This window comes from Equus asinus, chromosome 1, assembly GCF_041296235.1.
Source record: "Equus asinus isolate D_3611 breed Donkey chromosome 1, EquAss-T2T_v2, whole genome shotgun sequence".
NCBI lineage: Eukaryota > Metazoa > Chordata > Mammalia > Perissodactyla > Equidae > Equus > Equus asinus.
The window spans coordinates 116,276,213-116,348,301 of record NC_091790.1 but is presented as its reverse complement, the minus strand read 5'-3'; the positions used below and the strand labels follow the sequence as shown (position 1 = coordinate 116,348,301).

The 72,089-nt window shown below is 40.8% G+C and overlaps 1 protein-coding gene across 1 annotated transcript; it reads left to right on the top strand.

Annotated features, from left to right (window-relative positions):
• Nucleotides 1-22,471: 22,471 nt before the first annotated feature.
• On the top strand, nucleotides 22,472-66,800 carry TXLNB (taxilin beta). The gene is made up of 10 exons (XM_014866475.3): nucleotides 22,472-22,641; nucleotides 24,883-25,335; nucleotides 33,431-33,522; nucleotides 38,995-39,165; nucleotides 46,401-46,595; nucleotides 48,782-48,901; nucleotides 52,658-52,732; nucleotides 59,041-59,133; nucleotides 61,482-61,577; nucleotides 62,818-66,800. The coding sequence occupies exons 2-10, from the start codon at nucleotides 24,897-24,899 to the stop codon at nucleotides 63,589-63,591; spliced, it is 2,055 nt and encodes a 684-aa protein (XP_014721961.3). The 5' UTR covers nucleotides 22,472-22,641; nucleotides 24,883-24,896; the 3' UTR covers nucleotides 63,592-66,800.
• The last annotated feature ends 5,289 nt before the right edge of the window (nucleotides 66,801-72,089 follow it).

Genomic DNA, 72,089 nt, shown 5'->3' with positions numbered 1-72,089 from the left:
AATAAAAAATAAACATAAGAAATAAAAGATGTTACTTAGGTAACTTTTATTTAAATGGGGAGAAAGGGAAGCTGGTAACCAGGCACTAACATTTATTTAAAAGATTTTGTAGCTTAATAATACATTAGATTTTAATAATTTTAAGAGACTGTAATTTAAAACAAAAGACATAAAACACTGTTTTAAAATCACCACAAAAGATAAGACATTTCAGTTATCTCTTATGGCTATAAGCACACTATTTATAAAGTAGTAGAAATGTATTTTTTAAACTGATAATCTTTTGACTTTTTACCCACCTAATCACCATTTTAGTATGTTGCGAATTGCTAAGCCTTTCTAAATTTACCCATCATTTACTGTTAGAATTGTTTGTCAAAATTCTACCAGTTTAGGGGCCGGCCTGGTGGTGCAGCCGTTAAGTGCGCACGTTCCATTTTGGTGGCCCAGGGTTCGCTTGTTCGGGTCCCAGGTGCAGACATGGCACCCTTGACAAGCCATGCTGTGGCAGGCATCCCACATATAAAGTAAAGGAAGACAGGCATGGATGTTAGCTCAGGGCCAGCCTTCCTCAGCAAAAAGAGGAGGATTGGCAGCACTTAGCTCAGGGCCAATCTTTCTCAAAAAAAAAAAAAAAATTCTACAAGTTTAAAAAACTGGCACACATGGTCGTTTGTTAATTAATGTAAAGTACTCATTCAAAGGATTTATTTGTTCCCATATTGTTCCTTTTAAAAAGGGAGAAAGGTAACCTAATAAATCCTAAACAAACCTACACTGTCTTAAGCTCCAAAAAAAGTCAACTACCTTTTGTGAATTCATCATTTTACTCTATTCATTTAGGTAAATTAATATTTGAGAGTATCTCTACATCAATCAATTTTAATGTGGGTATACTGGCAACAAATATTGTCAGATTTTGTCTGAAAAAAATGTCTATTGTACCTTGATTTTTGAAGGATATTTTCTCTGCTTATAGAACTCTAAGTTGGTAGTTATTTTCTTATAGCACATTAAAAACATCATCCCATTGTGACCTAGCACTCATCACTTTGTTTCTCCTCAGAAGTAATATGTTTTGTCCTCTGGATGCTGTTAAGATTTTCTCTTTGTCTTTGATTTTAAGCAATTTTCAAACAATGTGCCTATGTGTGCTTGGGTTTTATAGAGATTCTTGAATCTTTGGCTTGATGTCTTGCATCAGTTTTGAAAAATTCTCAGCAAGTATCTCTTCAGGTATTGCTTATCCCCCATTCTCTCCCTCTTCTCTTTCTGGGGCTCCAATTACACATAGGCAAGAACTTCTCACCATTTGTCATATATTTCTGGTTCTTGTTTGAATTTTCCATCTTTTCAATTTCATACTTTCTACTTGCAATTTTGTAATGTTCTCCTCCGCTCTCTCTAATCCAGTTAAACCCATCTGATGAGACCTTAATTCTAATATTTGTGTTTATCAACTCCAGAATTTCCATTGGACCATTTTTATGGGTAAAATCTTCTTTTTATCTATTTTCTTAAATCTATTAATCATAATTATTTAAAAGCTTCTGTATGATGACTCCAATACAGAGATCACCCAAGGGTCTGTTTTTATTGCTTTTGCTGTTATTTGCTCTTTTGGGCCATTTTGTCCTGTCTCCTAGGATGCTTGGTAATATTTTATTGAGTGCCAGTCATTGTGTATGATGAATTATAAAGGCTCCTGATGGTATCTTCCTTTAGAGAGGATTTCTTTTTTCTTCCAGAAGACAGAGAAGTTACAGATCACCTTGATCCAATCAGTGATTGAGATGATTAAAATCCAAGATGTCTTTGGAAATGTCTGAACCCAGTTTTTGTATCTCACAAACACTGTGAAACTGCCTAAAGTTCTTCAGCATCTTAGCTTCCACTTTCTGCTTTGTTACTTATATTGTCATCCTATTCAGCTTATCAAATACAGACATATCCTGGAGATATTGCAGGTTTGGTTCCAGACCACAACAATAAAGTACTTATCACAATAAAACAAGTCACACAAATTTTTTGCTTTCCCAGTGCATATAAAAGTTATATTTACACTATACTATTGTCTATTAAGTGTGCAATAGCATTATATCTAAAAAAGCAATGTACATAACAATTGAAAAATATGTTATTGCTAAAAAAAATGCTAACCATTATCTGAGCCTTCGGGGAGTAGTAATCTTTTTGCTGGTGGAGGGTCTTATAAAAAAGGCAATATCTGCAAAGCACAATAAAGAGAAGCACAATACAATGGGTATGCCTGTACCCTGAGGGAAAAAAGAATCGAATAAGATCAGGCTGATACCTCCGCAATTCCCTTTTCGGGAGTCTTGACCCCTCAAGTCTCAGCTTCCTCCGTCATACCTAACTCCAACTTCTGCCTCCCCAGCTTGGTAAGCAGACCAAGAGTTCTGTGTTTTCTTGCTGATTATCCGCTTATCTATGCCACTTACACAAGAAAACGGCTTGAGAGGATGACCAATGAAGAAGTCAGGTTTACATCAGTGCATTGCTCTCGTCTCCAAGATCTTATCACACTAATCTTACCAGGCTTAGTTGTTCTCTGATGCTTCCAAAAGCTGTGGAGGTTTTTTTATTATAATACATTTGATTATCTTTTCTCATTGTTCTTGTCAGGGGAAGGGAATTGCTCTGATGCAAGCTACTCTGCCACAGCTAGAAGTGGAAATTTTCTAGTAAGATTTTTGCATTCTTCTCTTTATATTCTTATCAAATATATTTTTTCCTATTTTTCACTGAATATTTCAGCTGAAAGAGATTTTACTATTATTACATTATATAATTTAGTTTTCAAATTTCTTTCTGTTTATTTAAGCCTATACCATTCATACATTCTGTTTCTTTTTGGTCTATAACCTTAATCTCATAATCCAAAGTCCCTCTGTACATTCTCTGTGTCTAAAATAGTATCCATTCTAATTCTCTTGATTAAATGACTTATTTCTAAAGTTACAATAAAGGAATTGTGGTTTTTTAAAAAAATGATCCAATACATTTTATTCATATCAGCATAAACTCTTGTTCTTCTCTCACTTATTTTATTCTCATAAAGAATTTCAAACTCCCTTGCCTGAATATCCATCCTTGCTTTTGACAGTTTTCATAATATATTCTTAAAGAGAATCTGAACTTGAACTTTTCTGGGATGTTATAAATATGCTATTTGTATGAAATTTGTATTCAAATAGTTGTTTCTTTATTATTTCCTTTATATAAGTAATATTGTCAGTGAGAAGTATGACAAATAAATAATAACATGGATGCAGACTTCATCCAAAGAATGCAAATATCATGAATTTTACTCATAATTTACTCTCTTTCATGACAGCTACAAGTGAAAAAAAAACTACTTAATATTGTTTCAGATAAAGTTATTGTAAAGTTTGAAGTCCCATTTTGTGGAGGAAAAATCTTATAAATGAATACTAGTGCTGCCTGCCACACCAGTGTCTTAGAAAATAAGTTTGCAGCTCTGTTGCTATCCACGATTCACTTTCCCAGCATAAACTTCCAGATCAGGCCACCCTCAGTTGTTTCTGAAAGTGCCACGAGCTCATTCTCACACGTGCTCTACAGCAGAGCCTACGTGCAGTCCTTCTGGCCCAAACTCCTGCTCAAGGCACTCTTCCTTTTCTTTTCTCCTGATACGTGTTCTGAGACCACCAGGATGCAGAAGCAGCTACACTCCGTGGACCATTGCTGACACCCAACCTGCCTGTGGGACAGATCCTTCCCTTAAATCTCCATGATGCAGCTACGTTCAGACTGCAGCATTTAACAAAACTACATTGTAGTTTCTCTGATGTAAGGTACCCAGTGGAAAGGCATTTTATAAATGCTACTAGAGGTGGCTGCCCTCACAGCTAAGTCTAAACCTGCCTTCAGGTCCTTATAGGATGCCCCCAGCCAGCTTGAACCCAGTAAGGGTCAGGTTATTCCAGCCCCAGGAAACCTCTGAATACAGCTGTGTCTAGGAGTCCAAATGACTTCAGACAAGTTGCCAGAGAAAGATGTCTACCTTTCCTCAAGTCTAAGGTGCTAAGATTGGCTCCCTTGCTCCGGGATGACTGAAGAAGAAATGTCTCCTTCACAGGAAAGTCCAGCCCTCCATCACAGAGTGTGACCTCGCATCATGACCCCATCAGAGCAATGACACCAAAACACAGTAGTGCAGCATTAGTCACCCTGGATTATGTCTTAACCCGTATGACATATAGGACACTAGCAGTGCAGTCCAGGCGGGGCTGCAACAAACCCCGCCCCATCCTCTCTGACTGATCTTCCTCCACCGTGAGGTCAAAACTCTTTCTGGATATCCTTCCTTCAGTTTTCTCCAGCTCAGGGCTTCCCATGTAGAAACAAAAACCACCAGAAACTACTCAAGGAAGAGCATATGCAGCTTCACAAGGTCACGCAAGAGGTTTTTCAGCAACAGATTCTAAATTCATAACCCTAGACCTGCCCCAAAACATCACACAGCAGAGTCCCAGAGGCATGGCCTGGGCTTGAGAACACAGTACAGTTTGCATCACCACACAAAGCATCCTGCAGCAATGTCCTCCTGCGTGCAGACCTGCCCACAGATGCTTAATTTACATTGGTATAACTCAGCTATCCATTCAGGAGGTTTTATGCAAAATGAAAGAATAGTATGGCTCAGAGACAAGCTGAGCCTTTATTTCAGCAAGCAGAGTGCTTGCTACTTCTTAAAGAGTTTCTCCAGCTTCTACTGATCAAGATTTCAAGAAGCATTAGGGCCACATTGTCAAGCAGAAGGAAGAGAAATCAGCATTTAATGTGCGTCTACAAAGCCCTGTGGTGTGCACTGTGTGTCATACTCTTCAGAGACTTGACCTTGATAACACAAAATGCAGCTGTAGGGGAGGAAGACTTTTCCTCTACCTAATGTGGGTTCGTCTGGCCAGAGAACAAATTAAATTCACATGAGACAGAATAGCAAGAGAAAATTAAACAAAGCTTTACGAGGACGATGGCCCGGGGCCTTTCTTCCCGAAGGAAGAAAGGGCACCGAAGAAGTGAGGTATACACAGTGGTTATATACCCCCAAATGGGGTGTTTCACATGTGATTGAAATGTCCCTCCCACAATAGTCACAAGATTGCCCTGTCGGCACAGCGCTTGATGGACACAGCAGGTAGTGGTCTGCTATCTCGGTGGGCGTAGCAGGAGGCAAGTCTATTGTCTTGAGCTGGGTGGTCACAGGTGAGCCCAGCAATCAGTTTCTAGCCTAAGGAAAGATGCTTAATCCTTAAAGAAATGCCAACGTTGGGAGGGGGAGGGAAGTCAGTTACAGGAGGTTACCAGACAAGCACAATAAAATGCAGATTTAAGTCCTTGCCTTCCCCATTGATTAAGAGTTTCCAGAGACAAGGTCGTCTCCCCTTCTTCCTGGTACAGAGGGAGATATCTTTACAGGTGGAGAGTTTCTTTACAGTGTAAATGTCTCTTACAAAGGGTAAATAAATTCTACTTTTCAGTTGCTTTCCTGTCTGCAAAGTAACTAGCCTCAAATAATCATCATGCCAAAGAGACATATCTTGGGGTGGCCAAATCCAGGTCCCCACACAGGGCTGGCAGCTCCTCTGGAAGCTGGAAAGCTTGCATCCTTGCCTTAGCTCTAGATTAACTGTTATTTAAATCATGATTTCATCAATTATTGTATATTTGTACTTAAAACAAATGTAATAAGACTTGACGATGTCTGGTGGTGAAACACAATAGTATTTTGGTTTTCAGGGCAAAGATAACAAAATTTCCCAAAAAAGACATGTAAATATCCGTTTTAATAATTAAAACTCTTCTTCATTGGGTAGTTAGGTGGTCTGAGCTTGGTCTAAAGGCCTTATAATTGGAAGGAGAGACAGAATGGTCATACTTAAACTGCCAGAAATTTGCATCTGATAGATTCAATTGTGGGAGTAGGAATTTGTTTTTAGGATGGATGCCTTCTGTTTTGGAAGGTGTCACTTTAACGAGCATGTCAAAGTCATGAACCTAATAGCTTCCCTTTGGACAGCCCTGGCATGGCTGGAGGAACCCAGATGCAAACGCTTCAGCCCGAGATGCTAAGTATTCTGTTTAATAATGTTAAAGACTGTCCCATGGAAAGCACCGCACTAATGAAGAATGTTTTTCACTCTAAGGAGGTTGTCAGTTTCCCTGGTCTGACAAGAACAAAGCTTGGAGGAGCATGGAGCCTGGGTTAGGAAGGTCAAAGAGAGGGTCCCTAGCCAAGGGTGGAAGTGTCAGGGGCGCAGCTCTTCCTCTGGCTCGACCCTCTGCCCTGGGACTTGGAATAGCTAATTCTATCTGATCATTTGGGTTTCAGCTCAGCTGCCACTTCCACAGAGGGCTTCTCAGAATCATCCTGTGTACAGCAGCCCATAAGGGGAGTCTCATTGTTACAGTTTTCAAGGAAGAAAAGGAAATTATTTTTACTGTGTCAAATACTGTTCGGAGATCTTGTTTCAAATGATAGAAACTGATTCTGGCATATTTAAACAGGAAAGAAATTTACAACTAGCCTACTGAATTCAAGAAATATGGAGAACCAGGTTTGGGAAATGGCAAGGAAATCTAAGCAAAAGAGTCTTGGTTCAGAAACACTCTGATTAAGATTATGCTGCTAAAACCTCTTGTAGTAGCACTGGGACTGCTGGAAACTCTCCAGCCCACGGGATGCTTACCATCATCCCAGGAAATAATCTCTGTTCCTTGCATCACTGCATAACTCTCCAGATTCTAAGTTCTAGTTGGAAGTGCATTTAGACAAGTCTAGGTCATGTGTTCACTTCTAGCTGTGGAGCAGGGAGTGGAATATATGTCCTCTTTACCTTAACAGGGGTAGGCAGAACCCTGTCCCTCACCAAGACTGATTCATTGGTGAATGAGGTCTGAAATGGAAAGAAGATTTGGATGTTGGGCAGCCAATAATATGGGAAGCATTCACTGCTGTCTACCACTTTGGTTTCCTAATATCTATATGCACCACTCCTCCTTCATATTAAAATAAACATTTATATGTTAAAATAAATACCCCTGCCAAATATAATACAATGACCCATTATAGAGTAGAAAATGTACTCATCTTCCCAAAGGGAAATGGTCCAAATTCTCAATAGTTTCTACATTCAGCTCTAAATTGAAGACCTCTTGATGATACTTATTCCTCCTCTAGTCTTGATAAAAATCTCATCTTTATATAGTGCAACTATGGACTAAATTGTAAAGTAAACCACCAACACAATCCATACCCAATAGTGTGGTGGGACAGAGACTACAAAGATTACTTGGAATACATGGCAAAACAAAGAAGTAAATACTAGTAGAGGCTACAGTAGTCCTATTTGTAACTTTTCACAAGATATTTATGGTGTTGGGGATGGATGACATCCCTCTTCCACCACCTATTGCATCTTCCTTTTGCTTTCAGACAGTATCTTGGTTGGTCAGGGTTTGACTTTGGGGGTCCTTTCAATATAGCCATTCAGTGGTCTTCATTAATTTTTGCAGCTGGGCAGATGTCTACCTTAAGGTCCATCCATACTTCTCCCTGTCCTCATTACATAGCAACAATCTTAGACGCCCTCATAGCCAGAATCAGTGACTCCAAACAACTTAACAACCACTAGGCCCCCTCCCCTGCCTATTTGCCTCTTTGTTCAATAGCACCTACAGGTGTGAGAACCCAGGCGTCAGTCTCAGCCTTAATTCCCACAGAACCATTGTAGCCCACGGCAGCATTGCTTGTCTGGATTCTACAGTCTGGAACGTAGCAGAGCCAGGTGTCAGTGGGCACCCCACTTCTACTCTTGATTCCCAGACCTATGATTTCTGTCTAATCAGGAACAACTTTGTCTTAAAACACATCTGGACAAACCAATTTATCAAAAATGTTTTTAAAACATTTATACTGATAAAATGATATAATTATTTCTTAGGTTTTGATAGTTCCTATATTTTGAAGAATTAAAATTTTTAAAATAAACTCAGTATAGCCTTTAAAAAGCCACTTGTTCAGATTACCGAAGAATAAAAGGACACATAATCCATTTTATTTAACCCTCTATGAATAGAACACGGACACAGGAAAGTGGACATTTTGAGGTATTCATCATTAAAACAAAAGCTAATGAAAATATTCTTCAAAATTAGAAGATCTGTATGAATTCTACTTAGGCTGAAAGTTTTTAATTTCAGTTTTTTTATACTTACCCAATACCCAGTTCTTTTTCAGAAAAGTCCTCTCGTATTATATGCTAAGTAAAGTTTTATAGCAACAGAGATTCTCACTAAGGCTAGTTACAAGAAAACATAAATTATAAGGTATGATATACTAAATTGTGAAAGTGCTATAAACATTTCGAAGTGTTTGTACTGAATGCTACATTAATGTCCCCTGATAAATCTCACTTCCTGGATCCACCCTTGGTTCAGCCTCGTCCTACTCATGCTGGGTATGGTCATGTGACTTGTTTTGACCAAAGAGACATCAGCAAACATGATTCAAGCAGAGGCTTGATCCTGGCTTGTACATAGGTCTTTCTCCTACTAAAATGCAGCCACTGCCATGTGAAGAAGCCTGAACTGGCCTCCCTGGTGATGACAGACCACACGGAGGGAGAAACCCAGCCACCAGTTGTCCTAGCTGAGCCTAGCACTCTGATGATTCATCAGCAGCATGACTCCAGCAGAATTGACTAGTCTACTGACAGAAATGCGATCAATAAATTGTTGTTGTTTTAAATCCCTAGGTTTTGGGGTGGTTTCTTATGTAGCATTAGATATCTGACAGAGGACGCTACTAATATCATGTGCTATCAATCCTGTGTTGCACAAAAATCAATGGGAAGAAAAAAGAATGAATAGAAATAATAAGATCGTCCTGGAAACTTCTAGAAAGTCAAGAAAACTATCCCTTGGGAAAGTATATTACATCCTTTTATGAGGATAATTGAAAGGGCACAGTCTTGCCTGAGTACAGTACTAGAGTCAATAACTACAATGATCTCCTTGTCCTTCTGTCAAATTCAGAGTGAAAAGTTTGAATTCATAAATATTTGTTGAGCACTAGTGTTATACAAGGGGTTCATCTCTCAGCCTGTCTTATTCAGTACTTTTATCAGTGACTTGGATGAAATGTGGGAGTAGGCCTTTCAAAAGTAAAGATGGCAAAATCTTGGAATGTAAAACATTTAATGGTAAAATCACCATTTCAAAATATCAAAACAAGTTGGAATAATTAGCCAAACTTATCAGTTGAATAGAGATACAAGATAAATCCTTAGGTTCAAAATAGCAACTTAGTTCAAAATACACAAGTACGGAATTAGAGAGTCACATTTAAAACATATCACATTAAAAACAACAACAACATAAAACACAGGGACTTGAGTTGGCTGTGAGAGTCAAGAATATGATAAAGCTGCCAAGCCGATGATGATATTTTGGCTGCAATGGATGTGCAGTGCCCAGAAAGAGGGCAGCAATGGTCCCCTGCTCTCTGCTTTGGTCAGGCTAGAACCCACATGTGGTGCTCATTTCTGGATCTTTGAGACAATATGTAGAGAAGCGTGGACAAACTACAAGAGGAAAACCAGGAGGAGGAAAGGTCTGGAGACTGTATTATATGAGGAACAATTGAAGAAAGCAGGAATCATTAGACAAAAGGAATATGGTTTTCACACATTTGAAGGGTTATCATGAGGAAGTGGTTTGAAATTTATTCTCTCTCACTCTCAATAACAGATGCTTAGTCAGGGTCTGAAAGGAAAACTGTCTCCATGCCTCAACCACGTGGCATTCAAGCATCGTTGCTGGCAGGCAGAACTTTGTACAGCACATCCTTTCACAGAGGATGTCAAGTGCTGCTTCTCTGGAGCATCCTTGAAGTTTGAACCTTCCCCTCTGTAAACATGCCCTGCTCTAAACATCAAAAACATCAAAGAAATCCTTTCCTCTATTTCTCCTGCATTCTGAAATGACTGAGGGAGGAAGCCTCCAAAATGAGGACAGCTCAGAAGTACTAGAATGAGACAGACTTCTCTGATCTCTTTGGAAGGAGATACTGTGAGAACCAAATCTCACTACAACCTTCAGGACCCCATTCATAAAAATTTACTGGGCACTGACTCTGGGCCAGGCACTGTGTTGAGAATGTTGAGATGAAAGACACCATCTTTGTTCTCAAGAAACTCACAGTCTAGTGGGGATATAGGCAAATAGATCAAATAAATCAGAAATTTGATGAAATGCTACAATCACAACTATTTTCCTACATAGATCTTATAATTCCCTACTTACTCATATTAATAAATTGTTTTGATTCTTTTAATTTTTTTCTGTACTTAATTCTAAATCTCCTGGAAATTAAAAGATGTGTACTTATTGAGGAAGATGATTCCTTTCCTAATTAATTGAAGTTATTTACTATTAGGAACAGGTAGAGGACCTGGATCCTTCCCCAGACCTGAGGATAAATGCAAAACTCTACGAATAGTTATCATGTTAATACTTCCACAATTCTGATAGAAGTTATCACCCGGCCCACTTTCCTAGATTTACATTATGCACAGTATCTCATTCTTCCATCTACCTACAGAAATCTACAGTTCCTATCCAGTATGATCAATTTGATGTGTTTGGAATTCTTAAGCTATGTAAATATCTCTTTGACTATAAAGACTTACACGTTGATAGCATCGTAAAATATGTAGATATCTTTCCATTTAATTTTTTCATAATAGAAATTTTTGTTTCATGATCAGCTCATAGATGTTATGAAACCATTTGTAATTCTTAATACAAATGCTGAAAATTTTAAAATTCATGAGTTATAATACATAGCAATTTTTCCAGTGACTTTCTATCTTAAGATTTGTGAGCAAACTGTTCTTGAATAGCGGATCTCAAATACCAATATTTAAAAATATTGATAAGCTGTTAGACCTAATTGTCCTCCAACTTAGTTTAATACATACATACCACATGCTCAAAAACTTCCAGTCTTTCCCAACACGTTAATAAAGTAATACGGACAACTGGAAGATCCCTACCAAAGATGTCACAGTTCTAACAAAGAGCTAAGAACAGGGAGCAGGCATTTGTGGGAACAATTCTACTTAAAAAATGGGTAAAAAAGTTAAGTCGTTTAAAATATTTGTGATGTTGAATACATAATTATGACTTCAAGTTGCTATTTAGTTATACTTATATTGTAGACTATTAAAACTGTACTTCTGCAGCCTACGGAATGTTAAGTTGACACAAGGCAGTCATTCACTTTTAAAAAAGGATTTGCACTAAAAAAAAGCACCCACCTAAATAGGTAAAACAAGAAAAAAATAAAATGAGGGGTGGAATTTTTTTCCTTTAAAATGCCCTCCCAGAGCTACCAAAAATTTATATTTCTAAGAGAATTGATACAAGTCCTCTGGGTTAACAAGAAGAGACACACGAGGCCCACTGGGGGGACTGGGTACACGACACGACTGGACTGGGCTTCTTTTCGCTTGCTTCATCAGAGGCTGGACTCCCTGCATTTTTAATTTCTCTGCAGGGATGTCCTCTACAGTTTCTTGGTTAGCCACCTCAGCCTTTTCTCTCTCATTTGCATTTATTTTGTCTGAAGATTTGTCTTGTCCTGCTGCCTGTCGTGGCTTTCTTTCAATTTGCATGAGAGGCTTGTCTGACAGCCCCAGTGTCACCTCTTGATCTCTTCTTTTCCTGCTCCTTCAGGTAAACTGACTCCTTTTGTGCCTTGTGGCAGCATTTGCCTGTGTAGACGTTCACACGTGATACATTCTTTCTCATTCTTGCCTTCATTTAAAAACTGACACAAATGAGTTTTGCATACTTCCCATGGCATTCGCCGACTTGTAGTCACATGTTACGAAGTCTTTCTACTGACATTCCCACCTTGTGTCAGAAAACGCCTTCCAACTGATATGTTTAGGATTAGCTAATTTCGGTAATCTTTATAGGTACACTAAATAAGCCAATAATGCCAAATAAATAATAATGCTCAGCAGTAATCAATTCTGGCCCCTTCGTCTTTCTTTAAATACTTCATGCAACTTTTCTTCTTTTTGTTCATCCTTTGGGAATCATGGCTTTTTAATAGACTAAATCCTTTTCAGTTGACTGGAGGATTTATTATAATTTTTAGTATCACAACTTGACCAGTGGTAGCATCTTTTAGGTGGATGTATTTTTGATGACTTTATTAATCTTTGAAAGCTGTCTTGCTTTCTGGCACAAAATGATCCAAGCTCTTGTATATTTCTAGGCCAAGCATAGACAGAGATGTTTCTCCAGGAATTCTCAGTTTCTTTTGATGAAAAAATAGACCAAGAACTGGGTGATATAGTGCAAGATGGGTACTATTGTTCTTAGTTATTTCAGTATCAATGCTGAGAAAGTTTTCCTTTAAAGTTTGTACTGATATTTCTAATTCTGTTCTAAAATTACAATGTTCCTACTTAATTTGAGGAATTTTATAATTACAGCACCTTTTCTCTTCCACAAATAAGAATAATTTCTTATCTTCTTTATTTGATTAAGAGCTCCAAGATGTCCACCCCACTATCAATGCAGCTCGATATTTTCTATGTAGTTGCTTTTGTTTTAAGAGGGGATCTCAGAAAGGATGTGTCCCCAGCTGCTGGGCTCCAGGCTCATCCTTCCTCCTTCTTTCCTGTGGCTGTGTAGGTGCTTGTTTGACAGACAGGAGGTCTCACTCGACTTTGAGTCTGCAGTCACTGCGTCCTCACACTGTCAGTTCTGCAGTCTTAAGCGGAGGCTTTGAGTTACTACTCCTTCCTTAGGGCTAATATTTGGGTTTGGAAGAGAGTCCAAGAGCTAGGCCAGTCCACTTCGAGAGGACGAAGACTTTTAATCTGTGGTCCACAAGGCATTGCTGCACAATTAAAAGTACAAATTCATTTATCCCAGTAAATGCCGGGCAAATTGATTCTTCCCACTCATCTTTAATTTCTAGCAATTTCTATTTCATGCATGCATTAAATTTTAGCTCTCCTAAATTTTGCCCTTATCGTAAACCTCTTTAAATATGTCTTGCTCCCTTTCCTGGGCCACAAGCATTTCTTTGTATGTGCTATGCAGCATTTCCTCATTCCCTTAGCAACCTGGTAAATCATGGAATGTTTGTTGCGTTTTATGAACCCAAGTGATTCTCCCAGTTAATATCACTTCCACTCAGTGGCAGCCCAGTTCAAAGTGACTAATTTTCTGCAGGAAGATCAAGGAAAGTCTTCGTATGTAAATAACATTACATGAAACTCAAGCTTTTGAGGTTTAGACTGAAAGTCTCTCCTTTGACCCATGATCCAAAATTTATTTATCATCTGATAAATTTTCATTCATCAAAACACATTTATTAAAGACACATATGTCTTTAATTTAATTACAGATGACATAGTATAGAATTCCAATTTCTCAGAGGTCTTTAGATAAATGAAAATATTCATGACTTTAGTATTTTATGAATTCAAACTTCCAAAAACTACTTATGAATATCAGAAAATAAGTAGAATGTATAGCAAAATAAGACAATTGAGTAGAAATATGATGTACCTTTACATAAGGTTAATTGCATATTTTCACTTCAGTTTTTATTTATAAATCTTAATTTGTGCCGTTATCCTTGTAGAGAAAAACACAAAATCATATTAAATTTCCCAGTTTCATTATACTATATATATATATATATATATATACATTTGGTTACCTCTTGAAATGTAACAGGTTTTCAATACAAAATCACCCAATTTTTGGAGTAAATATTATAGAAAACCCATCAGATTAATTTTTGTTGCTACCATTGTTCTAGAATTGGACATTTGCTCTAGAACAGATTTAAAAGGGCACTTTTTTCCCTCTCAGAACTTTACTCAAGACCACACTTCTTATTTCCTCCTTGGCCTTATTTCTTTTCTCATTAGCACAAAGTTAAATTTCTCCTTTTGAGCTTAGACCTCTGACATAAAAAAGTATTCATTTAAAATAGCTTAATTCATGTATTTAACTTTATATGCATACATTGATACTGCCGTCCTATTTTTTAGCTAAATATACATAAATTCATTCAAGCAAAATATTCAAATACAAATTCTTCATATATGCTTTTAACCAATAAGGTTTCATAGTTTCAATTAAGTGTATTTTTAAAAATTGCTTGCTTGTTGATGCCTCCCCCCAAAAAGGCACTCATTCTTTAGTTTCTAAGATCTCTTAATTTAAAATTTTGAATTTTAAAACTTAGAATATGTTAGGGGGCCGGCCCCATGGCCAAGTGGTTAAGTTCGTGCACTCTGCTTCAGAGGCCCGGGGTTTCTCCAATTTGGATCCTGGGCGTGGACACGGCACCACTCATCAGGCCATGCTGAGGCAGTGTCCCACACAGCACAACCAGAAGGACCTACAACTAGAATATACAACTACATACTGCGGGGGCTTTGGGGAGAAGAATTTTTAAAAAAAAGAAGAAGATTGGCAACAGATGTTAGCTCAGGTGCCACTCTTTAATAAAAAAAACACTTAGAATATGTTAGTAGCTTGTCAAGGGTTGTTTTGTTTTGCTTTTTTATTTTCTTTTAGGAGAGGGGATAGTCCTTTTTGTTAGTGCACACAGAGTTGTTTACGATTATATAGATTTAAATGTGTACTCTGGGGGGAATCAGTTCATGTTATCTGTCCCGTGTCTGGGAAGGTCAGGCTCCAGGAGTGGGAGCATCGATCACTGTGAGCAGACTTCTCCTGTGAGGGCCTCCGTCCCATTCGGTGCAAGACATGCAGGTCAGCACTTCCTTCAGTGAGGACCCAGAGCCATTATTTCTAGGCTGTCCTCTTCTAATCTATGGGGATGTAGTGATCACACCTGAGGGACTTAATTTTATTTCCAAACAATCTATGGGAGACTTCCTGGCATCCCAGAGAAGGAGTATATGGCGGTTTGTGGGGACCTGAGAGGAGCTTAGATTTGGTGCCAGGAACAACGGTGGAGGCTGCAGAGGTTCACTCAGACACTCAGGTCCCCACGGCCAGGCTGTCATTACCTTTTAATAATAGTTGTATTGATGGTACTACACAGATAGCAAGGAGATTCTTCTGCATTTTCCCTTCACTTTTTTATGATTTTTCAACCTCTCTTGGGCATCACAGAAACCATGGTTCCATCTGGCCATAGTTCCACACTGAGTCTAGGAACACCGTGTTCACAAACTCAGGGGCACCAACATTTATTTTCTTGGAATGGTACCCCCTGGAGTCAGGTAACAAGGCAGCTCCGTCACGATCCAACTACTGTATGAGATCATAACTGGTACAAATTAAAATAGGTACAGAACAGGGTCCATAAAATGGTTTAAAGATGACTAGAAGAGATGCCTCCTTCCCTGTCTTTGAACTTGAATTCAGCAACACACACGTAAGTTAATCTAGTCTAGGGACAACCAACACCATAAGAGATATTAGGAGCAGGAGAGGCTCTTAAAAACTAGGCAAGAAGATAGACAAAACCAGTTAATGGTCTGTCTCCAAAACAACGAAGCCTGTGCGTCCCCACACCGTGGAAGGGAGGTAGGAGGAAACATAACAAGGAGGACAAAAAGTAAGGTGTCAGGGTCCAAGCATGTGCTCACTCAGTCCAGTCCCGCTGGCCGCCTCTACCACCTTCAGGGTCTGTGTTGTTCCAGATCTTCTCAAAACCACACCAAATCATTGTGGAGAAAAAGACCACACACTTAGAATTTAAATATAGGTCCACCCTCTTGCTAAGAACTGCATTGCAAGAAGGAAGGAGAAGAATACTCACCAGCTTGTAACTAGATGACCGCCACATCCATCTTTTAACACATCAAAATGACAGGCTTTCCTTTAGGCCCAAGTCCAACCTTAGACCCCATCTGAGAATTGCTTTGTGCTCAGCAGGGGAAGAGGGGCCTCATGAGGGTCAGGTAGGGGAAAGAAGAACTCAAGACCCTTAGGGAGGAGAATCAACAGAACTTTCGACACTGAACAGAGAAGAGAAAGATGAACCTGTAGTCATTATTTAGCAAACCTCAGAAAGGCTGTTGGAAAGTGATGCCTTTGTCAAACCCTTGGAAGGAGCTGCAGTGCTTGTGTGGTAAGACATCATGGGTCTGTCACGTGGGAGACTTTAGTTAACTCTTGGCAAAGTGCTGTCTTATTTGGAAGGGCAAATTTTTTCCATCAAGTGTCATCTCCCTGAGAATGGCTCAGGGTGGCTTTAGACAGGACCTCTGAGTCCAGAGGAGGTGGGGAGATGATCTGTGAGGTCTCTTCCCTCACCAAGGTTCTGCAGATCCCACAGTAGCCATCAACCCTCAGAACAAGGAGGCATGAGAAGAGGGGAAGGAGGGAAGAAAGATGGCTGACAGGAGAGTCCCAATCCAGAGCCAGGGGTGGCTTGGCAACCTCAAAGTCAGGACCACCAGCAAGCACCATTTCCGTCAGTCGGCACCACTGTCTTGTTGCGGTCACTCATTTCCGTATCTTGTGACCAAAGTTCTTTCAAATGGGACAGGTTTCCCAAGTTTCCTATGGGGAACATGAGCCAGAGGAAGTATGACACCACAACAAAGAGACTGTGCCCCTGGAGCTCAGGTGCTTCTGCCCTCAGTGTTGAGTATTCAAATGCCAGCAGGGTTTTCTGCCAATCTGCAGCAACAAGCAGACCCCCATCCAAAGGAGCAGCCTGGAACTCTGCTGGGCAGACTGCTGATGATACAAGTTTTAGACAAGACAAAGGGGAGGAATGTCTCCATGCTCTGGTCAGTGACCTTCAAGCCCACTTTCTAGTACTTGGCAATTGGAACATTCCTCCTGCTCCAGGGGAATGTCATTGCTGCAGCCCTTGGCAGCCGATAAAACTCAGCTCTACCCTCAGTGGGCACATTCCGGATGATGAGGCAACACAGTCCTGGGTCTCTGCTACATTCAGCAATGCAATAGGGAGGCGCTTTTCAAAGATGAGAGGTCCAATATTACTGCAACATGACAGACTTTATTCTGACCTTCCTTGAACAAAATATTGACAGCCAAATCTCCCTAGTAGAATGTATGCAGCAACATCTCCTCAATTCAGATGACCAGAGAATCAACGTAAAGGAGCTTACCCGAAAATGTATCTGCATTATTTATAAGAAGAAATTCATGATTGAATTGTTATCATGAATAAAATATTTGAATGTAATTAAATAAGGCCACTTAAAAAGTGGAGTTCTTTCCAAGAACAAGTATAGCACCCAATATTTATGTAAATTTCAAATGATTTATTTCATTCACAAAAGCTAGCTCACATTGCCCTTCACTAGAGACAATCTTTGACTAATTCTTGCTTTAAAGTAATAAAACGAATTCTCGTTGTAGAATGTGAACATACTTTTCACTTCTGGGACCAATCGCACACAACTGGTACAAATTAAAGAGGCGTCAGTCACTTGCTGTGTGCAGTGTATTTAGGCTAATTGAAAATAATCTCTGCCTGGCCACAGCCCACATCTTCTCCTATTCTAGAAACACAGAGGCGATGTCTCTTGAGTAGTAACAAAGTGAACAAAGATTTGCTCCTCACCCCAAGCCAGATCTAACCCGGGTCAAGCGTATATACTACAACCAAGAAATGAGACAATAGATCCTCAGGCTTAAACTTGATTCTAGACAGCAACAATTTCAAAATGCTATTATTGTGGAAAATATTAATTCTCATTTCACAGGCTTCACTTAAACACATCATTATTGGAATTCGTTACCATGGGCTATGTGTTCATTACGTACACCACATTTACCGTGTTAGTGTCATAACAACCATATAAAATAGGTAGTCCTTACTTTACAGAGTAGGAAATTGAAGCTGAAGAAATTAAAATATAGCCTAATTAAAAGACAGATATGAAATTCATATGGAAGCTGCCTGATTTTCAGGCTTATAATCTTCATTGTTTTATGATTTCTCTTTCCCTTAAGCCTGTGGTAGAAAAGTATAGAATTCAAAGACTCTTATATTTGAAAGAGATCTTAAGTGAATCATTTCATCTAATTCTCCTGTCCTCCCATGTAGAAATTTCTTTCACAGTATCCCTAAAAGAAAGAACAACCACACTCTATTGGATATTTCTGAAACTGGAGCTTCTTATTTTGGGGAAAAGTTCATTTCATCACTGGTCCACTATAACTGATAAACAGATCTTCCTGACTCCAAGACAGGATTGTAAAGACCTTTTTGACCTCTTTCTCCTCTAAAATTTACTAGCAAACAAGAAGAATGAGAAACAGAAACAGAAACTCTAACATCAGTGAAACCAGAAGAATTGAATCCGTAAACCCCAAACCACAATGAATGAGGACTAGAACGAAAGACGTAATGGTAAATGATCCAACAGGGAAAGTGCTTGACAGATATAGGGGTGGGTGGCCGCGGATAAGTGAGAAGCTAATTTGCCTGGAGGACTCTGAAAAGACTGCAGAATTCAAGGTCAGCACTCAGCAAGCAGAGATACTGTCAAAAGTAGTAATAAGGTGGGGACTAGAGGAGGATCGTTTGATGACTGGTTTTTTGTTTGATTGGTTTTTGGATTTTAATTAGGAGAATAAACAGTTAGACTCAAGGATCCCCTATTCCACCTCACAAAGTCAAGTAACCTCTCTCCACCCTTTCAGGATGCCTGAGGGTTGTCCTCTGGGGAAGCTTAATCAGAAAGGCTCTGGACTCAGGCACATGAGGCCCAGAGGAGGACAGGGTGAGGAACACTGATAAAGGGGAAGGAGGTTAAAGGCATGGGTCTCCAGAGTGAAAACCCATTGTATCCAACACAATAAATGAATAAAGAGCCACATCAAATTTAATCATGTGAAATTTCAGAATATCAGGGATAAAGAAAAGATCCTAAAAGTTTCCAGAGAGGAAAAAAGAAATAGATCATACAAAGGATCAGGAATAAGAATAACGCTGCACTTTTAAGAAAAATTTGAAAACTAAAAGGCAATAATACTGTTAAAAATTTGCTAGAAATGTAAAAAAGTTTTATTAAAAAAAATTTTTTTACACTTTGTAAAAAGTTTATATTCAGTCAAACTATCAGCTAAGTAAGCATAAGGGTAGCAAAAAGGCATTTGAGGCACACACAGTCTCCTATAACTGCTTTCTCAGGAAGCCAATGGGCAACATGTGTCACTAGAGGAGGCAGTAAACCCAGAAAGAGGAAGAATGGGAATCGGGAAGCAGGAGAGAGGAAAGGGAATTCCCAGGATCACAGCAGAGGAAGTGCTGGGACCACAGCCGTGCGGAAGCCTGAGAAAGTCACCAACCCAGACTGGAGCAGGAGGTCAAGGCTCTGAGGGTGTTTGCATGTGGGTAATATCTCCGAGAAAATGCTAGAATGTATAACTTATCTAACAGGTTTGATCTGGGGGAAAACAGCTTAGAGAGGCATGTTACAGAGCTCCCATGAAGTTTGGGAAGACAGAGTATTCTCAACACTAAGCAAATGAAAAGAAAAGGTAGTCATTAACTCCAGGAAAAACAGGAAATTGAAAGAGAATGCAACTATAATCACAGTGTTCTACCTAACTTAGCAGTGAACTTTATTTCAACAATGAAACAAAGAATATGAATTAAAAATTGAGATGTAGTTTTATGGAGAAATGAGGCAAAGAAAAGGGGTGTAAATAATTTAAATCTTCATCTATCATTATGGGAAGACAACAGGTAATGTCAAAAATTGATGAGTTGACAGACAGCAAGATAGACGTTTTGTTTACAAATAAAGTTGCAGAAGCAATACCTGCCATAGTTTACTATTATTACCTCTGGGAGCACAACAAGGCTGGAGGAAAGGGTGGAGGGAGGACAAGGAATTATTGTTTCTTGTGATAAGCTTTTTAGCATCATTTGATGTCTTAAATACTTTCTTGTAATATTTGCATTAAAATTAAAATATTATTTTCAAAAGAGAAACATATTCCTTACAGTAGCTCAAAGGTTGATTTTATAATAAAGCACTGAGTTCTATTAATTTGTCTTCCTTCCTTACCTACTCCAGTTCTTTGGGCCTCTAACAGGCCACAGATGGATTCTTGGGAGCCACAAGTTTGTGTGTTTGTATTCATTTCACTTGTAATTAAAAATGTATGAGTCTCTTCTGGATCATCGGAGTAGCTGTCATTTTGGTGCCACCATGTATTTCTGTCATTTTGGTGCCTTCGTATCATATGCATATAAAATCAAGTTAGTTCCAAGTAGCACCATTTTAATTATTGCAGGAAAATGAGAAAAAGCAGTAAAAGGTGCATTAGTATCAAAGGAAGTCCAATGGAAATTATGGCAGGTCATATGAATGAGACTAATGTAACAATTTGAATGGACCAGGTGTGATGAAATTGAGTCATTTCACAAAGCACATTTTAGGACAGTGCCATGAACTCAAAAGGACAGACAGTCAGTACCATACTCATGTTATAAGTAGCAATTTGGATTCAGTAAAATATTATCTGTCACATAAAAGTAATGTTAATTTGAATTGTATTTATTGGTTTTGTAGGGTTTACTAAATAATATTTTTAAAAATTTGTATGGCATGATAACTAAAGCATCAAAAGTTTATAACTATTTTTATATTAGTACATATTGGTACAAATAATAATATAATAACAGTCCAGTCAAGGTGAGTTCTTTTTTTTCTTTAAATTAATTTCAACATTGTTATTTCACTGAAGGAATCTGTATGTTACTTGAGTTTGAGAATGGCTGACTTCCTGTTTGTGTTTGAGAAGCGCTGACTTCTTGTTTGTGTTTACTGAGAGGTCTGACTGGTTCAGTTGCTACACTCCAGTATGAGTCTCACTACTTGTCCCTCACCAAGAGCTCATTAACTTGGAAGTACTTTTTCTCTCACCCATTTTAATTCACCAACCTTACTATCAAATGATGCAATAAACATCTTTATTGTCTTCATCACTGGAATTTCTTTATCCTGACCTCTACTTGTTGGGTACACTCATCTATACACAACTTATGCCTCCTCTGAACTCAGAGAAAGGGGTGGGAAGAAGTTTGGAGGCGGAATATTTTAGTTTCCCCTTGCTACTAAAACAATTCACCGCAAATGTAGCGGCCTGAAAACAACACAAATTTATGATTTTACAGTTCTAGAAGTCAGAAATCCAAAATGAGTTTCACTGGGCTAAAATCAAGGTGTCTGCAGAATTGCATTCCTCCTGGAGGATCTTAAGAAGAATCCGTTTCCTTGCCTTTCCCAGCTTCTAGAAACTTCCTACATTCCTTGGCTTGTGGCCCCACATCACTCTGACCTCTTTCGTGGTCATCAACTCTCCTCTTCTGATTCTGACCCTCCTGCTTTCCTCTTTCATTTATAAGAACCCTTGGGATTACATTGGGCCTGCCCAGATAATTCTGGATAGTCCCCTCATCTTGAGATCCCTGACTTAAACACACTGGCAAAGTCTCTTCTACCATGTAAAGTCACATAGTCACCAGCTCCTGGGATTAGGGTATGGGAATCTTTCAGGTGGCAGTATTCTGCCTGCCACAAGGGGCTGTCACAATGCCCACCCTGTCCCAAGGCAGTAGACACTGAGGGAGGAATCTGCTCTGCAAAGTATGGGAGCACATTCTCCAAAAATAGAAAGAAAAGGGGAATGGATGTAGGTTAAGAGAAAGAGGCAGTTTATGGTGAAGGAGGAGGAGGTGCTTTTTCTAAGGAGGATTAAGGAGCAAGTTGAAAGCTTGAAAACGGTAGAAAAGATGTGGAAAAGCTGGATGGGTGGAAATCCTCAAACTAAGAAAGAAAAAGCAGACTGACTCCCCCAGGGTTTACCTGAGATGTGGACACAGTCCCCTGAGATGGGGACGCAATTCCCTGAGTAGGATGTGGGATCGAAGTCCCGCTGATTACCACCGACGTGAAGATGACACGAAACCCACTGCCTACATAGCCATCTAAATTTTTATTTCAAATTTTACAAACAAATCAAACAACGACATAAGAATTAAAGTAGTTCTACGACCTCCTTTTTGTTATGTCATTGTTTTTCCTTTCCCGTGATTCCTATAAGAAACCTAACACCAATTAGGTTAGCATAAGAAGGGGAAAAAAGCAGATGAGCCACAAACTACACTGGAAATGAACCAAGAAAGAAGAAAAACCCATCTCTGCCCAAAAGAAGAACAATGATGAAAAACTGTGCTGGCAAAGGGGCTATGAACTGAGAGTTTAAATTTTTAAAAGGACAAAACATGAGGAGTCTGATAAGATCCACCAGCTGCTTCTCCCTTCTCAGATGTTTGCCCAGGAGACAGCTTCTGAAGCTAGGCAGTATTTCTCTCTCATGCGTCATACGACGTTCCTCTCCCTGCCACACCCCCTCCCTGCTCTCCTGCAGCCTGTGTGTGTGTGTGTGTGTGTGTGTGTGGTCTCTCTCCCTTGTAAGAACACAACTGCGGGCCTGTCTCCTCCTGTTGCTGCTGCTCTCACTAGCTTTCTGCCGCCTCTGGCCTCTCCTTTCTCTTTCTGCTTAGCTCCTTGCCTTCTGGTAAGTGTGACACACACTCCCCCAAGCCCTGTGAGAAGCTATTGGGTGCGGTTTGTGGTATTCAAAACTTGTAACTTTGAGATTTCCAGTGAACCGTTGAAGAACTTCCCATTGTTTTATTTATAATTAAATGCGTTGCCCAGGAAGGGACCTGTGTGATGACCTCCTGGGATGGCCAGCACACAGGAAAATTCTCTCTCAGAGGAGAAAAAAGGCAGGCAATAAAGTTTGTAGAAGATAAAATTTAGAAATAATTTCTTGTGAGAAAATCGATTAATATAAGACTATTTAAAAGTAACAGAGTTCTTTGACTTTGTTTTTTTCCTCTTGTTGATTTCTCTCGAGGCTACTTTTAGGAATTGAGTTGTTCTGTGGTTTACAATGACTCAGTTATTCTATTTTAAAGCAAATGTGGAAGATGAGTTTAAAGGATACCATGGAATTAACAGAAAAAAACATCAATGAGTATGGCCTCTGATGAATGAAGAATAAATCAAATACAAATAAAACACTGGCATTTAGACTAACAACACTAAAACTCCTCTGGTCAGTCAATTTAAATTCATTGCTTTGAAGTTTGGTTAACTTTAGATTTTATTTCATCCTAAGATGCCTCCTTAACACTTTAAAACCCACATATGGATTTAACCAGTAAATGTTTATGGTTTCAATTTGCACTAAAACGTATTCTCTTCCTTTGATTTTTAAAGATGAAGTGCTAAATGCCAGGGCTCCTTTTAGAAGAGCTTAAAATAACTTCTGGCTGGACAGCAGGTGCCATGTGTCTTTCTCTGAGTTCAGTGGAGGCATAAGTTATATATAGATGAATGAGCCCAACAAGTAGGGTCGTGATAAAGAAATTCCAGTGATGAAGAAAGAGAAGTTGTTTACTGATTCATTTGATGATAAAGTTGGTGAGTTAAAATGAGTGAGAAAAAAAGTACTTCCTTAGAAGTTAATGTGTACTTGCTGAGCGCCATGAGTGGCAATGTCTACATGTTGAATTTTCTGTTCATGTTGGCGTTCAAGCAGTTGACATCAGCTGGCCTGAGGCCGGGGGGAGGAAGCTGTGCCGTACATAGAACAGTGTGTTTTTGTTTTCGCTTTCATGCCACCACAACAGCAAAACCTGTGTGTTAAGAGGACCCCGTCATATTTTTATGCTGCTAATTAGCAGCAGCATCATTAGATATCACTTACAAATAAAATGTACCATAACTTACAGGCATAAACCAAATCTCTTGCAACCCTAGACATGATAATAATAGCCACAAACCTTGGAACCCTTGACTCAGCTCGTGCCTCACCCCCTATTTCCAAAGAGCCCACAGTATATCTGGGCTATTTCCCTCGTTCATCTGCTCCCTGTTCATTAAACATTGCTATTTATTGAAAACTAAGTTATCCTAGAGCTTCTTGACTGAGAAGAGAAAGCTGTAATATGTTTTTTTCTAAAGAAAGTAAGTTTTTATATTGGAACAAAAAATATGTTATTTCAGTTCAAGGAGTTATGATTATGAGCACCACTATGTTTTTACACTAGTTTGTGTACTAACTTATACTTTCCCTCATTTTCTGTCTTTTTCCAAAAATGATGCTAGTTTGAACCTCAAGAATAGTGTTTCCTCATTGATAATTACAGTTACTTATCTGGGAAAAGGAAAATACCAGAAAAGCAAGAAAGTATCTCCTATAGCCAGTATAATAATTCATTTATATCAGCATATTCATATTAATCAAATCTTTATTTATAGATTAAAATAGAGTTTAGGAATGTTATTGTTATGAATGATTTTAGTAAAGCCAATGGTTCTTGCATTAAATGTTTTAACTTTGAAAACAAAATATTTAAAATTTAAACATTTTAAATGTATACATCCATCTACTTCCAATGATTGTAAATCGACACACAATTATATAAGAGAATGGTAACACAAATTGGCCATTCTAACCAAAATGACAAACACGTCCATAAAAAACAAATCTTGAATTACTGTGTTCATGTCAATAATAGGAGATACTACTGGAATTTAAAGACCAAACCCAAAAATATGCTAACAGTATGACTTGATTTGGAAAAATGGCGTTCCATGGTTCTTACTTAATTGCAATTTTGATGGTTTGTGGAAGTACATTCGCTCTCTGTGAGCAACTGTAACTGGAAGGTATCCATGTGGAGATCTCTTTACCATTTACGTGTAACTGGGTTAACTACGTAAACCTCACTGTGCTTCCCACTAGATTCCTCTCCCAGTATGGAGACTCATCACTCTATGCAGCTCTCGAGGGAACCCCAGTCGACACCTCCGGGCGACAATTCATCATTACCCAGTCAAAATGGCCTGGAGAAGCAAGATAATCAGGATTCCTCCACCTCACTCCAAGCACCAGAGGAGGAGGCAGATGTGCAGCGCCAACAAGGAGCTCATGATATCTCTGAAGAGTTGAATCAACAACTAGAAGACATCATCAACACCTACGGGTCTGCTGCTGGCCCAGCAGGGAAAGAGGGTCCCACCAAGGTCAAGGGGCAGCCTGAGAACCCAGAACCACCTGACAACGAGGATGCGGATGTTGAGGAGGCCACTGAAGAGACAGAGAGAGAACCCCTGGCTTCTGGAGAGCCACCCACAGCCAAAGAGCCTGTCAGTAATAAAGAGCAAAAATTGGAAAAGAAAATCCTAAAAGGATTAGGCAAGTAGTTATGTTCTAATGTATGACTTTTCTTTGAATTATTCCTAAAAGGGAAACTTCCTCCAACCTTTACTAGAAGCCACATGTCATATTTATATCACTATAATAGCTTCCTTCAGGATCTTCCTACATCTTCTCTTACTGTTCTTGTCCCCAGACACACCCCCTTGACAGAGCTAAAGTGGACTTGCAGCATGTTACACACCTACCCTCTGTCCTCAGTGGTTTCCCATAGCTCTTAGGACAAAGACCAGAATTCTTCACATGGTCTTCCAGGCCCTAAGCATCTCTCCAGCTTTATCTCCCATCACTTTATCCCACAACATCCCCTTCCTGAACGCTCTGCCCCTGTCACCACCACTGCCTAATTGCTAGACATTCTGACCTTCTCTTTCAGATCTTTGAACATCATCCTCCATCCTTCACAGGGCCTGGGTCTATCCTTTTTTCTCTACTTAGAAATTCCTGCCCATTCCCGTGTTCAGCCCTTCCAGCACTTAACTCATCATTCAGCTCACAGCTCAAATGGCATCTTTTTAGCTCACCCCTAGATATAGTCTTCCTGTTTTCTGTTTCTATTGCACCATGCATCTTTCCTTCCTAGCATTTATCAGTATTTGACAGTGTGCATTTACTTCTGTGATTATTTGGTTCATGCATGTTTTCCCCACCAGCTCTTTTATCTCCAGAGCAGGGACTGTGTGTATTTGGACATCACTGGATGCCTGGTGTCCAGGAAGGTGGATGGCAGAGGCTAGATGTTCGATAAATATTGGTTGTTAGGATGAATGAATGAGTGGATGAAGGAAACTGGAACTGTTTAAAGCAAAGCTAGTGGAATCTGGATTTAAACAACATATAAATATAGGGATGGTTCTGTATATAGAATGATTATCTATTAGATCACTTAGTAGTACGTTCTATTGCTATGTAAAGTATTTTTTATTTAACAAAACTTGAGAAATCTATCAATTACAGAATGTCAAAAATTGCAGAAAATATTTTTACTCTGGTTAGTTCCTTGGCTCAGCAACATATTCATTAATGCGTAGTCTTTTCAGGCACTGTGCTAGGCACACAAAGATAAATAAGTTGTCAGGGCCCTTGGTTAAGGAGCTCTAGGTATGGAGAGAGAAACAGACATGCAAACTAGTTGTTACACAGGATAAGTGCTGGAACAGGCACTGGAAACTGTCGGGAGAACACGTAGGATTGTAACATCAAACATGGCTGTGACAGAGTTAATTTTTTAGCTACACGTGAAAGCATGTTACTGCCCATGTAAGTCCCCCGTCTGCCTTCCCTGGTGAATTTCACTGAAAGACTCACTACAAATGCCACCTCCTATGTGATACGTTCTCCAAGGTGCCCAGGGAGAGTAAGTATCACCTTCCTTAGCTCTCCATTATATTTTCTGCAGTAATTGTTTATTTATATATCTGCCTCCCAAGCTGGATGAAGAGTCTATCAAGGACAGGGACCACGTCTCACTCATTTCTGGAAAACAGTGTGGCAGAGTGAAGGATCATAGGCACTGGAGTCAGAACTGGGTTCAGACTCCAGTAACAGGCTATTTGTAAATCCAGAAGTATGTCTGTGCTGACATAGGACATCACTATGATGCTTAAAACCCATTGCTGGCAATGCTTTCAAGAAGGGCTGAAAGGCACATTCAAATAGCATATTTGACCCATCCAGTGTAAAGATTAAAATAACCTAGCTAATACCAAGTTCCAAATCGCAAGATTAGAATCATTCCAGTGTTCTGGAACTCTGGGAAAGAGAATGAAGTTGCCCTGTGTTACAGAGCTATTTTTCCATTTCTGTCAAACACATCTCAGAAATATCCCCTTGCATTCGTCATTGTTAAACTTTGCATAAGACAATACAAAACCACATGGCAGAGGTGAGTGATTTCAAGTGTACCTAACCAGGAAAGTTGTTTTGCTTGTCACTCTAGAACTGCTTCTGAACAGGCATTTGTGTGTATCGTATTGAGGGCATGGATACGAAGAAAGCAGAGGTAGACTTCAAGATGACCAAGTCTGAGTTCTACTCTATCTTCCCTGAGTTATCTCAAATATTATTTCTGTATTAACCTTACTATTACCAATAACCAAAAAAATGTTAGAGAAAGGAAAACTTCCACAGCTCTAGTTCTGCCACTATCTACAGGTTGCCAAATTTCAGTTGAATGTGTTTGATCAGAACCAATGTTTGTGCATCAGAAGGCCCAGGTGGGTCCACTCTAATTACATGTGTGTAAGCTGTTAGCCCTTCCATGCCATTCTCTGAATTCCATCACCATATTCTTCTAACCACTGTACTATTTCAGCTGCTTTATGAATTAAAACTTTTTTGGGTGGGGGTAAGGAAGATTGGCCCTGAGCTAACATCGGTTGCCAGTCTTCCTCTATTTTGTACGTGGGATGCTGCCACAGCATGGCTTGATTCGTGGTGTGTAGGTCTGTGCTCAGGATCTGAACCTGTGAACCCCAGACAACCAAGGCAGAGTGTGCAAACTTAACCACTACACCACCAGGCCAGGCCCAAAACAACATTTTTAGTCTAATCTAAATATGACAATATTATTTCAGTTGTCTGCAGTGACTTTAGCAGGCTTCTTGGCTCTTTATCAATTAGATGGCACTGTACCATGGTCTAGACCAATGATTTTCAGACTTTATGCATTAGAATCAAATAGACAATTTGACAAAAATGCTGTTCCTGAACACAGAGATTCAGAATTGCTATGTCTAGAGTGGGGCCAAGTCATTCTGGGTAATTTTGACACAAATAGATTGTGGAAGCAACAGTTCCAGTGCTTCAGAAAGAGCTTCCTCTATGCTTTTGGAGAAAATATAAAGTACCAGCTGTAGTCTTCCTTTAGGACCTCTATGGACCTGTGTAGAATTTTAGTAAGTCATTCAACCTGTACCTGAAGATACATCCTTAGACTTTGTTTACATACTTGATCAAAGATGAGTCTTTAATTGTTTGTACATTTACACGATAATAGTTGCTTTACTGGTATTTTTGAGATGCTGAAATATTCTGACCCTCTAACCCAAAAGTTTCCAAAGTATATACTTTGGGCGTTTGGGATTTCAGACAATGTTAGAGTTTCCTCACTACCAAAATTCTCTGACCTTTAATATACAACAATGAAAATCTCCAATAGTGATGGGCATAGTTTATAACATTTCCAAAACTTATTGGACCAAAAATCTCTTTCTTTCACTTCTTTGAATATTTGGGAAATGTCTCTACAACCCAGGCACTCAAGGCCTGTGTTTCCTTTAGAGGCTACACATCCTCCCACAATCAACACATTATACATCAGAGCACATTGGGGGAAAGAGTCACTTTCTCCTTTGCATCTGAACTGAAGGAAACAAAAACAGGTTCTGTGTTAGACGGCACCACGACACGTTCTGTTGACATTGCTTCCCATTCCATCTTCCAGGCTCACAAGTGTCTTATTAATCACTTCTCTGACAACATTCTCTGGGCTTCCCAAGCACCACATAGTCATAAGCACAAAACAATGATAAAATGTAATATACCTTCTGAGTTTTAGATTGAGAACTGATTGAAAAGCCTGGAGAAAAATGAAGCCTATCCACAGGTCCATTCTGAGCTCAGAATCCATCTGGTCAATCCACTAATTTTATAGACAGGGAAATTGAAGCCTAGAGAGTTTAAGAGTTTGCAGAAAGGGTTACTCAACAAGTTAATGTGATTGTAAAATTAGTTATAAAGGAAGCAAGGGGCAGACCTGAAGTCACTAATATTACAGGACTGAAGGTATATAAAAACAATCAACCCATTGTTGAGGAGTGTTTGCTATAGCTCAGTTAAGGGGTTTCACCTTTCCAGTTACAGGTGAGTTTCAGTTCTGCCTCTGAGGGCCACCTTGAGTAGGACATTGGTCTTCTGAAGTGTCTTCAGCCATTTACTTAATGTGACTCAGAATGGTCACTTTCCCAGATAGTCTGCTTCATCCATTTTAGCCTGTTTGCCTAGTTTCATCCTGAGAGGGAAATAGTCTGTTGCTTTGATACGAGTGTTAAATTTTCTGGAAGAGATGGCGAGAGACCAGAAGAATTCAGGGGAAAGAGGAATCAGCAGAGGCTGAAAGGTTCATGAGCAGATTGCTAGGGAAGCTAGAACTTAGGCCAGATCCTGAAAGGAGAGGAGGGTTGAGAGAAGGAGGTGAGGGGACAGAAAAATGTCTTGAGCAAAATGATTAGTACTCGATTCTGACCAGAGTCAGGAATGGATGCATTAACAACCTCCTACTCTTCCTGATGTTTTTCTTTTTCATTATAAGATTTTGCTTTATTTTGTTTTCCCTGGAATAATCTCTTCATTATTAGACTCCAAGATCTTCTTGTTAAGAAAGTTTTCTGTATAGTTATAGCCCAGAAATTTCTAGTAATTTAAACACATCATCAACTGACCTAATAAGAAGTCCAGATCCACCCCGAACAGAGTCAGAGGCCAAAGTTCCAAATACACATAGCAAGGCCACTAAAACACGAGAGAAATAAAATGTCAGCCAATTGGAAAACAATACAACTAGAAAATATGGGGCAGATAGTATTTTCAAAACTGATGGAACCAATAAAACCAAGAGAAACAAACAAAAACCACAACCATGAGAGGGGACAGTGAGGGGTCAGAGACTCTTTACAAATTCAAAAAGCAGACCAAAACATTTTAGGAAGACAAATATACCATCCAAACAATGTTAATTTTGTTGTCGTTGTTATCTAAATCAAGCTAAAAGTGATTAAAGCTGTTTCAGTCATGGAATCATCAAATCTCAAGGGCTGAACTCAGAATCCATTTAATCAAGCTACTAATTTCATAGACAGGGAAATTGAAACCCAGAGGTTTTAAATGTCCGTAAAAGCAGTGACTGAACTAGTTGATGGCAGGGTCACTTCTAGAACCCAGGTTCAGGGTGAATTTAACTCTGCTCTCCTTCCTATCCTCTAGGTACATGCATCTTATTTCCCTTAAAAGATGCTCAGGAACTATTTGTATCACACTTATTATTTTTAAACTATTAAAAAAGAAAACAAAATTCACACTGAAATATGAATCTGGGTCTAATGCTTGAAACAGAACATCCACAATCTTTTCCTGCTGTAAGCTTCTGCCAGAACACACGGAGATCACGAAGGGAGAAGAGAGAGGCAGGTGTGTATCCGCGACCAAATTTTAGCCCCAAAGTTCTAAAAGGTAATTTTGGAAGAAAAAAAGCATAGTTTGGAACGCTCATTAAATCTGCATATTTTTTCACCAAACTTATTATAAAGTTATCGCTAAGCTAAAAGTTTAAGAAAAATCGTAGTCCACATTTCTGTGGCTAATTTCATTGTTTTCACTTAAGGTTTTTAATTTCTTTGACGTAAAAATAATTCCTTTATAGTCGACACCCCCGCAGTCGACAACTATGCGGTGGCTGCAGCCGCGCATCACAGGGTTGCTCTCGCTGCACAGGTGGTTCCACGTTCGTGTAGAGGCCAAACCGAGCATCTGGCCAAGCGGCGCCCTGTGCCCACCACATGCCTCCCCAGCTTTAACGGGACTTCAGTTCTGTCCCTTGCTTTATGACTAATCTCACAACCACATTGCTTTAGAACGACACATTAGGAAGAAGGTAGGTCATCCTCTCCCAATAAAACGTCCCTCAACGAAGTCGATTTTTCCTCTTGTGTCTGACACTGTCGCCAAATGGCCCCATTCCCGTGGAATTGTAATTACAGCCTTTCTTAGATGATGAGCAAGGCTCTTCGTCCATTCCCTTCCTCCAGTAAGCCCACACAGCGCTGTAGCCCAGCAAAGTCAATGGAAGCGTAAAAACTAAGCTCTCTGATGACACAAATCTACGGCTTCCACACCTGCCTTTCTCCAACTTCTTGGGTTTTTTGTTGAAAGGGGAACTCATTTTTGAAGGATAGATTGATGCACCTGAATGTTAATCTACACAAAATAACAGAATATGGGAGTAGAAGGAGACCTCAGTGAGAGTGACAGATTTTTAAAAACCCTCTTCTCACAGTTAACAAAAAGGAGAGAAGATACTTCATGTAGAGAAAAGAGACCACCGGCCTCCCTCCGGGGTTCCGCCCCCGAGAGCCGAGAAGGACGCGGCGCGCAGCACAGGGCGCGGGCGGGCGCTGTCTCCAGGACGGGCTCCGTTTGATTTACACGACGGCATGTGCACCAGTCGGCTGTGTCTTGTTCCGTTATTACCAACATCCACTGCGCACTTGCCATGGGCCAAGCTCTGTGCTGGGTCCTGACCCAAATCTGATCAGCAGTACATCTCTTGTCTTTAAATTATTGTCTTTAATAGATGACCCTCTGGCTCAGGACGGCGGTCTTCATGTGGCACCTTCCACAGACGCTGCACAAGGGTGACCGGGGCGCGTCCATCCCTGCTGCTGGAGAAAGAGCTGCAGCACAGGCCCGGGGGGCGGGGCAGCCCTGAGGCTCAGTCTCCAGGCCGCGTGCTGGGCCACTTGGAGAGCTGGAGGGGGACGGCTGGCCCCACCTTCTCCCCTGTCTTGGGCCATGTCTCTAATCTGAACTGACTCCCTGGGCAAAGATAGACACCACCAGCTATTAGGAATGAGGTCATTTTTTTCAAAAAAGTTTCGTTTGATTTCTCTAGATTTCCTCGGCATGGGAGTGGAGGGACTTAGTGGTTTCGGGCAAGCAGATAGACTTTGGAGTCAAGCCTGCCTCTGACAGTGCTAACTATGTAACTTGGGGCTTTTCTGGGCCTTAGATTCCTAATCTATAAAACTAACCAGTTGTCTGGATGTTCTTTTAAGTTCCTTCTAGACCTAAAATTCTTTGATGCCATTAGAGTCACCAAATTTGGCAAATAAAAATACAGGAAAGCAAAGGAAATTTGAATTTCGGATAAATAATGCATCATGTTTTAGTATAGTCGTGTGCCGCATAACGATGTTTTGGTCAATGACAGACAGCACGTACGATAGTGGTCCCATAAGATTAGTACCATGCAGCCTAGGTGTGTGGTAGGCTGTACTGCTGAGGTTTGTGTAAGTGCACGCAGTGATATTCCCTCAATGGCAAAATCATCTAACCATGAGTTTCTTGGAAGGCTTCCTGGTCGTTAAGCGAGGCATGACTGTCCAAGTATGTCCTATGGCCTGTATTCCATGGCAACTTTAATTCCGTGATATATCTACCTCTCCAGGATGAAAGCAAATATTCCAGCAAAGAGACAATGACTGTTGGGATAAAGGTTGTCAGAATTGTTAATATTCTTAAGCAAATTTATATCAGGAAACATGGGCTTCACTGTGTGACTTGACCTCCCTACTCTGATTAGACAGAGAGGTCGTCACAGATAGGTGAGCAGTAACGCAGGAATAGGAGAAAGGAGGGCCCTGGAGGCCAGACTGGCCACAGAGACACAAAGAGGCCTGTCGCAAAGGCACTGCGCGTCTGGGTTCCATCTTCCCTCCACACTGACTTTAGTCTCTGCTTGTGGGAAATATGATCAGTTATTCCCACCCAAATCTCATGGAACAGGCTCATACACAGAAGTGAATTATTCCCCCCCCCCCCAAAAAGAGGAAAGAGCTACTAAAAGAAAAAAAACAGACAAACAAAAAGATGGACAGACTGTCAAGCTTCTCTGCTTTGTGCTGGAATTCTGGCAACTCCATGTGTCATATTTTCAAAATATTCACAATTATTTTGAATATTTAGACTATGGAGGGAAGTAACAAGAATGGATTCTTGGGATGAAAATTTGGGGACTACTGTCACAGCAGACATTTGTTGAGAATCTGGCATGAGCCCAACACTGTACCACACATTTTCCCAGACTTCTCAGCCAATCCTCACTTCCTCTGTAAGAGAAGTGTCATCTTTTCTCAGAGGAGAGGAAAATTATATCTGAGGCTCTGAGAGGTTAAGTGGCTTGGCTAAAGTTAGATGGTAATTAGCAAGTAGACAATTTGAGATTCCAGCCCGTATAATCTGACTTCAAGTTCAACACTTACTTTCAAAAATATCTTTATGATTTTTGTTTTCTTTTAAGGCAAAGAAGCCAACCTACTAATGCAAAATCTGAACAAGTTGCAAACCCCTGAAGAAAAGCTTGATTTTTTATTCAAGAAGTATGCTGAACTGGTAAGATCCTTGATTAGCTATTTTTTTTAATTTTTATTTTTTGAGGAAGATTAGCCCTGAGGTAACATCTGTAGCCATCTTCCTCTACTTTATGTGTGGGACCTTGCCACAGCATGGCTTGACAAGTGGTGCGTAGGTCCACACCAGCGTAACCCCAGCTGCCAAAGCAGAACGTGCAAACTTAACCGCTGCACCACCAGGCTGGCCCCTGAGGAGCTCTTTTTGTCAGAAATATTCAGGTTCTGGTTAGAGCCAAGAAAGGAGGCTGTTAGTTTTCAGGTCCATCATTATAGGCCATGGCTGGTTAGTTCAGATAAACCAAAGCTGGAATCAGAAAAGCAGAATTGTTTTTAAAGGAAAAATGAGACAGAAAACTGAGGAATAACAGCAAAAGGAAGAAAGAGGACAGAGTTGGAGTCTAATTTGGGGGACGAAAGAGAAAAGTATAGGTAATTAAAAATTGTGGATATTTAGAAGTTCTTTTTGGCTTTGCAATAAAAGATAAATACACTTGACGTGAAAGCAAACTTTCATTCAGTTCTTGTGCCCAGGTGTTTTGAAGGGGGTCCCCTCAGGAAGGCCGAGCGTTGAGTACTTGTGACACAATCTCATTTGATCTTGACAACTTCCTCCCTCCCTTCCCTCCTCCCTCCCTTCCTTCCCTCCTGCCTCCCTTCCTTCCCTCTTCTTTTTGAGCTACATTCTTCTCCCCTCCCCCAAAATGGCAAGGCCTTTGATGCGGTTGTTTCGTGCCCAGTGCTAGGTCCTCCCCACGCAGTCTCTCTCTTAATCACTTAGGGCCCCTGGGACGAAGGGAAGCCCTCCCAGGCACGAGAGAATCCGTGGGCCACTTGGAAAAAACAGAAGGGTTCAGGGAACCCAGCATATCTGGTTTCATGAACCTCATGAAAACTCACTAAAGGAGCTAGGCCTGAGGTCCGTGCACCACCCCAGGGTGTATGAGACCCACAGCTGAGACATGGCATCCTCTAAGTGGAGCCGGGCAATGTACTTCTCTCACATTTTTGCTTCCTTTCTTTAAAAAAATTTTTTCACTTCTTTCTTTTGGAGAAGCAGTGACAGAAGAATGCAGCTTAAGTCCACACACACAGCACAACAACTCCTCCTGGCAGTCGTCGGCCTGCTCCTGAAGGCAGGGTCACCTGCAGCTAAAGGAACTTAGGAGTCAGGGTCTTCCACTCGCATGGGCCCCTCTGAGGCTCAGGACATAATTCTCTTTTCTTAATTTTGTTTTTTGTTGAGTGTTTTTTAAAAGAAGGTCTCCAAAACTGAATGAGCTTCAGGCCCCTGGAGCCCTCAGGTCCCCGGCTGCATCTTATCCCTGCTGATGGAGTAGTTTTCACTCTGACTTTATCCTGTAATCCCTGTTGGTTCTTTCCTTTCTTCTTTTATCTTGATGCCTCCTGTTATGCTGAATTGTCATACAACAGACCCAGAGAAATTCTGAAACCTTGAGTGACTGGCTGATTGCTTACCTCTGCTGACAATACTTCTAAATTGTTTTTTAATCACATAAAACACATCACGATAGTATAAGAAAACTGCTGAATGCACAACACAGGTAAAAATGTCTCTAGTCCCATAATCTAAAACACAACTTTCCAGTTTCTGCTATATGTACGGATACCTTTCATTATAATTACCATTATAAGGTCCATATAATTTGGTATCTGATTTTTTGGCTCATATGACAGACATTTTCCCACGCAGTTTATAGTCTTCATAATTATATTTTCTAAAAGTGATTTCATTTTCCATTAAGTGGCCGTATCTACTGGTTCTCTAATTTGGGGACATCTAGATTCCTTCCAATGTTTGCTTTACCAAATATTGCTACAGTGAACATTATCTTACATTAGATTTGTTCCTTCTCCTTTTTTATGATTTTAGGAAAAAGTTCCAGAAATAAGATTACTAAATCAAACAGTATGAAGGCTTTTTTTTTTAATGACCATGTTGCTTTCCAAAGAATGATAGAAATTTATAAAGTAAGTATCAGTGGACCAATTTTATTGCAACTTGTTTAATATTGGCTATTAACCACGTATGAAAATTTCAACACCATAAAATGTTAGGTGTCAAAGTAATATTTTTCCCAAAAATATGGCCCCCGTTTTCACCTGTCCATTCTTGCTCTTTTTGATATTTTCCACATCATTTTCTCTTTGCCCCTTTAACTTATCTACTCATACCTAGGCCATTCATGTTTAGTTTCTCATGCCGTATTCTGTATTGGCTAGACTGGGGAGCATTCTAGACTAGCAAAGGAAGCCATTCACCGTGCTGCAGCCCCATAGCAGTACATCAGAGCAGGATCCCTTCTCCAGTCTTCCTGGGAGCCAGGGCTGTTCACCATGGTGTCTGGAAACTCTCTGCACCTGCTCCACCTCCCAGCCAAGCAATCGCCCCACAGAGGGTGTTTTTCCAAAGATTCTACTCCATTCAAGCCTTGCTTGCTGTACTTTGGCATTTGTATCATGCCCTATAATAAACTTCAAAGCCCAAAAGATCATTCTAGAAAAAGTGAATTGGAGAAAACTGACCAAAAAAACCCCACTACATTTCCTCTTCAGAAAGGAAAAATTATGAAGAATTTCAAACTTTTACTTGGAGACTAAAACCTATTTCCCTGCTCATTGATTTGGATATTAATATAGAAAGTGCCTGAAATATAAGTGTTAACACAGAGTAAGTCACCAAATTCAAAGCTGTGAGTCACTGCCACTCGTGCTCACTCATCCTCATAGATTCTGAATCCTACAGGATTGCCTACTATGGTATTCATTAATAAATAAGGACACTTCATGACTAAACTAAGAAATGACCTGGAAGAAATATTTTTTGCAGATTTACTCAATTTTTATGTAGTTACATCACTAATACTACTCTAACTTTGTACTTGGTGTTAGTTTTGCTCTTTTAACTTAATAACAAAAAAAAAAGCGAGAACAACAGAAATTGCAGATGAAAATCCTATATGCCTGTTACAATTGTACAGAAGAACCATGTCTAAGTGCATTACTACATCACAAAGCCAGCATTTTACTGAAGTTGATTCAGTGGCAATATGCTTGCTCTCATTCATTAAGAAACTCCACATGCATTCACATACATCTGAAGTAATCGAAGAAAATGAGCCACGCTCTAAAAAAAAATTATCAGAGAGTTAAGAGTTTTTATTTAGAGCAAAGCAAGATAGACATAGCTAAATTTCAAACGTGTATGATCTTGCAGTAAAACTAGGACTTAAATGGTTGATGAGCAAGCAGAAATCATCCCTTCCAACGTGGGAAACACAAGTTAGATCTCCTCCTCCTGACGATCAGATAAACTCACAGAGGGCAGTGTTCCCCAAACAGAGGCAGTTTTGCCTACCATGGGACCATAGGCAATGTCTGTCTGGAGATATTTTGGATGTCAGAACTGGGGAGTGCTGCTGGCATGTAGAGGGTAGGGGCCAAGGATGCTGCTAAACAGTCTAGATTGCACAGGACAGGCCCCCATGACATAGAATTCTCTGACCCATTACGTCAATAGTGCTCAGACTGAGGAACCCTGACACATGATTTAATCTTCAAAAGGTAAAGTCTAAACTGTAATGGCAGTAACAATAATGACAGTATATAAATATCCGGGAATACAATAGGTCATTTAAAGTACAAACATAAGCACAGAAGTTTCACCACTAACTACTAACTATGGTACAAAATGAAAGGACCTCATCTATTCTACGAGCAGATTAGCACGAGAAATATATAATAAAATATTGATTTTCCAATTGAACCTCAAGAAGGATGTCAATTTCAATCAATATTTATAGTAATATTGGCCTAGTTTTTCCTGATGCTAATTCTCACTAATAAGTAAAAATCGTCCCATAAGTATGAGGAATAGAATATCGTGTATGAATATCCCAGCTTAATATGGCAAGGACATTATAATGTGTCCGTTATAAAATGGACATATCAATGTGGCAGGAGGGAGAAAGGAAGGGAGTAAAATAAGATATGAACTGAAGACAGTGTGACAGTCCTGTTCATCTAGTTCAGAAAGAATAAATGCTTTTTCAAGACAGGGAAACTGAGACACTTATCAGGGCCCCTGTCGTGTGTGTCTCCACTGGCATCAGGCTCTGTGAGGCACCAGGAACACCTGGGGTCCAGAAGCACCCAGGGGCTCCCCAGGGCTCTTCCTCTCCAGGAACCAATAAGGCCATGATTAGGACAAGTACCTACCCACTTAGACCCCATGAAGGCACTCAGGGAACTGGGTCCAGTGAGGAAATGGCTCTGGACAGAGGGCTACCAGCTGCACATGGCTACACTGATTGACAGGCTGAGACCATCGCCGGAGTGTATGCTCATCTCTGGTGGCTTCTGGAGGTTGATCCCCAAACTCTCCCACCCCGATGAGAATTCCATAAAAATGTTGCCAAATTTAGCAACTAAAAATACAGAATGCCAGTTAACTTTGCATTTGAAGTAAACAAATTTTTTCGGCAAAAGTATGTCCCATGCAATATTTTGGATATACTTTGGTAAAAAATCATTCCCTATTTACTTGAAATTCAAATGTAACTGAGTGTCATACATTTTATTGCACAACCCTACCCCAGAACTTTAGCATCCCACAATGGAAAGTCCAGTGGTGCACTGGTTTCATTTTCCATGCTGTCTCTGATCCTTCAGTTGTGGCTGCTGGAGGAGGGTGAGAAGAGGCCCCACCTGGGCTCGGCAGAAACAAGTGTCATGATTTATTTACCAAAAGCACTGAGGTTGCGGGGTGGGGGGCCGTAGGGCATGTTACAGATACTTGCCATTCATGCTACTGAGTTGTGCAGTGGCCATTCTGAAGCTTTGGTGAAAAATCATCAATGCTAGATAGTACTTTCTCTCCTCTCCCTTTCTCACAACCCACACCCAAAGCCCAAAATTATAAAGAGGATTTCATCTTCTGTTTACCAGGAGCCTGCCTTTCTCTTTTCTATTTTTACAAATAGTTGCTATAAGCTTGTTTTGAGTAAAAATTGTGAGAACTAACTGTGAACCTGCAGACACACTGTTGACCTTTGCCCCGAGGCAAGGCATTATGGGGAACTCTGGCAGTTTACAGATTCTGAGACACGCCTTTCTATATTGACTGGCATCGCTGAATAGACTCAAGAAAGATAAAACTATTTCTAGGCCACTGAAAAGAAGCCCAACGTAGGAAGAGAGCAACAATGATAGTGATGATGAGGAAAAACCTATGAAAGTTACGCCTGAAAAACCATATCTACAACTACTTCAAAGGTGACATTTGTGGGTTCATTTGATTCCAGAGGGACAGTCATAAGAGCAGAACTTTTCCAAACAACCGAGAGCAACTTGAGGCATTTCCTCTTTTGCTCCTTTTCTGTCAACTCAAAAGGGAGTCCTGCCATTTCCTTCCTCTTTGCACCCTCACCTCTAGCTGGATGAACATCGCACTGAGCAAAAGAAGCTAAAACTCTTACAAAAGAAACAGGCACAAATCCAGAAAGAAAAGGACCAGTTACAAGGCGAACACAGCAGAGCTGTCCTCGCCCGAAGCAAGCTGGAGAGTCTGTGCCGGGAGCTGCAGAGACACAACAAGACTCTGAAGGTATGTGTCAGTACAGGTGTCCACAGAACACACTTTCTTGCATGCTGCATAGACACAAGCTTCTGCTAACCATGGGAAGAGCATGAATTTTAGAATCACAGAGACTTGGGTTCAAATAATAGCCCTGCCGTGTGCTCACTTGCGACCATCAGTAAATTGTTTTACCTCCCAAGCCTGTTTCCTCCGTAAAATGGAGACTGTTGCGACTTCACTGTGTGGTCTGGGAAAAATTAAATGAGGTCACATATGTAAGGTGCGAGATAGTAGTACCTGGCACAGAGTAGGCCCTCGGGAAAATGTGTGCCGCCCCCTCTCCTCCCACTTTTTCTTACGTTGAGTTTGTCTTGTTTTGTTTTTAAGGTAAGCCTTTGTTCTATTCTTTAAATTACAAACTTGGAAAAGTTCAAGATTTTTTGTATGAAAATGAAATCTGCATGACATGAAATAAAATGACACAAAACTAATTGACATAATAAAGCAAGATTAAGAGCCAAAATGTCAATAGTCAGCTGAAAAAAGAAACTACTGGAAAAATACTGAGGCTCCTCAGACGTAATTATTCAATCTAAAAATAATAGACTGATCGCTTCACGCAGTCTGCGTGGGCTTCATCAATCACAGCATGAGCCTTTAGCAGCGTGGCTAATTCGACTACACGCAGACACTAGCTCCATTCAAGGAAGCAAGATGCCGGGTTCTCCGAGATAATTCTGCATGTGTCTACAATCCCTTTTCCAGCTGGAGATCTTAAAGCTTTCAACAAATAAGAATTAATTAGACACCAATATTCCTGCGAGATAGTTATTACATCTGTTTAAAAGGAGATACTTTAAGAAATAGAGAGATTTTGATCATTGCTGAGCTTGTACAATGGAGTTAAGAAGAAAAATACAAGAGGACAGTGGCTCCTCACATTCCAGAATTGGTTTTGATGTCTGGGAGTGGGAGGCCAGTGTGGTGAACCCCAACTCTCAAACTGCGAGTTGTAGGAGATGAGCTTCTGGCATCTCTTCAGCCTTTGCACTAGGGACAATAAAAACCCAGGTCAGATGGGGTCTGGGATGGAAGCGTCCTCCTCAGCTCAAGGTACATATTCAATAATAGGCTCTATGTTTCTATAAATTTCCTGGCTTTCAGGAGTGTGTATAGTAAGGAGCTAGAAATTAAGTCAACAGATATATCAACAAAGAGATTTAAGGAGTGGGAGGGTGTGTCTGGGCCTCTTTGGGTCTCATTCAGGGACCGAATGATGGCAGTGGCAGGAGACCCTGTAGATAGAACCATACACCCTCAGTCCTGGTTTACAGTTAGGAACATTGGAATTAAGAATCCTTATTATTCCAGGAGTTGTGCTACCTGCTTTACACGTTATCTTATTTAATCTTCACAACAACCCTGTGAGGATCAATATCTCCATTTTATTGGTGAAGAAACTGAGACTCAGCAATCCAAAATCTGTTGTCCAAGGTCATGCATATTTTAAGTGTCAAAATCAGGATTTACATTCAAAATATTTTCTAATTTTCCTTCTGATTTTTTCTTTGACTTGTGGATTGTTTGGAAGTTTTGTTTAATTTTTTTTTTTTTTTTGAGGAAGATTAGCCCTGAGCTAACATCCGTGGCCAATCTTCCTCCTTTTGCTGAGCTAACATCTGCGCCCATCTTCCTCTATTTTATATGTGGGACCCCTGCCACAGCGTGGCTTGACGAGTGGTGCTAGGTCTGTTCCTGGGATCCGAAGCGGTGAACCCCAGTCCACCAAAGTGGAGCACGCGAACTTAACCACTATGCCACCAGGCTGGCCTCAAGAAGTTTTGTTTAATTTTTATAGCCCATCATATATGGTCTATCTTAATGAACATACATGGTACTTGGAAAAAATGTGTGTTCTTCAGATGATAGATGTAATGTCGCGTAAGTAACAATTAGCTCTAGAGCATTTATGTCTTTACTAAATATCTGTCTGATTGCTCTATCAATTGCTGAGGAATGGGTGTTAAAAACCTCCTAATATAATTATGGAATTGTCTACTTCTTTTAATCATGTCAATTTTTGCTTCATGTACTTTGAAGCAATGGTATTAGGTATATACACATTTATGATTGTTATGTCTCCTTGATGAAGACTTTTTTATCACTATGAAAGGTTCTTCAGTAATAATCTTTATCATGATGTCTACATTATATGAAGTCAATATAGCCACTCCCGTTTTCTTACTCTCATTGTTTGCATGGTACATCTCTTTCCATCCACTTATTTTCAACCTGGGTCTTTATATTAAAGTGCATCTCTTAGAGACAGTGTAGAGTTGGACCTTGCTTACTTTCTCTCACGGTATCTGCCTCTCAATTAGAGTACGAGTCTATTAACATATCATGTAATTATTAGTGTGGTTGGATATATGTCTACCATTTTATTGTTTATTTACTATTTGTCACTCTGTTTTCTGTTCCTTTGTTCTTTTCCTGACTTCCTTTGGATTATTTGAATGCCTTTAAAATTCTATTTTAATTTCTCTGTTGGATTTTTAACTGTACCTCTTTGCCTTTATAGTGGTTGCTCTGTGATTACTGTATACATTCTTAACTTTTCATAGTCCACCTGGAGTTAATACTTTCCCGTAATTTCACATAATATATTGAAGCATTGCAACTAAATAGGTCCATTTACTTCCCCCGCCTCTAACCTGTAACTGTGATGAGTATTACCTTTACGTACATTTATAAGGCCCGTGAGACAACGTTATAATTTTTTATATATAATTTTATATATTTTATATAATATATATAATTATATAATATATATTATATATATATATAATTTTGTTATAATTTTTACTTTAAACAATCATCTGTTTCTTTAAAAATTAAATGCAAAAACTGTTTTTATTTACCCAGATATTTACCGTTTCTGATGTATTTTATTCCTTCAGAAGCTTCAAGTTTTTCTGTTTTGTCTCATTCCCTTCAGCCTGAAGAACTTCCTTCAGCATTTCTTATACTACAAGTCTGCTGGAAATCAATTATCTTATTTTCTTTTCATCTTTAAAATGTCTTTCTTGGGGCCAGCCTGGCGGTGCAGCAGTTAAGTTCCCATGTTCCACTTCAGGGACCTGGGCTTCGCTGCTTCCGATCCCAGGTGCAGACATGGCACCACTTGTCAAGCCATGCTGTGGCAGGTGTCCCACATACAAAGTAGAGGAAGATGGGCATGGATGCTAGCTCAGGGCCAGTCTTGCTCAGCAAAAAGAGGAGGATTGGCAGCAGATGTTAGCTCAGGGCTAATCTTCCTCAAAAAAAAAAAAGAAGAAGATTGGCAACAGTTGTTAGCTCAGGTGCCAATCTTTAAAAAAAAATGTCTTTCTTTTGCTTTTATTATTGAAGACTATATTCACTGGATATAGAATTCTGGGTTAACAAGGGGTTTTTTTCTTTTCTTTCTTTCTCTCAGTCTTTTATAGATTCTATATTCTGGCCTCTATAATTTCTGACGAAAATCAAGAATAATTTGAATTGTTGTCCCCTTATCTGTGATGTGTCATTTATCTCTGGTGACTTTTAAGGTTTTTCTATTGGTCTTTGGTTTTTAGAACTTTGACTGCTTTATGCCCAGATGCGGTTTTCTTCCTATTTATTCTTCTTGGGCATTTGCTGAGCTTCCCTTATCTGTAATTTATGTCTTTCACCAAATTTGGGGGAGTTTCCGCCATTATTTCTTCAAATATTTTTTCTGTCCCAGTCTCTCTCTCTCCTTTCCTTCTGAGATTCTAACTCTATTTGTGTTAGACCTTTGATGTTGTCTCACAGGTCCTGAGTCTCTCTCCATGTTCTTCACCAATCCTTTCTCTCTTCTATCTTCAGATTAGATAATTTTATTAGTTTGTTATCACAGTCACTGACTCTTTCCTCTGTCATCTCTATTCTAAGTCCATCCAGTGATTTTTAAATTTCATATTTTGTAACTTTTAACTCCAGAGTTTCCATTTGATTCTTATTTACAGACTGTTTTTCTCTCCTGAGATTTCCCTATCTTTTCATTTATTGAGATAGTATTTTCCTCTATATCAATGAGCATAGTTATAATACCAGTTTTAAAATTCTTTTCTGATAACTGCACTCCTGGGTCATTATGGAATAGGCCTTCTCTGATAGTCTTTTCTTTTGAGAATGGGTCACATTTTCTTGTTCACGTCAAGTCATTGCAGGTTGTATCCTGGATGTTGTGTTGTGGAGAACATGGATTGTAAGATACTCCTTGAAAAATGTTGATTCTGTTTTTCTTTGGAAGGCAGTTAACTTGGTTAGAACCAAACTACCAAATCTCTTTTGGGCAGCAGCTCAAATCTCAGTTTCTTTCTTTTTTCCTTAGCTAAGTTGCTTTGAGTCTGCCTTGCACATGTGTGGTTCAGGGTCAGCCAAAGATTTGGGCAGTTTATTCACAGAATTTAGGGCTCTCTCTCACTTTGATTCTCTTTCCCGGGAATCTCCCCTCACCTTCCAGTAACTATAGTTGCCCAGAACTCTGTACTTTTATTCTTCGGATCAGAAAGATGGTAGGTTTTCTATGAGAGTTTTAACCATCCTGTACAGCTGCCAATTGCAGCCTCCCCTCAAGCTAAAAGCTATACAAAATGGGAAACTTACAACATACTATTCCTTTTTACAGGTGTCAACTTCCCTCCAAAATCTGCCTGATTTTGTTGACTCTCTAATGCCTTTAATTAGCTGTTTCTTGCATTTTGTCCGAGTTTACAGCTGTTATCTATAGAAGGGTCGCTGTGGCATGAGCTTCCTTGGCCACGCTAGTGAAACAGTATAAGTGAATCTGATTCAAAAATCCACGTGCCAGGAGCTGGGGAAGATAGAGGAAGAGAATGCATACCCAGACCCTTTCCACTACCATACATTTTAACCTTTACTATTCTTTATTAAAATTTATTCATCAATAAGTCAAAAAAATCCCACAAAACCTCACAATTTAGGATAATTTAGAAAAAGACTAGTGAAAGTCTGAGACATGGGCTTATTTCAACAAAATACTACATATATTTGAAGCAATAAATCTGAGCTTCAAATTATACTGAAAAACAACTGCCCAGTAAGAAATGGGTAAGTGTCTCAGGAAACATGATTTTAATAAAGGGGTGAGTATGATCTGTTATCAGAATATCACAGAATTTTGATGTGGAAGGGACTATAGGAATTACGCAGTCCAAGTTACTTATATGTTTCTATGTAAGTTAACAAGCCATTGATTCACTAAATACACACTTACCAGGCACCTATGGGTTATGTGCCAGGCACCAGTTCTAATATGACAATGATGCTTACAAAGTTTGTTTTCTTAGTTATTTCAGACTTAGTCCTTCAATTATTGGCATTATTAATTTTCACTTTGAATAATACACTTGATAAAGAAAATTTTATCTCAGACACCATCCAAATCATTCTAAATTCTTTATCAATGGACACAAGTTTTATAAGATTTTGCTGGATTTATCTTTCTTTCATTGAGAAACAACGTAACGTAAAATGCAAGATGCCATGTTGTGGGCCAGGATTGGGTGCTGTGATGGTTTCAGATGCGTTTAATACACCCGGGACTTCTTTCTGTAGCCAGTTGCCAGCAGGAAGCTCACTGACAGGGGAACAGTCTAAATGCAAACGGCATTCGGGCCGTGATCTGTGGTTCTAACCTAGGAGGCTGCTGGCTTCTGAGCGAGTCGGGAGCAGTAAGGACACGGTCACCATCACGTGTATATTCATGCCACGTAGATGGCCATAATCATCTTTAGTAAAATACATATAAAAGTGTCAGCAGACAAAGTTCAGGGAAATGACCTCTCAGTTAATTTCCTCGGATTAGGAAGTGCAAATATCTTCTATAACATCCCTAAGAAATTGTCACTCAATGAATGTTTATACCATGAATAAATTATGATTCTGATATCGGAAGTTAGAAAATATGTTAATATTGTAGAGGAAAGAGGACATCTATTGATAAATTAAAATATTTCCACAGCATATATTTTCAGCATCAGTTTTTATTTTGATCACATTATTCTACCATCATAATAAAGATTTGCACAATTTCTTTTTAAATCATTATGTCTTTTTAAAAATCCTGTTACATAATTTGATCATGGTAGGCAACTAAATGCCATATAATTTTACTTGCCAACAATGAAGCAAGCTTTCATAATAACAATTAGTCAGAACTGAAAGGAATCCTAAAATGTCTGCATCACTTGTCAGCAGTGTTTCTATCTTTGGTATGATGTAGCAATATTAAACCCTTTTATTCCAAAAGAATGAAAGGAATAATCACAAAGCCAACAACCATCAATCAGGATATGGGGAAAATTTAGATACATTGTTAGTAGCTAGCAGTGAATGGAGAGTTCTGATTTAGGAGAAAATAGAACAGAAATGGCATAAAAGTTAATTTCCAACTCTGAATATTAATAAAGTGGAAGAGAGAAACATTAGACATTTCATTTTAGAGTTAAAGAAGATTAGAAACTCACTACTGCTTTCAGATTCAGAATTTGCATTTAACATTTCCATAACCCTATGTGACATGTGGGATGACCATTCTTTCAGAAATAAAATATCCCCCTTATTTTCAAAGATTTCCTGTCACATTCTTTAATTACTGTAATTAATCTACAACTAGTTTCCTTTTTAAGCTCTTGGATGAAAGTTTTTTCTTATTAAGAAAAAGTTTATATTGTGATCACTTATATTTACTAAACTTAGATAATACAATTGTGTGGTTAATATGCCATAATTTTGATAGAGGAATAAAGATCTATTGTTCTTCTTTCTTTACCAAACCAAGGGAACACATGCTCTGTCTCATCAATCAGTAAACCGCGTGGCCTTTTCTCCAGGCCACAGCCAAAAGATCAGAATTGTGCCATAGCACGTTTGTTAGAGATCACTGCAGTTCATTCACTAAGCAGGAGTCCCGTCATCTTTAAAACAAGCCTATTCGTCACCAACTATCAAATTCAAGGTCCTCACTGCACCTGCTCAGAGTGGCTGCGTATTCACAGCTGAAACCTTTGCTCATACATTTATTTTGGGGCTCAGCAACGTTAACTCTGGACAATTGAGGAGAACATCTTCCTTACCCTGCACACTCCTCACCTCTCACCGACCTAACCCTGCGTTCTATAAACCAAGAGTGCACGCAAACCGGCATCACAAAATATTTTGCTTTTCATCCACAGGAGGAAACCCTTCAGCGGGCACGTGAGGAGGAGGAGAAAAGGAAGGAGATCACAAATCATTTCCAGAGCACCCTGACGGATATCCAGGCCCAGATTGAGCAGCAGAGTGAGCGAAATATGAAGCTGTGTCAGGAGAACACAGAGCTTGCAGAGAAACTGAAAAGCATCATTGATCAGTACGAGCTCAGAGAGGAGGTGAGAACCAGACCAAACCACGTAGAGGCGCTGTAAGTAGGTCCAGATCTGGGCTGTGAGGGTGGGGACTTGGCTAATAAGGAAGATGTGGTGAGCCCTCTCACAGGCTTCATATTTAGGATTGGATTTCTTTTACTAACCAAAATAAAAACACATGTATTAGAAAATACCTGGCTGGAAGTCATATGAGATTTCTTCAAACTGGAATCACTGCAAAACAAAGGCAATAAATAGAAAGTGCACCTCAACGGATGAAAGGATAAAGAAGATGTGGTATATATACACAATGGAACACTACTCAGCCATAAAAAGACAAAACTGTACCATTTGCCACAACATGGATGGACCTTGAGGGTATTGTGCTAAGTGAAATAATTCAGACAGAAAAAGACAGTTACTGTATGATTTCACTTACATGTTGAAGACAAACAAACAAACACATAGGTAAGGAGAACAGATTGATAGTTACCTGAGGGGAGGAGGTGGAGGGAGGGCAAAGGGGGAAAGGGGCACATGTGTATGGTGACAGATGGAAAACTAGACTGTTGGTGGTGAACACAATGTACTCTATACAGAAGCTGAAATATAACAATATAGACTGAAATTTACACAATGTTATAAACCAACATGACCTCAATAAAAAGAAAACTATAATAAAAAAAGAAAGTGGTAGGCAAGAGCACAGTTATCCTTGAAAACAGTCTTTCTCAGCCCTTATAAAACTCTCGCTTTAGAGCCAAAAAGTATCTCACACACTTCCTCTTAGGAAGCACCACGTCATCTAAATTATGGGTCTGTATTCTATATACCCCACAATTTAATAACGGTATTAATAGTGTAATAATTGTAACAGTAATGGCATTGTTTATTCAGTGCTTGGTTTGTGCCAGACAATGTGCTAAGACTATACTTTATATACAATACGTCGTTCAAGAGTCTCAAAAATCTTATGCACTAGAAAACAACATTATCCACATTTTATAGATGGGAAGCAGAGGCCACAAAATTAAATCTCTTATCCACAGGCATGAAAGCCAAAAGGGTTTTGCTTTCAATAGTTTACTTTAGAGGGACTATAAGAATCATTTATTATTCCAAAATTATCTTTTAATATTTAATATGTTTTTAAGACTCCAGATGCCCCCTCAGGATTTTAATATATCATATTCCTTTCCCCATCCCACCCACATTTTAAATCTCTGCCTTAAAATGTACCATAATATAGTCAAAGTGACTCTGTTGGCTACATGCTGACGTTTTATCGAGAAAAAACTGAGCCAGCACCATGGCAGCAGCCGTTAGGCGAATCAGGAGACCCCTCACAGCAAACAGAAGCCATGCTGCGTCCATCTCCTATGGGATCAGCTCTGCCCCAGAGTAGAGGCTCCAGTGAAAGCAAAGGGGAAGGAGCTGAAAGGAAATACACACACTCTCCAGAGAGACCTCAGACAGCTTAGATCAGCTGGCTGCTCCTGGGATCAGCTGTAGGTGAGGCCCAGGGAGAGAGTCCCACGTGTCCTCTTGCCAATGAGACTTCTGATGACCAAGAAATTCTCCACGCGAGGCAGAGTTAGAAGCTTCTCTTCACCAAGCAGCAGAGAGGTCAAAAGGCCTGCGGGCAGCAGTAGCACGTGTGTGTATCAGTTCATCTGTGACACGACCTTTGGCCTCATCTTGCCCCCCAGAGCAACAGAGTTGAAAGCAGGGGGCTCCCCACCCAGTCCCAGACCCGGAGCCACATGCTGGTGCCCAGAACTTCCTCACAACCCTTGAGGCAAGAATGTAGAGGAGAATTCACAATAAATCGTATTAATGTTGCGATTAAAAGCGGTTTTTTATTCATAGAAAGAGCCAGAAAGCAAGTGTGAGTGCCGCTGTGCCGCCCATCTCTGTAGCGTGCCTCACAGTTACCAGATTTAGAGAGAGCGCCGCTCCTCTGGAGTGCACACTGCTGAGCGGTGGCAGCGCCACCCACGGCAGCCATCTTTGTGTGGGGCAACCTGCCAGGGCCTTCGCCAGTTTATGGCTTTTGCGTAAAACTATAAATAATGTCAATGCATTAATTCCCCTCTTTTTTTCCTTCTTAAAACCTGAAGAATTCGTGGTTGTGTGAATATCACTTCTTGATTTTACATTTTCAGCACCGATAAGTCAAGCCTGATGTGTGCCCTTTATTTTTTCCTCAGCATCTGGACAAAATATTTAAACACAGAGAACTACAGCAGAAGCTGGTGGACGCGAAGCTGGAGCAGGCGCAAGAAATGATGCAGGAAGCAGAGGAGCGACACAAACAAGAAAAGGAATATGTATTTATCGTTTGAATCTGTGTATTTGTCTGGTCTGCCTTGGGGTCTGAGAGCCACTGAGAAAGTTATTTTTGATAATGGTCCTAGAGCACTAGACCGATGGAGAGGGAGCCTGAGCTTCCCTGGAGAACTAAGTTGGCCAGCCCAGTAGGCGGCACTGTACCTACACTATCTTGTACATAAAATGGTCACGCATCCATTCAACAAATCTTTTTCAAGCACCTGTCATATGCTAAACACCATCTTAGATGCTGAGGGACAGATGTGGACAAGACCCAGAAGGCCACGTCTCAGCGTGCAGACTAGAATCTAACTGGGCAGAGATAGGCTATAAATAGCAAACAAATGAGGGAAGATAACTTCAGATAATGATTAGTGCTCCTGGGGAAATGAGGAGGAACTGAGAAGAGGCAGCAGGAGGGGCCCTACTTTAGACTGGATCACAGGATGGCCTCCTGGAGAGGAGGATGCTGGAGCCTAACCCTGCCTGACAGAAGGACCCAGGGAAGCGGTCTCCAGCAGCAGTGTCTGCAGCAGTGACAAAGGCCCAATGCTGGCACCAGCTTGGCATCCTCCAGAAATAGGAAAAGGTCGAGGAAGCAAGAACACATTGACCCAGTGGGAGGAAGGGTCAAAATGAAGTTGGAGAGGCTGAGACGGCCAAACTGTCTAACTCTGCAGGCTTGGAAAGTAGTTTGGACTTTAAATACAATGGGAAAGTACTGGGTAGTTTTAGCAAAGGAAGTGACACGATGTGCTTTGTATCTGTAACAGATGGATTTGGCCCCTGGGTGGAAAATGAGCTCAAGAAGGGCAAGGGAGCGAGGAGAGAGTGGTGGGGAGGCCCCTGAAGAAGTCTCAGTGGGTGTGGGGACGGCTTGGCTGAGGGAGGTGGCAGTGGAGAAGGAGAGCTGGACATGGACAAAAAATTATGTTTTTGATGTGAAACCAACAGGCATGGCTCTGAACTGAAGATGGCAACAGTAAGGACAGGGAGGAGTCAGCACAACTCCTGAGTCTTTAGTTTAAGAAGCTGAGTGGTGGCTTTTACTGACATCTCGTACGTCAACCCCAAACACTGCAAAACAGCTGTGGGGTCATTGTCCAGATGAGAGAATTGAGGCTCAAAGAGGACATGCACCTTGTATAAGGTCGTATGCTGCTGAGTGACCACGACTTGCTGGTCACACTTCCAACACAACTCCACATCCCCGTGGGCCTGGACCCTGAGCCCGGCCCTGTGAGAGGACAGCGCACTCAGAGGCCAGTTTCAGGGCCACGGTGCAAGTGTGTGTCTGTTGCTGGGGAGAGAGATTTAAGACACAGTCAATGGATGGATTATTCAAATTTGGCCATTTAACATTTGATCACAAGCTTTGCATTTACCCAAAATCAGACTACAATTACTTTAATTTGTTAGAATAGTGATTTAAAAATAACTTCCATTTTCAAAAGTAGCAACAAAAGCATGAATTTTAGAGAACATAACCTGATGGACATTGGATAATTTCAAGTCAGAAGTCCATGTGCTCTTAATAAAAAGATTAATTTTTAAATCCATCTACAACCTAGCTCTCAGAGGAAGAAAAGAAGCATTTAATTATTCAGAATCCTAGAAAATAGATATTCTGCTGTTGGTTTGATGCTTCTTTTTGAAAGTGATGAAATATCAAGTTAGAGCTGGGGGGCTTCTTCACCCAAACAGAAGAGGCAGCCACATGCCTCCCTGTTGATTGGGGACCACCCATCAGGCAGGGCTCCTCAGCCTGCGAGGGGAAGCAAGGGCCAGGGACACTGCCCACACACTGCTCAGACGGCCAGGGGGGCGCTGCCCGTCTTCTACTCGTAGCTGCCCCAAACCCCTCATACTCTGAGTCAACTGCACTTCCATAAGAATTGATCTTCACTCTCACTGGGAGGCATCAAAGAACAGAGAGAACCCATTTTACAAATGGAGGGATAAAGCCACGGGAAAAATATAAACTTGGATAAGAAAAAAAGATGCCTTCAAGTTTTTAAAAAGAATGATTTTATTGTTTTTTTGTTCTGATTACAAAAGTACTGCATGGGCCTCATGGACATTTTTTTACAAAGGGGATAAACAAAAAGAAAAGAAATTTAAATCAGCCTATCTTCGAATACAACAGAAACTTCTTAACTGACAGCCACCTGACTGACCAGCCACATTACCCAAGGCTGTCAGCCTTTCTCTCTGTAGACGCACTGACCGATGCCCCCAGCACTCTGACTACTGTGTCAGTCAGCCCCTCAGGAATGTCTACACAGGGTGGCCCAGCTAAGTCAGATGGAGCAGACCAAGAATCAGCCCTCGGCTCGAAAGCCTCTTCTCTGCAGTTGTCCTGGTTTTTGTATCATGTACATCAACAGAATTACACATAAACTGATGAAGTCAGTGTGGAAAGAAAGATGTTTCTAGGAAAACTACGCTTAATGCTTTGAAAGACTAAATGCAAGCAAATAGCAAAAAGCAATTTTCAAACTCCATGTGAGTAGCTGTAGAAGACTGAGACAGTTGTAAAACTCTAGAGAATTATCCAATCAGGCAACTTCAGAAATATCTTTAGGTTCTAGCACAATCGTTTAAAAAAGAAAAAATATTATAAATCCTTGTATGGCACATTATGGATATGATTTTTGTAAAAACAAAATAAAGCTCTGGGGTCCAGCCAGGTGGCATAGTGGTTAAGTTCACATGCTCTGCTTCAGTGTCCCGGGGTTCACAAGTTCAGATTCCTGACACAGACCTATGCATTGCTTATCAAGCCACACTGTGGAGGCGTCCCACATACAAAATAGAGGAAGATGGGCACAGATGTTAGCTCAGGGACAATCTTGCTCACCAAAAAAACAAAACAAAACAAAACAAAACTCTGAATTCCAATCAAAAGATCCATACATACCCAAACAGAGACCACAGCCCTACATCAAAATTGATAAATAAATGAACATACATTTTTAAGTTAAAATGGTGTGTTTTACGAATGTGTGTGTCATTTTTATGCCTAAAACAACGTTTTCAATTTAACCCATCAGCTCCGAGTTCTGCTCATGTTTGATATGAAGGCCTTGGTTGTATTTGAAGGGCTGCCTTCTGGAAGAGGGATGAGGCTCATCTTGTAAACCTTACACAAGATTCAGAACAATAGGTCAAATTTCTAAGCCAGTGTTTCTCAAAATGTAAACCACGGCCACCAATATCCAAACCATTCTTGGTATTTGCTATAAGTACAGAGTCCACACAACCTGTACTTTCCAGCTCATAGTCTCTGAGAGGGATCTGCATTTTTACATGATCCTTAGGAGATTCTGATGCATGCTAAGGGTGGAGCACAGTGGTCGAGGAGAAAAACTTTGGGTTTGCCATAAAGGAACAGCTGCTCACAACAATGTCCCAGGTGGGGATGTTGTGGAACTGTTCAAGCAGAAGCCAAATGATGTTGGTCAGGATTGCTAGAGAAGATTCCAGAATTTGGTGGGAGGTTGAATTTTGTGTGATTTTATGCTTGAGTTGGAGACTATTTTTCCCTTTTTTTTCCATTAGAACCCTAATTTTTAGTTGAGAATCCAACTTTTAAGATTAGTCATTTTCTTAGCTTTCTTAGATTCTTTACAAAGTTCCCAAAAAATTACTTAAGGGGGTTAACTAGCAAGTTATTAAGTTTATATATAAGTTACAACCAAATGGCAATTTACAAGGCAATCTGACTGTCTTTCCACGCATTGTCTCTCTCACAGCTGCTGAACCAGGCGGCAGAGTGGAAGCTTCAGGCCAAAGTGCTGAAGGAACAGGAGACGGTCCTGCAGGCTCAGGTGAAGCGGGGCCACAGTGCACGGGGGGCTTGCCTTGCTGTTCCCAAGCAAGAGGCTGTGAGCCAAAGGGAGTCTGCATAAGGCCTTACACGTGGCAGGGGAGGGGGAACAGGAGCTGGAAATGAAGAATAACTCCATATTTATTATTTTTAAGTAAAAATGAAAACATAATATTATATCTAAGAAAAATAAATGCTCTGCACCAATAACCTCCAGTAAAAAGGTTTGTTGACATACAAGTGAGGGCGCCAAGACGGTCAACCAGCATAAGCTGGTGTCCAGGTTCCCGCCTATCAGGTCGTACATCCTCTCTCTCTCCTCCCCATCACCCTAGTAAGATAAGAATAAAAGGTAATCTTTTCAGACGCACTATCTACAACTGTCAACATTGAAAATGCCCTTACAAGTCTGATACTATTCATAATAAAAGGAAATTAGAAAAATAGAGTCAGTGCCCAAGTTTTTGTGCTAGCAGAGGTGGGCCTTGTCAGTGGCGAATGACTGGAAATGGCAGACAAGTCAGGAGCCATTTTGATTTGGCCTTGTGACGTCATGTGTGTGTTTTGACTGGACTACAAATTCATATTTTAGACTCAAAAATAACAACAATTCAGACTCAAAAATAGCAACAGCTGACTCTGGAGGAAAGCCAGGCCTATGGGTCTTTCCCGTGCCCCTGGGGCTCTGCCCTCCTGGCAAACTGCCTGGTCAGATTTCAGGGCAGTCGTCCTGCCACTGGAGGGCCACTGAGGAGCTATAGCTCCCCTGCTGCCTGAGGCTAAACGGACGGTAAAGTGAGAGCAAATCCACAGAAGGTGAGGCAACTGGAAGCCTTCAGAGCTGCGCAGCTACACTAACTAAGATCTGCATAATTCACGTGTAAATGTTTATGTGCTGACTGCTGAATACTTGCTCATTATAAAAAAAAAAACTACTTGTTCATTGTATGAATGAACAAGTTCAATGAATACTTGTTCATAAAAAAGCAAATAAGGAAAATAAGAAACTTAAAATCACAAATTCTACCACTGCATAGATAAAAACACAGATAACATTTTGATATCCAACTTTCCTAAAGCATCCTTTTCCTTGTGTGCACCAAATGCAACCACGAATTGTTTTCCCTGGTGAGATAATGTACAAAATAGATTTAAAATACTAACTACATAGAAATTAGAACCAAAATATATTTTACCATTAATAGAATCAAAGGACCCAGAGTTGAAAGACTAGGCTCGAGTTACAAACTCAAGGTCTTCCTTTAGGCCGTCAGGGACCCCACCACATCATGGTGTGGGGCTGATGTCAGCAGTAGGGGCTCCCCAACCAGGAGCAGGCAGGAGAAAGGAGGTGCAGCCTCTCCGCGGGGAGTCCAGAGAATCAAGTCAGGGCTTCCAGCTCTGTCTCTGCCCCATCACAGGACAGAACCTTGAGGGGCACAAAAGACAACGCTTGAAGCTATTCTCATCATGCGCATCATCTGTTACAAGCAATCCCTACTCCTCTACACTCCATGAAGATAAAGGGCTTGAGGAGATTAGATTAATACCATTAGACTCTGGGCTGAGAGTGAGTCATTCAGCTGGCATCAGAATCTAGGCTTCTAATGACCCATGAAATAAAACATAAAAGGGTGATCCAATTCCTGCCTATGCCTCTCAAATTTGAAAAAGCACCTAGCAGGGGTTCTGGACTTGCCAATGTTCCTCATCCATCTCTCAATCCTGGACTGAGTCCAGGGACAAGGATCAGATTCCTGGCTCTTTTGCTGAGAAGTTGTCTGACTGTGCACCTCCCGGACCTAAATGTCGTTGTCTGTAAAATATGGATGCTGTAATGATCAGTGAGCCCACCTGGAGTCCTCCGACCTTTGGGAGGCCCATTACTTTTCAGGATTTCCGAAACGTGACAGCACGTGAGGCAGCAGCTACCATCTAAAATGTAGCTGTTTTTGGCATTGTGTCAGCTCTCGCTCAGCAGCTATGAATGGCAATTATTCACATGTTTGATTATGTCTATAAAAGGAAAATGAGCTAATGAATATGTAATATATGCAGCTCATGTTCAAGCTATGTATGCAAAGCACTTATGTCTGTGCCTGGTCCATCATAAGCATAAATAACTCAACCAATACTGATTAAGCACCTCTAGGTGCTAGGCATGGTTCTAGATGTTGGAGATACAGCAATCAATGAGAGAGTCAAAAACATTGCCTAATTAAACTCAATCCAGTGATAATAACACTAATAGAAAAACTAACAATTAGCATATGAGCTAATATTAATATTTCATAGGTGAGGGTCCATATAGAGATTTATGACACAAAAAGAGGCTTTAGTTACAAAAAAGTTTAAGAACTGATGTAAAGATGATCTTAAGACCCTGTTCGGCTCTAGTTCGTGGACGTGGAGAACTTCCAGAGCTGATGAAGCCTGAGCCGAGCGCACTGGCCCTCTCTTCCCGCTGCCTCCTCTTCTGCGGCATGCAGCTCCCTTGGCAAAGATTCTCCTTGGTCTGTCTCTTTTGTCTTCAAGATGCTTTCAAAATTCCAATAATTACTTAATCATCAAAAGAACATAGAGGCCCAAAATCCCTATGTATAATAACGTTTAAACAAGTTCCTCTTGAAAAGTATCAAAATTATATTTTTAAAACTTTTAAACCCTGAAAAACAATCTATCACAGATTATTTTGCATAGTGCTGAAGGGGTGAGGTGACAGGAAGGGGCAGCCTAGTCCCCATTTCCATGGTCTGAGCAAAAGAAATATGAAGGGCAGATTGTGCTTTCCTAGATGGAAGTCACTTTTCACTCATAAGACAACAGCCTGCCAGTATGGGGCATGATTCTCACTTAGGGAAGAGATGTCTGGCTTTCAATTACACAAACCAAGGCAACAGAGTAAATGTCAGAGATGATCAATGGGATACAGTTGTCACTACAAATAGAGTGTTCATTGGATTGATAAGGATGAAGATGGCGGTAGATGTGAAAAGTCAGCAATACAAACACAACTCAGCAACACAGACACAAAGACTCCCCAAGGGGAAAGATCAGTGAGTAAATTGTGAGAACGGGTCATCAGTCTTTAAACTTCCAAGTCCTCACCTTATCTACCCAGGATGAGAGGAGATTCCTCGGTGACTCCTCTTGTGATCGGACTTCTTCTCAAACCAAATCTCATAAGTTTGCTAAGACAATTCTTAAACACAGTTCTGTTTCCTATGTGAGATGAATGCTTGTGACTAAAATTCAGTGATCTGTTAAAAGAATATGTATGTCACTCAGTCCATTTAAAAGTGAAAAGTTGTGGCAATTGTTAGTACTAACCCTCGAATAGTCTGCTCCTGTTTCTGCCTCTGGCAGGGATGCTTTGGACAAGTTTGGATGTCCCATGCTTCTCTGAACTAGCAAAGCGAGAGCCAGAATATGACACATCAAACCAAACATGCATCACGTCAGCGTAAGAGTGAGGGAACATCCCGCCAGCAAACAGCCATGCAGTAAACAGGAAGCACACACTTTAGTGAGGGTACGCAGAGAGGGTTAAAGCTGGTTGCCTGAGAAAAGGGTAATCCACACAGGCTTGCCACCCATGAGAAAGAGGTCAAATAGGAAGAAAAGCAGAATATTAAAAACAGTCACTAAAAATGGAAATGGGGAGTTGTTTAATGGGGACAGAGTTTCAGTTTTGCAACATGAGAAAGTTCTGGAGATTGGCTGTACAACAATGTGAACATACTTAACACTATTGAGCCATACACTTAAATGCTTAAGATGTAAATTTTATGTTATGTACATTTTACCACAATTAAAAATTTAAGAAAAGAAAAAAGTTGAGGGGAAAAAAATTGTCACTGGCAAAGGCCAGAAGAGGTGGTGAGGAGCGAGACTGCAGGCGCTCTCAGGGTCTGCCTTCTCCACGCCATGAGAAAAGTGGGGAAGGGAAGCAAAGTCTGCCCAACTGATACCCCAGAAAGAGCGTTTTGCCCAGAGAAGGGGCAGAGGGCAGCGGTAGGGCTGCTTACTCTCGGGACGCAGCAAGGCTGGGTACTCCCACCCCACCTGTCTGCAGCTAGAGGGCTGCAGAGGCACTGGGCAGGCCCAGCTCGGGGGAAACACAGTGTGCGACCCCCACATAACTCTGCTGGAATCACTCGGAAGTTGGAAAAACAAAGGGAGGAAGTAAGAAAAAGAAATTAACAAGAGCACTTGGCCACGGATGCAAATGAACAGATTTAGGGATGGAAGGTGGAGAGGGTGAGCTGCCTGGAGTTGCTCCCACCCTAGACCGTTAGACCGCTAGCCCATGTGCAGTCTAGGCAGCTGGGCCCACGGGAGCGTACCTAGGGTAGAGCCACCCTAGACCGATAGCCCATGTGCAGTCTAGGCAGCTGGGCCCACGGGAGCGCACCTAGGGTAGAGCCACCCTAGAGCTAGCCCATGTGCAGTCTAGGCAGCTGGGCCCACGGGAGCGTACCTAGGGTAGAGCCACCCTAGAGCTAGCCCATGTGCAGTCTAGGCAGCTGGGCCCACGGGAGCGCACCTAGGGTAGAGCCTCCCAAATTGGGAGGCTGGAACTATTCATGGGCCCTGAAATCAGTTCAGTGGCTCCCAGTCAGTACTTTGAAAAAAATGAAACAAATAGAATATGTCAAGAGTGCATTGCACATAACAAGAGTAAGTATTGTCTTATGCACTGTTTGTGTGTGTGTAAAACCCTGGGTACCTTCCTGGCCATAAATTCCCTCAGCCCTTTACCCAATCTCCTTTAATCTGGATGCCAAGGAATCATGAGAAACAAATGTTAGGCCACCAGACTGCCCCAAGCTCTGTCACATACTCGTGGCACTAAGTGATTTCAGAGTGATGGCCAGCTGTTGTTTGACTCTTCTTTGGAAAGCCTATATCCTATGGACAAGTTTTATGTTATCATTCTGTTATCTCTGCTGTTCTGACTTATTTGAGAATGAGCCGCTCTAGAGAAGCAAATTTTCTCAGTTTGACTCGCACACACTCCCTCTGCCTCCTGCCAGAGACTGGGAGCACTCCAGTCTGCTGGCTTTCTGCCCAGCACCCTCTTCTCTGCTTTTGAGACCACAGTCCCACGGGTACCCCTGCTGGCCTCTTGCTGCCTTCCCTCTGGCCTGTAACCCAACCGTCCCCGTCTACCAAGGGCAGTGTCAGGTTCTTTGCTGCTGGATTCTGCAACTTTGCTCAAAGGAGTTCTTGTGTCCGTTGGAGGACCTGGGCTCTTCCTGACTGTCAAGGTACCAAAGACTCATTTTAAAATGGAGGCTTTCCTAACTTGGACCATCCATATTAAATCTCACTCAGATCACACAATCCTAGAATTATTTTTAAAAGCAAGATTTTATTATTGTATTACTGTCACTAACAATCAAGCACTTACTTTCCTTCCCTGTCTCACCCTCTTCCCGCCCCACGTGTGAGCCTCGAGTGTGGAGGCACAAAGTCTCTTCTGCAGACGCCTGTAGTGAGCCACGCATTTGCCACTGCTCACCCATTTGATGCTTCTTTGTGCACATTAGAAAAAGGCATTCCTTCCTCAAGACTCGTTATTTCTATCTATAGAAAATTACTATCATAAGCTATTCTGATGAAAAGGGACATTTCACTGCTATTGACTAGAACATTGCATTCATAAATATACAAGACCACAATATCTAAAATGGAAGACAGTTGCTCAGAGTGGCACAAGCTGCATGATGGCCGTGGCCCTAGCCCGTGTCTGGCCCACATTTCTATCATCACGTCTTTTCATTTGTCTACTTTCTCACTTCCTTCCAGACCAAGTTCAAGGCTCACCTTCTCCACAAAAACATGGATCATGTGATCACCCTTCACACTGGCCTCCTTCCCTGATCAGGCACCTGCCTTGGCACGTTTTCACTGTTTGCACTGTCCTGTAGCCTGCTCATCTTTGGGATGGTCTGCCCATCAGGAGTGCAGGGCCCTCAAAAGCAGGCACTGCATGTGGAACACTTTTGTGTATCGAGTCCCTGCATACGTTCAGAGCTCAGTGAATGTTTGTTGGTGAAAGTTGTGATATAATGAAATGATGATGACATATCTTATTTCATTTTTCTTTAAAGAAGTACTTCCGTCATACTCACTAGGTTGATCACTGGCCTAGGGTGATCTCGAGAAATAAAAGAACTTAACATATTACTAATACTGTATTGAGAATTTCCTTAAATCATTTTTCTTCTCAAATAATGAACAATGGCCAGTTGTTTCGTTATGGAAGCAGCCGAAACATAGACCTACTCTTTCCCATGTTTGCAGCTCACTCTCTACTCCGGAAGGTTTGAGGAGTTCCAGAGCACGCTGACAAAGAGCAACGAGGTGTTTGCCGCTTTCAAACAGGAAATGGATAAAGTGAGTGTTGCTCCTCCCCCACGGAATGCTGACATTTTCTATTTTGACAGGCGATCCTCCTTTGGGTTCACTTTTCTCTCACTAAGATGTTCCAGTGCATTTCACGAAGTAGTGAAACATTTACAGGTGCAAATGAGATTTGGGCTGTATTTTTTTATTGGTAAGTATCTGGGGAATTAATCTTAAGAAAAGCCCAAAAACACCAGGATACATTTTCACTCTGAGGAAGAATGTTTTCTTTTTCTACTCCATGGATAGCTTTTTTTAAAAAAAAAAAAAAGACAAAAGCAAACACTCTAACATTATGTTGTTTATACCAAAATCAAAAAATGTCTAATCTTGTAAAGATTAAAAAAAGCTTTCATATAAATATGCAAGAGTAGAATATTAGAGTAGAAAATACCATTTCAAAGCATCCTTCCTCGATGAGAAGATATGTAGTATAACATAACTGACAGAGCCTTGAATGAGAACATGGAAGCCTAAATTCAAATTCTGGGTGTGCTCATAATCATCAAGTCACATTGGACAATTCTCCTAACTTCCTTCAATTTCATTTTTCTTATCTATAAATCAAGACGCTGTTTCCCTTGCTGACTTCACAAGAGTGTGAAGTTTAAATAATTAATATATTTTAAATGAGTTTTAAACTTAAAATTCTTTTATAAATATAAGGTGCTAATGTCATTGTGGGATGTATTGTTTAAATCTTATTCAATTCAGTATTTTCCCAAAACAAAATCACCATTAGAATTATGTTTCTGAACAAGCATTGGCATTAACCATTTTTAAGTGTAGAAAACATCTTTTTCCAAACATTTTCATAAAAAATGTGATAAATTTCACAACTAGTGAGCAAACTTAAGTAGGCCAACACTTGTTACATCCACCTTTTAAAATTTTTTAAATTATAGAGTGTTAAGATTGGAATAAATATTAGAGAAGGAAAATGTGTTTATTTCAAAATTACATAGTTTTAATATAGAATAAATCCTTTTTTTGCTATTTTTTATTTTATTTATTTATTTTTATTGAGGTCACATTGGTTTATAACATATAAATGTCAAGTGTACATCATTATATTTGACTTCTGCTCAGACTACTTCGTGTTCACCACCAAAAGTCTAGTTACCATCTGTCACATACCCACGTGCCTCTTTACCCCTTTCGCCCTTCCCCCACCCATTCCTCTCGGGTGAGCGCCAATCTGTTCTCCACAAATCTTAAAGAGAAATCAACCTTAAAGATTAAGATCAGGAGTTCTTAATCTGGGGTTCATTTACAGACTTTTAGTGGTAGATCCGAGAATTAGCAAAAAACTTTGATATGCATATTTGCATTTCTCTGAGAGAGGTCCCATCGATTTCATCCAATTCTTAAAGGGGTTGATGAGCCTAAAAAATTTATAAACTACTACCGTGGTTAAGAAATGATCCAAATTGAAAAACTGCTCGAGGCTCACCTAGCTTCCTCGGAGCGCCAGCCTTCGGCCTCTGAGGGCGCCAGCCTCGGGCAGCTTGGCACAAAGCGGCAGGGGCCGCAGGGCTGCTGCCTGATCACGCGCCCTGTGCTGCTCGCAGTCTGAGCCGAGAGGAGAGCCCGCCGCCAGGAACGTGGGCAGGCTCCAGTTCGAGAAAGACAGGCTGCACTTCGCCCACTGGTGTCCGCCCCACGCCCCCCACCCCACCCCACCCCAGCCGGGGCCCGCGGCCGCCGCACACGGTGCGCTCAGTGGAGAGCGGCGACTCCAGGCCCACCCTGCCGCTTCCCTGAGCCTCAGTCCCGCTTGTACAGCGGACGTGGAAGCAGAACCAGAGCCCCTTGTGGGCTCTCTCGAGGACGAAGTGAATAAGGCGCGTCATCACATTCCGTGAGCCCCACCGCGCTCTACAAACCTAAGGACAGCGATAGCAAGCTGCTTCGTGGGGCTCCTCCTCAGATGGCCCGAAATCACCAACACCTGAACGGCTAAAAAGCCAGGCCACCTTTCTCACTGACACCTTTCTATTCAATAAAGTACATTATCTAAATTGCAAGCTTATTCTTGGGACCCAATGAAGCTATTTTTATTTTAAATGAAAAAAATAGCAACAACAAAACAGCATGGCCCTAAGTGGTTCTTTTTTCCTGAATTGGCTCCAGTACAAATAAGTCTGTTCGCCACTGACCCAGATGATTCAGAAGTAAATCGTGACCCTCTCACTAGTCTTCAGTCCTTGACATCCAACTTTCGTTTGCTTCAGCAGCTGGTAACAAAAGGGCTTTTCTTGACATCACATATGGAACTAATCGCTTCTTTGATAGATTAACTCCTCAGGATTAATATTAAAACACTCTGATTTCTGTAGACGACTAAGAAAATGAAGAAGCTGGAAAAGGACACAGCCACGTGGAAAGCCCGGTTCGAGAACTGTAACAAAGCTCTGCTGGACATGATTGAAGAGGTGAGCAGCCTCGCCCCTCAGCTTGCCTGACCTGTCTAGTCAAAGTGCTCATCCTTAGAAAATAACCATAACCTAATAGCACAAATGATGACCTTCGAGAAAGAGCTGAATTTTTCTGGGATCTGATGTATGAAATTGTAATAAAAATAATTGAAGAAAAGTAATTGCAAATTGGGTCCAGACTCTTAAAGAGCTTTGTGACCATAAACCACATGCCTCCTTGTCAATTCCAAAGCTGTCCCCAAAGCAGCAGCATGCCCGCTGGACTGTGAGGTCCTGAGAGGCTAATAAGCCTCTGACTTGTCTTTGAACTTCCCAGGGCCTGGCCTGTAACGGGTGCAGAATGAATGCGTTAGTTGATTTGAACATCCTGAGAGAAGGTACTGGCCCAAGCACCCAGGGTCTGTGCTATTTTATAGACAGTTATGGAGATACATCGTTTAATTCCTCCAACAGGTATTTAAATACTGATATTCTGACAGGTTCTGAGTAGGTTTGAGACCATAAAGGCAAAGATACACAGCCCTTGACCTGAGAAGCCTTACAGGTGAAGGTCTTTCCAGGTAAACAAGTGAAAAAAATCTTAAAGGGTACAGAGCAGCATAAAGGTGGGGGTGAAGGAGTAAGATGAGTAGGAACGATTTCATGCGCAAACTGACATTTCTAGAGAAAAGGAGAACGGAACACTTTGAGCAGCCAGCATCATGAATTAGTGTGTGGTGAGTTTCTCTGGTTATAATTACTGTTCTAACAATTCATCCCAAATTGCAACCAATTTCAAAGAGATGTGCTGATGATTCATCAACATAAATCAAACAGTTGCTAGATTAGCATATGGCAGTTTATCCAAAGAATGGATAAGGCATTGTTGGCAGCCAGGTCTCAGTCCATCTCATTCATTTTGCCACAAGCTTTTGCTTACGCTTTCTAAGCCTTAGAAGCAGAAAATTCATCTACTTTAAGATTTCAGAAACCCTGGACTGAAGCAAAGAGAAGCTTTGCCATCTTTCTTTTCTAAAGAAAAGAATACCGTGATTAAAATTCTACCAGAGTCTCACACACAACACAAAAAAAGAAGTAACGTCCCTGACCAAGTGTCTGTGCAGCTGCCGCTCTGCGGCCAGGACCCAGGGCCCGGTAGACAAATTCCCAGACAAATGGTTTTGCTTGTCTCCAGAGGGCATCCTGACAACTTTGCTTTTCATGTCATTTTCTGTGTGTGTATATTTTCAAACCACAGAAAGCACTGAGAGCTAAAGAATATGAGTGTTTCGTGATGAAAATCGGGAGGCTAGAGAATCTCTGTCGGGCTTTACAAGAAGAGAGAAATGAACTCTACAAAAAAATTCGAGAAGCAAAAACACCTGAGAAGGATGACCAAGGCCAGCACAGCTCCAACGAAGAGCCTGAGTCTGCTGTTTCTATGGGGGAAGAGGCTGATGCCGAGGAAGCCAACAGAGTTCACGATGCTGTGAAAAGTCTAGCCGCAGCCTTCAGGATAATTCATCATCCAGAGACGACCCTCAACCAGCCCCAAGAACTTCAGCCAGAATTTGGCTGTCCTCAAGGGGATGGCAACATGGCCCTCGAGGAGCCGGGACAGCCTCCTCTGAGCCCTTTATGCCATTCAGAGAGTCCCCTGGCTCCGGTGAGTCCTCAGGCTGAGGCCAAAGGAGGCAGTGAGGCAGAATCTCCCTCCAGGGCCAGTAATCGCCCTGCAGAGTCAGGATCAGAGGCCCAAGGCGAGGATGTCCCAGCTGGAGCACAGGCTGATCAGCAGCTACAGGCAGGAACTTCCAGTCAGGCACCCCAGTCCCCAGTCGAGGCTTCCCTAAAAGTCATGGAGGCACAGGGTCCTGCTCCAACCCCCCGGGCAGGTGAGCAAATTCCAGTGGAGGTGTGCGATCATGAGGCCAGCAGGCTGCCCCCAGCAGCAGCAGGAGCAGCAGAGGGACTGTCAGCTGGGCCCCAGCTACCCGCAGGGGCAGACAGCCACCTGGAAGGAATGGACTAAGCCTCATCGCGCCCTCAGGGGCTGTTCTTCCTGACTTCACATCCTTCGTAACAGGTTGTCTTCTGAAAGAGGCATTAAGGGCTAGGGATGTCTAATCGAAGAGACTTAATTAGAATCAAGACATTTTTAAATGTTATGCAGAGCACATTCAGCCTTTGCTATTTGTTCTCAGTATATAATTGATTTGGAGCTTTTCTATTTAATACTGGTTGATAGCATAATTTTCCCAAATGGCAACAAAGCATATGAGTAGCAAATTTATATTAATTTGCCAGTAAGATGGTACTTAATTCAATTTCTTAATCAACAGTAAGATTTGGTGTTTTAAGACTTCCACTACAATATATGACTAGTGAAAATGTGGTGTTCTATTCATTTTCATATATAATTTAATAAGTACCATAATAAGTAATGGATTTCAAGGTTCCACTTAAACATTATATACATAATATATACATATATGTGTATGTGTATATATATATATGTGTGAATATATGTGTGTAAATATATACATATATACCCATGTGTATATTTTATACACAAACATATATTCATTATGCATACATTTCTCTCATCCCTTTTTGGATTTCTCTCATGCAAAATATTTAGATGCTAATCAAAAAAATGATCTCTTACTTGCCCCTGGTACTACAGTAGGCTAATGCTCAGTGAATCAGCATAGGTTCAGAACACAAGTATTTAGGCCATGTAATGTTAGGCAAAAATAAGTAACCCAATGGTAGGTCAATAACTTCAACCAATTGATCAAATGACGGAACAGCGGTTGGGTTAGACTGCAGTCTGTGCTGAGCACATAGACACGAAGATGGCCACAGAAGCCCTAAACAGAAAGGGGACAATCTCAGCTGTAGACAGCTCACCTCTTCCAGCTGCTTCTCCTACACAACTCAGCCCGTTGCCTTGCAACCGAGCCCCTTGTGGCTTCCTGCAAGGGAAGGGTGGGAAGTGGAAAAGGGAGCTGGGGCATGCAAGGACTGAGAGGCCTCAGACTGGAAAGAGGCTATGCTCTTGCCCCCTGCCTCGTGTGCTACAGAGGTCTTGAGACAGCACTTTCCTTGGCCCAGAGACTCTTCAGTTCCCTCCTTGTCTGTCATCCACCACTTTCTCCAGAGGGTCCCTACCACCTCTTGCTGTCACTGCCTCAGTCTATATTCTCAAAGCATCTGCTCCTTTTCCCCAGCCCCCTCCTTTGCAGCAGGAAATTACACCCAGCCCTCATCTCAATTACTGCTAAGTAAAAGCTATTATTTTTCCAAAACAGAAATTTACACATGGTCTCAATATGAATGATGAGACTTATACACCAACACATTTTCTGCTTTGAGGAATTCTCTACAGCCAGAAGTACAAAGCAAAGGACAAATGGGTCCCTACTCAAAATGACTTGAAAAACAGGTGAGAATTCAGGAGAAGGCAAAAGCTAGGAACACCTGGGGCTGTCTGCAGGAGTGTTACATTATCAGGTCTTGACAAGAACCTCTAGGAGTCCTGACAGCATCAATTACTCTAAGGGGAGATTGCAACCAAGAAACAGGAAGGAAGGGAGGGAGGGAAAGGGAGAGAAGAAGGGAAGGAGGAGGGAAGAAAGAAAAACAGATCTAATCCAGGCCCACCTTGAAAGTGGAACTCAAGTAGAAAAATGGGTAAAAGCAAGATTCTCTGCTGCTCATACGGGAAAGCATTCTCCAGTATCGCCTGTGGCTGTCTGCCGAGGTGCACGAAGAGCTTGTGGGCAGCAACTCAAAACTGCACACCAGTTGTCTGAAGTAGACAGTGACGTAGTAACAAAATGCTAGGCAGGAAAAAGGCTTATCGCTATTTGAGAACCTGCGTGTTTTTAAAGGCTTAAAATATTATAATCACAGGGTATCCAGCCAAATTCAACATTACTGGAAATCTTCGAGATTTAAACATTCATTTAATTCAGAGCCAAATATTCACCATAACAATCCAGGAAGTTCTGCTTTCCACTGTTTACAGAGGCGACACTTCCGAGAATGGAGTAAGATTAGATAATCACAGGGAAGCCTCAGTCTGAGTGTTTAGCAAGAGAAACAGGCAGGAGAGGAGTCGGAATCCAGTAAATCAAATATTCTAATACCCAACGTTCATTTTTTTCCATCCAAAAAGCTTTGTAGCAACACATTACTCACTACTGTGTATGTCTTAGGCAGAGTTTCAGATATAATAACTTGCCTGAAATTTGCAAAGCTTAATATAGGCTTTAGAAGAATTATTTTAATATTCAAAGAATGTTTTATTATAGTTCTTTGTGTTAGAATTTGGCCTTACTAATTATAACAATAACTCCTAAGACCTGAAAGAATAAAGCATTTCTGTTCTTTATCAAGTTCATGTAACTATTTCTAGTGATGCCAAGGCTGCTTTCCAGAAACGCTAGAGTGGGTGGGATTTTCAAAATTAAATAACTATAATTTATGTATCTATTAAAAGTTACTTCTCTTCTCCAATGCTCTAGCAGTGGTTTCAGGTTTTAAACTTTCATTTATATTTCTTTTTACTTTTGTTAACTTCTTTGTTTCAACCATACCGATCAAAGACTATGATTTTATTGTTGGTTGAATTTTTGGTCTCTGAGTAGAATATACATGGAGTGAACACTTTGAAAATCTTGGTGTGTTTGTGTGGTAGGGGAAAGAGAAAGAAGGAGTAAGGGAGAGAGAGAGAAGGTGACTGCCCAGAGCTAATGAGAGAGCAAAACCAGACTCTTCCGCGGAGCCAGAGCCGTCAGACAGTTCACGGGGCTCATGTTTCTCTTCAGGACCAGGCTCCCATGAGACTGTTTCCACAGGTTTCTCTGCCACGTGTCCTCTCAGAAAAACTCTGAGGAGTAAGGAGGGGGTGTAGAAGGTGGCAGCTCGTTTTTCTTCCTCTACCCAGTTCTTCTAACTGCTCCGAGAATCTTCTCTAACGAGACCCAAGGAGGCCCCGTTGTTCTCCCTGTGCTCGCTGCTCCTCCTGAGCCATCGTGATCCAGAAATGCTTCTGGATCACAGCATCTCCTAGTGTGCTTGGAGAAGAGGACTGCCCAGCTAGAATGCAAAAAAAGTTAAACACTGCCCTGAAGGCTTTAGGAATACTGTTTTGCTCCTTTTGCACGGTATAGATACACATGTTAAATAGCGCTTCTTTTTGAGATAATAAAAGCATTATGTGTTCATTGAAAACTGAGCCTGCTTTGCAGTAACACTAAGAGCTCATTAGGAGAGGATCATTTCAGGAATATCTGCTCAGGCCCTTCTCCTCTAACCAGGAGTTAAATCCAATATTTAGGAAAAATAAAAGTAATTTAAAATGTAAAGAATTCATTTAAAAGAAGATATGAAACAAAGATGATGACTCTGGTCTTTAAAATTTGTTCCCATCATAAACTGGCAAGTAGGATTCAGGAGGCAAGTGACTATAGGGTTACATTTTCACGAAGTTTAAATTCTTTCCATTCTCATAGTTTAGAACCTGCAAATTAAAGTTATCGTTACGTCAACCATGAGAGCATTCCATTAGAATAGAAGCATCCATAAATGATAGTCATGAAGATTTTTCTCAACCCTGTTGTGTCCTCAATACCCAAAGTGAAGTCTCCTTGGCGATAGCCCCTGACCCAAGTTCTGCAAATGCTGGTGCTGCGTGTGTGCGAATGTGCACACACGTAAACACACACATAAAACTGTGACAGATTTACTTCTGTTCCTGTAGGGGAGTCTTTACACCTGTATTTTCAAAGGATACTTACTATTGTCTTTCCTGACAAGACAAAACATAAAAAGGAGTAATTTCCTGTATAAATAGGGATATTTCATAGAAACATGTAACTAGCAAAGTAAACCTACAAATTCATGCATCATAGCACAAAAATTATTCACAGTAGCTCTTTCGTCCTATCAGGAGATGAGAAAAGAAACCAATCACGGCAGCAGCACCATCAAGCTTGGCTGAGTCCAAGTTCTTGTTGTTGCTGGATTTCAGAGTCTCAGCTTTCTGTGAACCATCATCAACTTTGAATTTTTTCAAATGATATATTGTAACATCCAATTACCTCATGTCATAATTAAAATGTACCTCGTTGTAAAACTCATTATTTCAGAACTGACAGTCATTGATGACATTTTGTCGGATAACACAAAACCACCATAGAAGCCAAGCAAGAAGACATTATGTTGAGAGAAATGAAGAGAGAAAAAAAAGACTTTCAATCTCATAGCTATTGTATAGAAGGAAAAATGAAAAGGTAAAACTTTAAGATATTAAGAGCAATGACAGGAAGAGGCACACAAGCAGGTGGAGGCCTTTGTGAAAGCAGGACGGCAGCAGAAGGCAAGAGCCATAATGACGCTGGTGCTCTTCCACACCACAGCATCAGCCTAGGGAATTTTTACATGTTTCTTGCTGTTATTGCTTTATTGACTTTATTCTTGTTTGCTTTTCTTTTAAAATATTAAATGCATTCTTTTTAGCATAAAAATAATAAAATTACACTATCGAGCATTTAGATAATAGAGAAAAGAGAAAAATTACCCATAACTCCATCATGCTGACTTAACCACTTCATTCACTATATCATAGAATATTTTTAACTATCTGTCTTTTTCATTTAACTTTATGTTAGTTTGTCTCTGGGGGGAGGGACAGTAGTTCTGGTGAGAGTAATAGCTATTAATAGCTGCCAGATCTGAGCACTGATACTTGTGTATTCAAGTATACACCCTACCATGCAAACATGGAAGCCTGTTCTATTATTTATAGAATAAACATGACTCTGCAAATACAAGCACGCAGCATCCTTATACGCTGTGAAAGGTTATGCCAAGCGTGGCACTGAAATGTTCCACCCCACATGCGGGTTTCCAAGTAAACCTACTGAACACAGCTTGGGGGAGATGTCTGAACTTAACACAGTGCAAAAAAAAAATCAAAACCAACTCCGGAGAAATATAAATGCAGTAACTAACAAAATAAGAGGAAAAGTCTATGAAGTGACAAGAAATATGATGATACCATAAATCATAGCATTGGTTGAATAAAGGTCTATGTTCTAAAACAAATCTAAACTGTTCAAAATTCCTGAGACCATTTGTGGTTTTGTGGTTCGCGGCTCTAGTGAGATAGTGGTCGCCAGCATTAGCTGTATCACGTCCATCAAGCAGGGCAGGGTTAAAGCCCACTGGGGACCTGCAATGATGCTGACAGCTCCCAGCAGGTGCAACCAGCCGCAGTGTTCAGAGATCCCATAGACTCAGAAAGTTTGAAAGTCGGAGGTCAAATTTCTAGAAATAGTACAACAGGGATGCCTTCCATCACATCTAAAGTAATTAGGTTAAACATATGTCAGTGTGACATCATAGGCTAGATTTGCTAGAACATAGCAGATGCTCTACCTGAACCAGCGCTGTTCCTCATAGACTACTGTGATACTCTCGGTAAAGAAAGTCATGTTGTGTTCACTTGCTTTCTTAACATTCTTATCAAGGAGTCAGTCCCTGGAATAACTCACTCAAGTCTAATCAAGGTGCAAAGTGTAGGATGGCACTAGTCCAGGAGTCAGGCTGTTAACCTTTGCCCTGTTCTGCTGCCAACTAGCTGGGTGACTTTGGAGAAATTACTTAACATCTCTGGGCCTCAGTTCATCCATCTGTAAAATGAGAGCCTTTGATCAGATGATGTCTGAGGGTTTTGACATCTCTGATTAAATCCTCAAGAAACTTAAGAAGTGATGTAAAGCTTCCCACTCTCGGGGAAGATTTTCTTCCAAGAGATCTGCACATCACCGTGGGCACTGCTATTAAAAGTCAAGCAAGGGGAAGGAGGTAAGAAATTACTCAAATTAAAAAATTTAAAAAATCACAAATTTTTGGATTTATTCAACAAATATTGAAGGGCTTCTCTGTGTGAGGTTCTGTGCTAGCTCCTGGGAAGGCAGTGGTGACAAAGCAAAGGATTTCAGGACTGCTCATACCTGACTCTACCTGCTCAGGATTCGAGAGCCTGCTCCTCTGACTCAGGCCTGAGGATTCCTCCCGCCACCTGCTCTGGAGACTCAGTACCAAGGGAAGGGGCTGCAAGCCACGTTGAGAGGTCCCACGCACCCCCACACAGTGTCTGGCAACCAGAACACTGGAAGGAGACCTCTAGAACCATCTCATACAAAAGTACCCAGATCTCTGAGTGGAAAAGTTTGTGTTCCTGGTAGAGAATGAGGGTTTTGTGGAACGTATGTGCAGTTATTTGCATGTGAATGTATGTGTGTGATGAGTCCTCGTGTGTAAGGGAATGTCCTGATAAAGTCTCATTGTTATTCTTCTCATAGACCAGCCACAGCTTGAGCAGGGAACACAAGAAGTGGTACCAAACAGGGTAACTTGATTTTGGTCTTGCTAAGTGAGAGAGGAGCTCCTGACATGGCCACTATTTCTAACAAAGATGGCATCCTGGGACGCAGAGTTATAGTCTGCTTTCCCTCTCCTAAACTATCATCCAGCTGAAACCAAGTCCCTGAATATTAAGAATGTTTCCCTTAACTAAAAGCCAAAGAGGAGCTGCCCAATCCATTTATGCTTTAACCAGTGAGTCAGAAGACAGCAAACCAGCATGGGCTGCAGATGCTGCCAGTCAGTTGGGCATGCCCATGACTCATCTTCTGCAGAGAGGGATTTTTGCCATGATCCAATTCATCTCCCAAAAATATCTCCTATTGACTAGCTGTGCTGTCATAGCTGGACCATCTGGTTACTCCCTTGCCCATTATTAGAAAACTGATCCAGAAGTCTTCCAATGCAGTCTGGGAGTAATTTAAAGCAATACCCAAAGGAAGGAGAGTAAGGACTTTTTATAACAAATTAATTGCCTGCCATACAAGTTAACAGATGATTTTCAAAAGTTAAAGAGATCAAAACAACTAAATATAAATAAAATTAAAAGACAAGAACAGAATGTGAGAAGATGGTCACAATAAATACAACAGAGCATTAACGTCCAGAAGACAAACAGAAATCGTTCAAAGCGATAAGACAAGACGACTCAGAAGGAAGTGGGGAGAGGCAGTGGAGCAGCCCACCAGGGGTGAGGGGCAGGAGTATTGTCTACAGAGAATTAAAAACAGTAATAAAACTGACTACAAGCCAGTCTACTTTATATTATTATCATGCACAGCAGTCTTGAATAACATGGGTTGTAAAGTTGTCCTCCCAGCCCGAGACGGCCACTCCCCCTATGTGCCCCTCCCCCGATGTGTGCCCCATTGGCAGGGGACGTGGTGGGCAGTTCATAGAAGACGAAATGCAAGTGACCAAAACACATCGGGAAAATAAAAAGTAAAACAATGCGACGATACCACTTTTGCCCATTAGACTGACAAAAATTTAAATATCAATCATATCCCATATTAGCAAGGATGAGGGCAAATGGGTACACTCATAAACTGTTGGTACAGTACTGGGCCGTCTGTCTTTTTCTTGTTCATTTGCAGGAATTCTCTTGAGCAATTAGCAGTATTTATTACATCTTTCTAATGTGTAAAAATAAAAATTATTTAGCAAAGAGTGGAGATGTGGCTTTTTTTCTGCCTGCACCCTTTCCTTACAGGAAGTACTGTGCCCAAAATATGTAGTCTGGATGTGGATCACAGAGCCGAGCCCTCCTCCCAGTCCCGGCCTCAGGGGTGGGCCTGAAACAAGCTTTAGTTCAAAGACAGTGGCGGTGACAAGATTTCCCTGGAGCTGGGGCTTCCAGACTGCAATCTGCTTCAGAGAGGGCCAGGAGGGTACATACTATCCAACGACTTGTCATCAAGTTGCATTTGCTTCATGGCAACCACACTATTGTTATTCAGATGGGATCTCGGTGTTTACAGGCACTGGAGCCCCTCTAAACCAGGAGCCTAAACTGACCAACAAGGCTCCAGCCTGATCTGGCTGAGATTCTGCCTACCACGTGGAGCCAGCCTGCACACAGGATGGCGTCAAGAGGAAGGAGGGGAATCGAAAGACAAGAGGGGAAAGGTAACAACTGTATTTGAACCCCTGGATCCAGTTGGTCTTTTCAGATCAATGGTTTCCCTACGAGGGTGTGAGTCTGGTTTCCGTCATTTGCATCCAAAGAACTCTGAGTAACAGAAACAAGAAGCTCAAACAGTTAAAGTGTGGTGCACCCAAAAGAGTTTAAAATTATAATAATTAACTTATACCAAAATGTTTTTAAAATCTCATTTCTCACTTTAATGTCCCAACTTATCTTTAGAAACTTTTTTCTAAAATGTTGAAATGTAAAAATGATAAATTACTACCAAGTGAATTCTTTCAAGTAACTCCCCACCCAGGTTGAGAAATAGAACACAGCCAAGCACCCTAGAAGCTCCTGCACCCCTTTCTCAGTCAGCACCCCTCCTCTCCAGAGGGAACCACTTTCCTGATGGACGACAGCAAGGATTTACTTTCTCTGTGTGTATGTTTGCCTGTGTGAAC

Excerpts from the sequence above, each read along its gene's own strand:
- TXLNB (XM_014866475.3), top strand. The coding sequence starts at position 24,897 with ATGGAGACTCATCACTCTATGCAGCTCTCGAGGGAACCCCAGTCGACA. Across the intron at positions 25,336-33,430 it reads GAAAATCCTAAAAGGATTAG|GCAAAGAAGCCAACCTACTA; the intron begins GCAAGTAGTTAT and ends TTTTCTTTTAAG. Across the intron at positions 33,523-38,994 it reads TCAAGAAGTATGCTGAACTG|CTGGATGAACATCGCACTGA; the intron begins GTAAGATCCTTG and ends CCTCACCTCTAG.